The following is a 59864-nucleotide window of genomic DNA, read 5'->3' as shown; positions in this document are numbered from 1 at the left end:
TGGTACCCCCGAGTCCCCCTCGTTGCCACAGTGCCTCCAGCTCCCCCCCGTCTCTCCCAGTTCTCCCAGTGCTTCCCAGTCCTTCCCAGTGCCCCAAATTCCCCCCAGTTCTCTCAGTGCCCCCCAGTCCTGCTGTGTTCTCCCAAGCCCCGCCCAGTCACCCCCCAGTGACTCCAGTTCCCCCGGTCCCTCCTGTGCCCCCCGGCGCCCCTCCAGTGCCCCACGTCCCCCCAGTACCTCCGGCGGGTCCCGCCGCGCTCTCGCTCTGGGCCGGGCGGGGTCGGCCACCGGGGGCGGGGCCGGGGCGGGGCCTGAGCCCCTCCCTCCCCGCACCCCCAGGGGAGCCGCCCCCGCCCGTGTTTGGGGTGTCGCCATGGAAACCAAACAACCGAGAGGGAAGGGCTCCCAGTGCTCCCAGTGACACCAGCAACGTGCCTCAGACTGACCCCCGGCTCACAGGAACGCCAGTGTAGTCCACCCCAGTGCCCCCAGTGCCCCCAGTGACACCACTAACACAGCACAGCACATCCCAGTGCTCCCAGTGACACCAGCAACTGATCCCCGGCTCACAGGAGCGCCAATGTAGTCCACCCCAGTGCCCCCAGTGACACCACTAACACAGCACAGCACATCCCAGCGCTCCCAGTAGTGTAGGACCTGTCCTTCACCTCATCCCATTCCTGCCAGGAACATCAGTAACACAGGACAACTCATCCCAGTGCTCCCAACAACAGAAGTAACCCCAGTGCCACCTTCCCTCTAGCTCCCAGTGACACCAGTAACATGGGAAAGCCCATCTCAGCGCTCCCAGGAACCACAGTATAGCCTGCCCCAGTGCTCCTAGTGACACCAGTAATGTGGCACAGCGCACCCCAGTCCTCCTAGTAACACCAGTATGGCCAGTCCAGCAACGCCAGTAGCCCCCCAAAACCCAGTAAGCTTAACTCATGACTCCTCATAACACACCCTGATGCTCCCAGTGACACAGCACAGTAACACGGCACAGTCCACCCCAGTGCTCCCAGTTATGGCAGCATAGTCTGTCCAAATGTTCTCAGCAACACCAGTAATGTGGCACAGCCCGACCCAGAGCTCCCAGTAACACCAGTACGGTTCATCCCAGTACTCCCAGTGCCCCAGCAAAACCTCTCCCCGTGCTCCAGTCCGGGCGCGGCCGTGACTCATGGCCTCGGCAGCAACAACAAGCGGGGGGGTGGGGGCTCCTGGGACCCCCAAAAGGTCAGGAGTGGGGGCAGACGTGGGCGGGAGCAGAGGGGGGAGAGCACCCCGTGTCCACCCGATGTCTTCCCCTGGTCCTCCCCCTTTCCTCCCCTCCGTGTGTCCCCCCCGCCCCCGCCAAGGAATTTTCTCCATCAACACGATGAGCTCATGGGCGGGGGAGGGGCGGCGGGGCCCCGCCGGGGGGGTCCCGGCCCCAGCCCCACTCCCTACGCGTTTATTGTTTGATTTATTGATGTATAAATTTATAGATTTGTTGATTGATTTCACACTCGGTCACTGTAACAGCCCTGGCCCCGAAGTCATCCTCACCCCCAGGGTGTCCCCATCCTTATTCCCCATGTCTCCACTGCCCCTCCCCGTCCAGCATCCTCATCCCTGTTCGCATAGTCTCCGTCCCCAGTGTTCCCCTCCCAGCCCTAGTCGTCCCCCTCCCCATCCCCAGTGTCCGCCGCTGTCCCCCACGGGAGGGTCCTTAGTTCCGCGGGGGTCTCCAGCTCCCGCAGCCGCCCCCCCTCCAGCAGGGCCACCCTCTGCGCCCGTTGGGCCAGGGCCAGCCGTCCTGTCACCAGCAGCACTGCCGGCCCCTCCCCTGTCCCAGGACCGCCGGGACACAGCAGCTCCTGCTCCACCTGCAGGCACACAGAAGGGTCAGGGCACATGAGGACACCGGGGAACATGGTGGAGATGGGGGACATGGGGGTGTCAGGGTGGACAGCATAGTGAGGGACCTGGGGACCTGGGGAGTGGGGACTTGTGGACCCAGAGGACATCGGGACCAAGGGGACTCTGGGATTGCGGTAATGTGGGACAAGGACCCAGGTGATACGAGGACGTGGGGACCCAGGGTAGGGGGGACACTGGGACCAAGGGGATGCAGGGGCAAGGACCCGGGGGATTTGGTGACACAGGGACCCAGGGGACCCCAGGGCAGAGGGGATCCCAGGAGACACGGGGGGCAACAACCAAGGGGACACAGGGACTGGGAACAGAGGGGATACAGGGCATTTGGGGAGTGAGGACCCAGAGAACAGGGGGACAAGGAAGGGACCTAGGCGATACACAGGGACCAAAAGGACATAGGGGCAGGGATCCAGGGAATTTGGTGACCTAGGAGACCCCAGGGGACATGGGGGGCCAGCAACCAAGAGCACATAGGAAGTGAAGACCCCAGGGACATGGGGACCCAGAGGACCCGGGGGATGGGGCCATGGGACACAGGGGCAGGGCTGTGACCTACCTGGTGCCGGGTCATGGGATCAAGTGAACGTGTGGGCTCATCCAGCACCAGAACCTGGGGGTTCCTGAGCAGGGCCCGGGCCAGTGCCACTCCTTGTGCCTGTCCCCCTGAAAGCTGCATCCCCCGCGGGCCCACCTCTGGGGACAGAGGGGACACCATGGGAACACCACAAGGACATTGTGGGGACACCACGGGGATATTGTGTGGACACACTGGGGAGCTGCACTCACTGTGCACCTGCCTCTACAGGGACAGTGAGGGGACAGGGAGGAGGCAGAGGGGAGATACTGAGGGGACACCATGGGGTATTGGGAGCAAGCAGAGAGTGGACAGTGAGGGCACAACAATGGGACATGGCAGTGACAGCATGGGGACACTGAGGGAACACCATGGAGACACATTTAAGACACCAAGGGGAGACGCTGGGGACATGTTAGAAAGCTACACCCCCTGCACTCCCAGCTCTGGGGTGCACTTGGAGAACAGAGATGTGACAGCAAGGCAACAGTGGGGAAGTAGAGAGGACATGGAGGGGACAGCATGGGGACACCAGGGGGACAGTCAGGGAACAAAAGGAACATGGAGGAGAGACAGTGGGGGAATTACAGACACCTTCAGGATAGTGAGGCAACATCACATCACGGGAACTGTAGGGGACATTATGGGGACACTATGGGAACATCATGGGGTCATGATGGGGACACACTGGGGAGACCAAGGGGACACCTTGGACACATTATGGGGACACTTTTAGGACATCTTTGGAATACACTGGGGACACTACAGGAGAATCATGGGAACACCTGCGTACCTGTGTCATAGCCGTGTGGCAGCTGTTGGGCCCAAGTGTGCACCCCCACCCGTCGTGCTGCTGCCATCACCTGTGTCTCCTCCTTATGTCCCCAGCCCAGCGTGATGTTAGCACTGAGGGAGCGAGACAAGATGGATGGGCACTGCGGGACACCAGCCACCTGTGGGGACATAGGGGACCATACAGGCATCTGGCAGGGACAAGAGGGGGACATGTGGAGACATGGGCTGGTGGCAGGGTCATGATGAGGCTGGCTGATGACATAGGGACAGCTGTGAAGAACTGTTGGGAACACAGGAGTGACCTGGGGGTGCCAGTGGGGATGTGTTGACAACATAGGGTGACATGGTGGTCATGGATGTTGGGACAATGGGTGACCTGGGGGTAGCCATGGTAACCCACTGGTGACAACAGGGGTGGAACTGGGGACCCAGGTGACACAAGAGGCAGAAGTGGGGACTCAGGGGGTGGCACTGATGCACGCAGTGGTGACCTTGGGGAGGCAGCAGGGACCCATTTGGGGCACAGGAGTGACCTGGGGGTAGCACTGGGGACCTGTTGAGGACCAGGTGCAGACCCAGGGGTGGCCGTGGGGACCTGCTGGAGGACAACAGGTTGGCCAGGCTGGCTATGGAAACACATTGGAGAGATTTGGTGACAGGGGAACAGCAGCAGGGGATGGATGGTGACCTAGGGGTGACCGTGAATGCTTGGGGGTGGCCCGTCTGTGTCACCTGTTGCCGCAGAGCAGGGTCCGAGCGAGGGGTCAGGGGAATCCCGTCCAGCCGCACCTCCCCGCCCGCCAGGGGGCGCAGCCCCAGCGCCGCCGCCACCAGTGAGCTCTTCCCGCCGCCAGGGGGCGCTAGCACGGCAACAAGTTCCCCAGGGCGCAGCGACAGCGACACCCCCTGGTGGCAGGAACAGGGATCGCACCCGGCATCTCCCTATGTGTCCCCCCGTGGCCCAAATATCCTCTTTGTGCTCCTGTCCCATACCCCCACATCCCATGTTTCCCCATGTCCCCCCCACATCTCCAATATCCCCTTGTGCTCCTGTCCCATACCCCCACATCCCATGTTTCCCCATGTCCTTCACACATCTCCAATATCCCCTTGTCCCCCCATGTCCCCAATATCTTCTTTGTGCTCCTGTCCCATAACCCCCCATATCCCATGTTTCCCCATGTCCCCCCTACATCTCCAATATCCCCTTGTGCTCCTGTCCCATAACCCCCCATATCCCAAGTTTTTCCATGTCCTCCCCACATCTTCAATATCCTCTTGTGCTCCTGTGTCCCATGTTCCCCCATGTTCACAATACCCTCGTGTCTCCCATCACCTTGAGGACTGGCTCAGACCGCCCAGGGTATGACATCCAGACATCCTTGAGGCACAGGCCTCGAGTCCATGTGGTCTCATCACGCTGGGGGGTGACAGGTGACGGTAGCCCTGAGGGTGCCACCATCTTGGCCCGTTCCAGCAGTTCCAGGAGTGTCTCAGAGGAGCCAACAGCCTTGCCCAGCATAGGGAGGTAAAAGAGCACAGCCTGGGGACATGGGTAGATTGGGGACACAGGGACATGAGAAGAACACATTGAGATATGAGGTGATACAGGGGAATTATGGCATGGCCTGGGGACACGGGAGGACTTGGGGGACACAAGGGACATTGGGGATACAGGAGACAGTGGGACATGGTGGGACACTAGGGATGTGGCAGAGCCTGGGGACACAGGGGAGCATGGGGGAACACGGGTACAGGGAGAGGCACAGCCGGGTGGGGATGGGACTTGGGGGCATGGAGGGGAAACAGCAGGGTTATATTGAAGACTAGGGAGAAAACCATGGCTGGGACAGACTGGGGACATGGGGAACAGGCATGGGGACATGGACAGGGACATAGGGAGCTGGTGGGCACATGGCAGGTGCACACTGGGACATAAGTGAGGGCACTTGGGGACATGGAGGGTACACAACAGAGAGGGGCTGGGGACACAGGAGACAAGGATGAGAACATGGCCCGGAGAGCATGGGGACATCACTGGGAGGATGTGGAGACATGGGGACATGGTGGGGGTGCATGGGACACAGAGAATGGGGTTGGGGACAGGTTGGGGGCAGGAGAGGACACAGAGTGGACACGTAGGGGACACACTCATCACCTCCATGGCCTTGGTGAAGTGCAGCTGGCACATGAGGACGCTGACTAGCTCCCCAGGGGTGACAGTCCCTGCGGCCACCAAGTATCCTCCCAAGAGGAGCAGCGCCAGCTTCAGGGCCAGTGCAGGGAACTGGGGACACAGGGACACAGGGTGTTAGCCCAGCCTCATGTCACTGTGTGCCCCAGGCCCATGTCACCATGTTCCCATCCCCAGGCCACCCATCCCCATCCCGCTCAGTCATAGGCCACCATGTTTCCATGTCTCCTGGCCCCACACTGCTCCTCCCCATGTCCTACCACCTCCATGTCACCATGTCCCCGTGTCCCCTGGCCCTTTGCCACTGTGTCCCTGTTCCCCAGCCCCTGTCACAACACCTCCCAACTCTGTGCCACCATCCCTGTACACCCATACCCTTGTCCCCATGTCTTCATCCCCCTCCCACCATATCCAATGTGACCTCCTGCTGCCACATCCCCATGTCCCCTTTTCCAATGCCACCACATTCCCATGTCACCCAGCCTCCTGCCACCATGTGCCCTTGTCCCCACCCCTGTGCCAACACATCCCCCATTCCCATGCCACTGTTCCTCATCCCCCTGTGCCCCCAGTATCCCCATACCCCACTGGCCCAGAGCCCAGCTGCGTAGGCCAGCGCCTCCCTCTGCTTCAGCTGGTATCCCTGGGCCAGGCACTGCCGGACGCGTTTGGTGACACCGGCCTCATGCCCGAAGGCCCGGACGGTCCCTATGGCCCGCAGGGACTCCAGGGCCACCGCAGTGGTGCTGGCATGCGATTTCTGCACCTGCTGTGCCAGGTCCTGGGGACACAGGGGACAGGGGGTCAACCCTGGTGTCACAGGGGGTCAACCCTGGTGTCACAGGGGAGACAAGGGGGTCACCATGGGGATGCAAAGGGGCCGCCGCAAGGATGGAGGGACATTGGGTGGATGGACAGGGACAGGGGATCGCCACAGGGTCACCATGGGGTCACAGAGGGAACAGGAGGGTTACATCGGGGTCAGCACAGGGCCACCATGGGGTCATGAGGGGACAGGGAGGTCACCTCGGGGTCACCATGGGGATGTGACGTGGGGGGACAGGAAGGAAACAGGGAACAGAAGGAGGTGACAGTGGGTGTGGAGAAGTGACCACAGGCACAGGGAGGGGACAGGAAGGACTTGGAGTGAACTCAAGGTGCAGGGAGGTGACAAAGGGCCCAGCGAGGTGACACTGGGGACAGGGCAGTGACAAGGCACACACAGGGAGCTGACAAGGGCCCCTCACACCCCATGTCCCCTTCAGTACCTTTTCGATGGACCCGACCTTGCGTGGCAGCAGCACGAAGAGGGGCAGTGACAGGAGAGTGAGCAGACCCAGCACCGGGGACAGCCAGGCCACCGTGGCCAGCAGCGACGCAGCCCGTGTGACTGCCCAGAGCCCCGGCACCACCACATCGGCCAGCGCCGAGTGCGCCGCCTCGGCGTCCCCTGTCACCCGCTCGGCCACCGCGCCTGGTGTGTCCCCCAGGCTGCTCCCAGGCCAGGGCACGTCCCCGCGCAGCACCGCGGCCACCGCACCGCGCTGGAGCCGGTCCCGCGCCCGTGTCAGCGCCATAGCTGCCATGCTGTCACAGACCAGCTCGGTGATGGCACTGCGGGGACAGCGGGGTCAGGGGAGGCGCGGGGGCACTGGTCCCTCGGGGTGTCCCCGCGGCTCCGGTGTCACCCACCTGCCCAGCCCCACCAGCACAAGGGGCCACACGGCTGCTGTTGCATCCTCCTGTTTCACCCGGTCGGTGACACGGCCCGTGAAGTACGGGGCAGCCACCTCACCTGTGGGGACACAGCATCAGGGTGAGGGGCTCCAAACGCCACGAAACAGGGTGGTGACCCCTGAATTTGGGGCTGAGGCCCGAAAATTGGATCCTGTCCACTCCCAAAACCGTGTGTTGAGTCTCAAAGTTGGATCCTGATTGCCCAAATTGGGTGCTCACTAGTTCTTAATTGGGTCTTGACTCACAGATTGGTTTCTGACCTCCCTCAAATCAGATCCTGCCTCCCCCAAATTAGGTTCTGACCCCTCAAATTGGCCTTGCAACCTCCCATCGGGTCCTGCCCCTCCCCCCCCAGTTATGTCCAAATCCTCCAAATCAGATCCCAAAACCCCTCAAAGGGGTCCTGCCCCCGCCCCCCCCCGGTCGGGGTCTCCCCTACCAAGGGCAGAAGCTGACATCAGCCCCCCCACCAGCATCCAGCGCCCGCGCTCGGGGCCCAGCAGGGCCAGGAGTCGGCGTGTGGGGGGGGACAGCATGGGGCCAGGGGATCGGTAGGTCCTGGTGGGTCCTGGTGGGTCCTGGTGGGTCCTGATGGGTCCTGGTCCTGCTACCAGTTGGTCCCGGTTCTTCTCGCGGTTGGTTCCGAAGGTTCCCAGAGGGTCCGTGCCAGGTCCCGGTACTGCTCCCAGTGTGTCCTAGTCCGGACTTTTTTGGGTCCCAGAGGGTCCCGATGCCGCCCCGATCCGGCCCGACCTCTTCCCAGAGGCAGCTCCGTTTTCCCGGAAAGCCTTAAAAGCGCGCGCGGGGGCGGGGCGCGGCCGGCGGGAATCCCCTGGTCTGACACGCCCACGCGTTGAACAAACGTCTGTGATTGGTCAAAGTGGAGGTGACATCATTGGTCGCCAGGCAGAGGGAGCCGGAGCAGGTTGTGAGACGGAGGGGGCGACGCCAGGAGGGGGCGGGGTCTGGACAGGAATGGGGCGGGGTCTGGGCGGGGAAATGGGCGGGGCGGGGCGGGGCAGAGCGGGATGGGCGGGGTTCGAAAGCGAAACCTTAACGGACCTTTCTGGGAGCTACTGGGGGGCTGAACTGGGAGCACTGGTGTGGACTGGTGAGTGCCCTAAGCTGGACTGGAGACACTGATATGGACTGGGGAGCTGAGCGGGCTGGACTGGGAGTACTGGTGTGGACTGAGGAGTATCCCAGGCTGGACTGGGGGCACCGGTGTGCCTGCTGAGAGCAGGGGGCTAGACTGGTAGTACCGTAGTCTAGACTGGGACCACTGGTGGGAACAGGGGAACACCCCAGTCCTAACTGGTTTTAACTGGTGTGTTCACAGGCTGTCGATCGTTCCCCGGGAGCCACACAGGAAGCGCTACACATTTGTACTGGTCCCGCCATGGCGCTGTTGTCCGCTGGTCTCCTGCCCGGGCTTCTGCTGGTGGCCGATGCCCTGGCACTGGTGTTACTTGTGCCGCTGGTGCCGGTGCTGGCTCCGCTGGGCCTGGTGGGCGTGTGGCTCGAGTCTGCCCTACGCCTGCCAGTCCTGGTCGTGGCCACCTGGCTGCTGTCCCCACGCCGTCCCTCTGGGGCCACGGCGAACGCCGTCACGGTCGCCGCCACCCCTGCGGCCTTCGGAACATTCCGGCACGTCCTGGGGTCGCCCGGGGCTGGGCCAGGGCTGTTGGCGGCCGCCTCGCCCGCCTGGGTCGGGGTCACCCACGCAGCTGCCGCACTGGCCTTGCTGGCCTGGGCCGCGCCCCCGACCTCCAGCGGTGTCTCTGAGACCTCCGGCGACGTTCCCAAGGCTCCTGGCACTGTCTGGCGCGCTCTGGCACTGACCTGGGAGGAGCGGAAGGTCCTCGGAGCTGCCTTACTCTGCCTCGTGTTGGCGGCCATTGGTAAGTGACAAGTGGAGACAGGCTCTGACTCCCCACATTTGGGTTCTGCAGCCCCAAATTTGGAACCCACCAAATTTGGGACACCCTTTCCCCCCTACCAAATTGGATGCTGGCCCCTAAAAATTGAGTGCTGGGCCCCTAAATAGGTGATGAGCACCCTAAAATTCAGTGGTGATCCCCTTAAATTGAGAGTTGACCCCTTTAGTTGAGTGCTGACCCTCCAAATTGGGTTCTGACCCTTCAAACTTGGGTGTTGAGCCCCCAAAATGGGGGGCTGACCCTCAAACTTAGGGTCTGATGCTCATAAATGGATGTTGACCTCGAAGACATTGGGTCCTGATCTCCCATGCTTAGGTTCTTACCCCTAGAATTGTGTGCTGAACCCCACCCTAAATTGTGGGTCAAACCCCTAAATTTGCCACTAAACCCGCCAAATTGGATCCTGATCCCTCTAAATTGTCTCTTGCCCAAGTCATGTCCTGTCTTCCCAAAATTAGATCCCCACTCCCCAGACTGGGTCTTGCCCCTCACAAATCAGGGTCCGCCTGTGTCCATGTCACCAGGGTCCACCTGTGACCATGTCACCATACCCATGGTGACACGGTCTTGGTGACATGCAGGGGAGACATTGGGACCGTACGTTACTGGGAAGGTGCTGGATGCCATCGGTGGTGGGGATGGACTCACCACAGGAGCCATCTGCATGGTGGTAGCTGCTGGAGCCACCAGGTGAGTTGCAGCATTCCCAGGGCTTGTCCTCATGTCCCGTGTCCCTGATGTCACCATGTCCCCCTGTCCCCCCAGGGTGCTGTTTTCTGGGTGCCGTGGGGGGTTCTTCCTGCTGTTGAAGGCACGTCTCCATCAGAGCCTGAGTCTCCGGCTCTTCTCCCACCTGGTGCACCAAGATCTGGACTTCTTTCAGGGAGTGCCAGCAGGTAACAGGGCATGGCCCAGCCCCAGCCCAACTAACCCATACCACCTCTCCCATCCCATCCCAACCATCCTGTCACCCCAGTCCCCCCTGTCACCCCAATCCCAGCATTCAGTCCTGTACCTACCCTCCCCAGTACCCATTCCATCCTATCCCATCTGTCTGTTATCCCATTCAACCATTGTATCATTATGATTCAGGACAGCTCACATAAAGACACGTAAAACTCAGATTTCTTCAGAGGGTTTATAACAAAGTTTATTGTAAGACAGATTCTTTTTATACAGTGTTTTGGTACCATGAATGGGATTGGTCCTTTAGGGCACCACCTTTTTGTAAACATCTCTACCAGTAAAGAAGTTGGAAAAACAGCAGGTGTCAGGAGGAGGAGATCTGCAAGGTTGTTTTGGGTTCCTCCTTATGATTTCCCTGGCCAGACTGAGAGAGTTCTGTCCTTGACTTCCCCACAGGCTTCAAGACACTGCCTGGAGCCTAAGAATCCATGTTCTGACCACTGTCAGATCCCACACCATTCCATCCTCATCATTCCCATCCCATCCCCCTGGCTTTATTCTACCCCTGTGTCCCATCCTGTCCCAATCCTGCTTCCCCATTCTATCCACTGTCCCCTCCCCATTATTCTCATTCTCATGCCTCTATCCCATTGCATGTCCCCAGCTTCATCCTACCATCCCCATCATCCCATCCTGTGATCTCCATTCCCACCATCCCGTCTCCACTGTCCCATGCCATTCCACCCTGACCATCTCCATACCCATTCCCATCATCCCATCCCACTGGTCCCCACCACATCATTCCCAGTCTGTCTCCACTCACCGTCATCCCAGTCTCTTTCTCCACCCTGCAGCTGAGCTGTTGGCTCAGTTTTCCATGGAAGTGCCACGGGTGTGCATGGCGATACCATCTGGAGCCAACCAGCTGTTCCGAAGCCTGGGAATGGCCCTGGTGGTGGGGACATTCATGATGGGGCTGGCACCGGGGCTGGCACTGCTGGCACTGCTGGAGCTGCCCCTTGAAATCGCCACCCACCGCATCCAGTCTGCCCGGAAACAGGTCAGGAATACAGGAGGGAAAGAGTGGGAGGGGGACGCAGAGGTGGGATAAGGGGATGGGAATGGTGGAGTTGAGATGGAGGCCAAGGGAATGAGATGGTGGGGATGGGATGAGGTTGATGAAGAATGGAAAGGAAAATGATGGAGATGGAAATGGTGGGATGAAAGGGGATAGAGACCAGGAGAATAGGATGATGGGAATGCTGGCATGAGGATAGAATGGAATGGTGGAGATGGAAATAGAAGGATGGGATAAAGTGGGATGGGATGGTGGGATAAAACAGGGAGATGGGTTGGGATGGTGTGGTTGGATGCGGCCCAGGGGGATGGGAGTATGGATGATGACCAGAAGAGTGGGATGCTGGGAATGAGAATGGTGGGGATGGGATGAGACAATGGGGATGGGGGTGGTGGGATTAGGACTGGGAGAATGGATGGGAATGGTGGGGGTGGGAGGGAGAGGTGTGGGATGGTGGGAATGCAATAGTGGGAATGCAATAGGTGGTGGGGTGGGAATGCTGGAGATGGGATGTGGATGATGTGCCAGGAAGGTGACCTGAGAAAGTTGGTGACCCCCTGATGCTGCCACAGATACTGCAGCAATCCATGCTGGAAGCATCTGCCCGGACAGCCTCAGGGGTGCAGGAATCTGTCGCCGCTATTGAGACAATCCGTATCTTTTCGGCGGAGGAGGAAGAGGAGAAGCAGCACAGCTGGAACCTGGCCAAGGAGCTGAGGCTGAAGCAGAGGATAGAGCTGGAGCTGGCATTCTTCACCCTTATCCATAGGGTCAGGGGGGACTGGGAAGGGGAACACCAGGGAATGTGGATGCTGGGATCAGGGATGAGGACACTGGGAAGGGGGGTACTAGGAATGGGAACACTGAGACCAGTAATGGGAAACCAGCATCTGAGATGGGGGTATTGAAAGCAGAATGGGGACACCAGAAATGAGGATACCAGAATTGGGACATTTGGATCAGGAGTGTGCATGCTAGGAATGGGAGTGGTGACATTAGAAGCAAGATGGGGACACTGGGACAAAGGTTGGGAACATCAGGATCAGAAATGGGGACATCAAGAGTGAGATGAGGACACCAGGAACAGGGATAAAGACACCAGGAGAGGGATGGGGACAGGCGGAATGGGGACATTCTGGTGGGCTGGGGGCACCAGTATACCTGTTTCCACCCACAGTTGCTCCAGCTGGCCATCCGGGTTCTAGTGCTCTTCCGGAGCCACCAACTGCTCCATGATGGATACATCACTCCTGGGGTCCTCGTCACGTTCCTGCTGTACCAGGACACAGTTGGAAGCCATGTCCAGGTGATCGCATGGAATCCACATGTCTGTTCATCCGTCCATGCCTGTGTCCATCTCAGTGCCACCCCCTTCCTTCTCCTCAGGTGCTGCTCTATGGCTTCAATCAATTCCTGACCAATGCAGCTGCCGGACAGAAGATCTGGGAATACCTGGATCGGGTACCCACAGGGGATGTCAGGGGGACACGAGAACCCCCTGAGCTTCAGGGCCATGTCACTTTTCAGAAGGTCTCCTTCACATATCCTGGGAATCCAGAGCACCCTGTGCTGAAGGTGGGTCTGGGGGAAGGTGGGGTTTCCCAGGGGTGGGAATTCTGGCATCACCTGTCCCCATCCCACAGGATGTAACCTTCGAGGTGCGTTCCGGGGAGGTGACAGCACTGGTGGGGCACAATGGAAGCGGGAAGAGCACGGCTGTGGCACTGCTGGAGCGGCTGCGGGATCCTGGGAGTGGGAGCGTGCTGCTGGATGGGATCCCGCTGCCAGAATATGAACACCAGTACCTGCACCGAAAGGTGGGGACAGCAGAGACACTAGGAACACGGGGAATGGAATGGGGACAATGGGGATAGGGGTGGGGACATTGAAATGGAATTGGGACTTGGGAGGCATGGGTGGGGCCATCAGGAACAGGAATGAGGATTCTGGGAAGAGGGATGGGAACAACAGGAAGTGGGATGGGAACACTGGGACATGGGATGGGGAAAGTGGGAAGACAGGGATGAGGACACAGATGGGAACAATGGGATCAGGGATGGAGACTGTGGGGACACCAAGGTGGGATGGGGTCATGGAACAGGGATGAGGGCACCAGGAGCCAAGACAGCATCACAGAGCTTGGGACTGGGGCAGGTGGTGCTGGTGGAGCAGGATCCCGTCCTGTTTTCTGGAACCATCCGTGAAAACGTCGCACTGGGGCTGGAGCGCTGCAAAGAGTCGGAGCTGCGGGAGGCTGCCACTGCTGCTGGAGCCATGGACTTCATCCAGGGGCTGGAGCAGGGCTGGGACACTGGTGAGAGCTAGGGGGATACCAAGGGAATCATGGGGCATGGTGCTTCATCCAGGGGTTGGAGTGGGTCTGGGACACTGGTGAGAGCTGGGGGGATGGAGCACCCCTAGGACACATCTCCCTGATCCCAAGATCCTTTGGCAGAGAAGGAAGAGCATGGTGGGTGGCAGATGGTGGGGTATGTGGGGATTTCTGAAGTCAGATCCCACTGATCCCATGGGATTGCTTCCTCAGTGGTGAGGGAGTGTGGGGGGTATGGGAAAGTGGGGGGACCTCTCAGGCTGGGTTCCCACTGATCCTAGGATCCCCCCCAGAGGTGGGGGAGCACAAGGAGTGAGGAGAAGAGGGGGAACTCCAGGTCTGGGTCCCACTGATTCCTCTGATGGGATTGCTCCTGCAGAGGTGGGGGAACATGGAGGGCGGCTGGCAGCAGGGGAGCGGCGCTGTGTGGCCCTGGCCCGGGCTCTGCTCCGGCGTCCGGCCGTCCTCATCCTCGATGAGGCACTGGATGATGGAGACGAGGGGGCGGTGAGTGGGGTGGGACAGAGGGGGTTGGTCGGGATAGGGGTGCAATTGGTGAAGATGGAGTGTGATGATATGGGAGTGGAAGAATAGGATGGCAGGATGGCGACTGGAGAGATGGGGTGGTAGGATAATGGGATGGAATGGGATGGAATGGGAATGATGTGATGAAGACAGGGATTGGATGGGGTGGTGTGGGTCAGCAAGGTGGAGAAATAGGACAGGATGGTAGGATGTGAATGGTGAGGATGGGATGTTGACCATGGATGTAGGATGGCAGGAAAATAGAATGAATGGATGAAGACAAAGACATGAGATAGAGTGGGATGGGGTGGGAATGGAGGAGATAAAGAATGCTGGGATGAGGACAGAGAGATGGAAAGCGATAGGAAGGGTTGGGGTGGTGGGAGTAGGATGGGATGGGACAGTGGGGATGGGGATAGTGTTGACAGGATGGCATAGTGGGCATGGGGATGTGATGGAGAACAGGGAGGTGGGATGGTAAAAATAGATTGATGGGGTTTGGTAGGACTGGGAGGAATGGGACTGTGGGGTTGGATTCATTGGTTGGGATCAGGTGGGATCAGGTGGGACTGAGTAGGACTGAGTTGGATGGGATGGGATGAGTGTTCTCTGGCCCCAGGCACAGCGCTGGTTGCGCACTGGGCTGGCCCAGACCGTGCTGGTCGTGTCCCACCGGCCGCGGGTGCTGGATATGGCCGATCGCCTCGTGGTGTTGGAACGTGGAGCTGTGGTGGAGACTGGAACACCAGCGGAGCTGCGGGAACGCTGCGGGGCCTACAGCCACCTGCTCCTTGGAGGAGACAAGACTGGGTGCCCTGAGGCCCCCAGCATGGGCAGTGAGAAGGGGGCTGCATCTGGCGGGGAATAAAGGGGAATTAGCCCTAGGGTCCCCATTCCTGGTGTTTGTGTCCCTAACCAGCTCCTGGTGTCCCCAGTCACAGTGTCCTGTGAATCCCTTATCCCCACATCCTCTGGATCCCAGCTCCCTGTGTCATCTCAGTCCCTGTGTCCCCCAGTCCCCCCTTTCCCTGGATCTCTGTGTCCTCTGAATCCCTACTCCCCATGTCCCCTGTATTCTTCCTTGTATTCCCCATGTGTGACGGAGGGTCACACGTGCGGCTGCTGTTACGAGCATGAAAGGACGAGGCAGGCTAGCAGGAGGTTAAGAAGGAAAGTTTTTATTTTATTTTTCTGACTTCATAATATATACAGATTTACAGACAGGCCAAGATTGGCTACACAGGTAGCCACTTTTTTGACCTTGTTGGTGAACATCACCAGCAATTATCTTTCTCCTCCCAGAGGAGAAGAATGTAAACATGAGATTATTTTTTAAAAACATACATAGTTTACTTGAAGCTGCGTGAGAACAAAATGCAATGAAAAGCAGGCAAACTTCAGGCAACACCCATGCACAGATCACCTGTATCCAAGCACCACCATTTCCCTATGATCCATGGTCCCCTTGCCCCCTATGTCTGCTCCTGGACATGAGACACAGAGTGGGAAATAAATCCCAAGGGATGGATCTGGGTGTGGATGTCATATCCACATCCCATGCCTGCTGTGCCCACTCCAAGCTCCTGATGTCTCCAGTCCTTTCCCAGTGTCCCCATACCTATCCTCAGTGTCTTCATCCCAGTTCCCCATGTCCCCTTTTCTATTCCTGGTTCTCAGAGAGGAACTGCTGGGCACAGGAGGAGGGAACTGGGATTTATTAGCCAAACCAAGGTATTTTCACACCAGAATTAAAACATCTGGAATAATTTTAATTCTTGTGTTTAAAACATGGGAAAATAGAAAGTCAATCTGTTGGGAGGGTCTGCTGCATGATGGGTGAGAGCAGCAGGTTGAGCTTGGCCAGCAATTTGCAGCTTTCTGCAAGGAGAAGGAAGGGGTGGGACCTGTCACCATGGATCTTTCAGGTGGTGATTCTTGCCAGGATGGGAGTAAGAGATGGTGTACCCTGTCTCTGTCCTCGTCCCCATGGGCTGGATCTGGCTGAAGAGCCCACAGAGAGCAAGAACTACTACAGATTCTACTGTATCCGTGGTGGCCCAGTTCTGCCCCATCAATACCACCTGATCTGCTTTGGAATCCCCCCAGTCCTGTTCTGGGATCCCACTCCAATGCCACTCCATCCATCCCACCTGATCCTGCTCTGGAATCCAGCCCAAATACACTTTAGTATTCTACCTCATCCCAGTCATGCTCTAATCTGGAATCCCATCCTATATTCCTTCTGGAATCCCACACAGATCCCACTCTGTACCTGCGGTGAAACAATTCGTTTCTCTGCCTGTTTCTGCAGAAAGAGAAGATCTGTGAGATTCCAGCATGGATCACACACCAGGATTCATCTGCATGGAGGTGATCCAGAGCTGGGTCTGCCACTGGTACTCACTGGCCACTGTATTGTATCCGTTCCTCTCCCATTTCCCTATGGAAATAATGTGTGATCAGCATCCCCAGTGCAGGATCCCCAAAATGCTGTTGGGTGGATTGGTGCTCATCCCCAGCCATCCCATGTGTTACATGCTCCAGATGCTGAATCCAATGAGGATCATGACACAGCAATGATGGACACAGCAACCATCACTGGGATATGATTCCAGTTTGATTCCAGCTCTGGGAAGCACAAGATGGTCAGAAGGGCTGACCCTGCTGCTTTGCATTCCCGAATTCCTCATTCCCAAATTCCCAACTGGCAGATTCTGCACTTCCAGCCTTTCACCAGATGATGATCCTCAGCTCCAGCATTCTGGGATACTCCACACAGCACAGGTGCTGCTCCCACTCTGCTGGCAGTCCCTCAGTTCTGGCCCAGGTGTGGAAGGTGCCATCAATGTTTGGAATGATTCCACCCCACTCAATCTCCTGATCCTGGATTTCCTCCCTCTTCATCCAGCTGATCAGGATGGTCCTGGGGCAGGATCCATATGTGTGGCAGGACACACAGTCACATGTTCCACTTCTCTGTACACATGGATGTCGGGGTCTGGGAATGGGATAATAGAGAAATCCATCCATGAAATTCTGATAGGATTGGGACAATGGTGAGATCCACCTATGGAATTTCAATGGGAATGGGATGGAGGTAAAATCTAGTCACGGAATTCCCATAAGAATGGGGTGACTGTGAGATCCATCCATGGGATTCGTGTGGGAATTCCTGTGTTCCTGAATACTACCCTCCCAAATCCCACATTCCCCTGGGAATTCCACTCCCACATTTGCATGCCAGTACTAACGTTCTGTGCTGCACTAATATCCAATGTATTTCTAAAGCCATTCTACATAGGTGTGCTCCAGGTAATTCATCCTGTGGTCAGCCTGGTCACCCCCAGATTATCCAGGCAGTGCTGACAGCCACCACCAAACCCCTGGATCCAAGCCTGAAGATGAAATCCCACCTGTTGTAGCCTTCCCCACAGATTCCATGGATATTCCCATTGAACACGAGGTCACAGCTGTAAACCTGCTGCAAACCTACTGCACTGTCTGGAGACCTGGAGGAGTGGGTCGGACCCATGGAACCCCATGGAACTGTGTCCCACCCCAGAGAGCCCCATCCAGCCCTATGGAGCTCCAGAGTCTGATGGAGACCCACAGATCCTCATTCCAACCCCACAGATTTCAGCCCCATGGATTCCCCCAGATTCTGTCCCATCCCCCTCCCCCCCAAGCCCTGTCTTGATTTGGAGTCCAGACCAGAGCAGAGCACGGGCGGGCTGCATCAGCTGTGCCTGGATAGGGCCGGGCCCCGGGAGCAACCACTCGCACACGGCATCTGCCCCAGATAGGATAGGACAAGGGGGCCCAGCCTGGGCCCGCCACACCTCTCCACTCCCCAAATTCCGCTCCCAGGGGCCGCTGGGGCGAGGCAGGGGGCATGTTGGAGTCCAGGACATTCCCTTGGCTGACCTGGGACCCGAGGAAGGGAATTTGAGCCCTGGACAGGGGGGTGTTGGGCTGGTCCAGGGGGCTCGGAGACTTTGGCACAGAGCCCAGGAAAACACCGGGTTTGATTTTAGTCCATGGGAGAGGCTTCTGACAGAGAGAGGAATTACAAACCACCGGGATGTGAAAACAGTAGTTTAGTACAGTAGGAGATACAAAATTCAGTAGTTCTAGGGTTTATAGAATAGAGGTAAATGGGGACAAGATGGTGGAATTTGGGTGGTACCTCATGTACTTCTTCTTCCTCGTCCTCCATCTTTTGGGGTGGTGATGGCACAAAGTAGTTAGAGTGGATTGGATCAAAGTAGAAATGACCCTGTCAGTGTGGGCACTAGGTATTGGTACAAAATAGTAAATAACTGACACGTAGTTATCTGTATAAATGTAAGGGAACATCCCATCGGGGGGCAGTCGCCTCGTGTCCCAGCTGCTGTCCGGACCTTTGCTGGGAGCAGAAAAATTTTGAGATACCAAATAACAACACAAGAAACCTGAAAACAGACCTTGAAGACTCGCGACGCGACTCAAGGCTTTTAGAAGGCCAAGAACTTTAAACCACTTAAATCTCGAGTGAGGAACCCCTCCTTGAGAGGGGCAGATGTGGTTTAGGTGGGTAGCAGATGAGTCATCGCCCAGACGCACTCTGCCTGAGGGCTGCAGTGGGTGGTCTGCTCCCCCTCGCTCCCCAGGTCCAACCTGTTGGAGGAAGGACTCTCACCCACGACACAACAAAATATGTAGATGGCCCTGTAGGAATTGATCATCCAGGACCGCATTTTCTTCATGCAGAAAGCCAATTCTTTATTCACAAAGCTCATATTTATGGGAAATATCAGAAGCCACTGTGTGAAACCTGGCCGGTCAGCAACACAGAAAAACTCAGTCCATTGGTCTGCTGTGTGTGTCTACCAAATTTTCTCTCTAGACGTGTTTACATTTTTTCCTTTGTGGGTTCTCACAGTACAAACCTTTTGGGTGCATTTGGTTTTCACCCTCAGAAGGGATTGTTGTGTTAAAGGAACTTCTCCTTCTCAAAACGGCCCCACATGGGAACTTGTGAGTCGCTTGTTAGCTGCACTTTAAAGAAATGACAGGCCAGCTTGGGCAATTTTAGCAGAGCCAGGCCTGATTTCATGAGCCCTTCCTTTTACAATCCTTCTACCTGTCTACGACACGGCCTCGCATTCCTCATCCTCCAGGGGGGTTCCCACAGCCACCTTGGGCAGGTTGTCACCTCCAGTTTTCCCAGGGTGGCCAAGGACACCCGAAAACCGCCCAGAGGGTGACCTGGGGTATCCCAAAGCTGCCCAGAGGGATGCAGGGCATCCTGTGGGAACAAGGACATCACGGGCATCACCTTGGTCACCTCAGTCCCACGGACCTCAGATTGGGGTAACCCTGGTCACCCCCATTCCATGGTCCTTGGCTCGAGGTCATCATCCCTGAGCATCCTTGGCTCGAGGGCAACATCCCTGGGCAGGTGTCTCCCCATAGCAACTTATCCCCCACTTTTTGTGTTCCTAGGGCTGGTGCTGGCCCCAGGGGTGGTGCCCCCTTACCTCCTTCCACCTGTACACATGCACCTGTTCTCCCTGCTGCCCATTGTAGCACTTGGGGCCCCCACCAGCAATGCCACTGTCACCCCACCCTAGTCCAGCATACAGGTGGTCCCAAAATAGGACCCCACCTGTGGGGGGATATCTGTGTCACTGGGTAGGCATGCCTTTGGGCACCTCCCCAAAGCAGAAGCCAACGTGCAGGGTGAAATCTGTCTCCTGGGAGAGGGTGGGGACAGCCATCGGACCCTCCCCTGTGGCGCAGAGGGTTGTCTTGAATTAGGACTCCACCTGTGAGAGGACATCTGTGTCACCTGGGGGGAGTGGGGACACTCATGGGGACCCTGTCCTCACCTGCTCCCCAATGAGGGTCTGCAGCATTTGCCAGTCCCCAGTGGTTCTGGCCACCCTGAAGAGGACCATCCCCCTAATGTGGAGGTGACAGGTGCACCTGCAGCCACCAGCACCTGGGCAGGGATGGGACCAGGTAGCCTGGGGGAGGGGGGGACAAGGGTCACCAGGGTCAACCTGGTTCCCAACGTGGAGGACACTTTGGCCACCCCATGTCCCTGGACTGGGGTCACCAGGGTCAAGGTAATCACTTAGGTATATGCTGATCTGGTCACTCGGAGTCTCAGGGTAGAGTCACCATGGTCACTCTGGGTTGAGGTCACCATGATGACTTGGTCCTCAAGCTGGGGTCACCTGAGTCTCCCCATGGCCCTGAGATGTGGCCACCGTAGTCAGCCTGGTGCCTGGCAGGGTGCTGACCCACCACCATGATTCCACCTCCCATCACTTCTGAACCATCCCACCCAAACTGACCACCCCCCAAGCATGCTCCTCCCCCAAGATTTCACACCCCTCCACCTCTCTGCGTCCCAGCACATTCAAACCTCCCCCAACTAGCTCCTCTTCCTTTACTTATTATCCTTCCCCCATACATGTAATCCCTCCTCTACCCCAAATCAACCCCTCCCCGCTAATTAACACTTCTCACCTAGCCGCCGTCAGGACCACTCTCGTTCAGGTGGGGATTGAGCGCGAAAGTATCCTTCTCCTGCAGCTCCAGCAGCGCCCCCGCCCAGTTATCGGCCCCCAGCGCCCCCGGCACCCACCGGCCCGGGCGGGGAGGGTCGCATGAGCATGGGGAACCACCACCCTGACTCTCAACCCCCCTCCTCCCTTCCCACCTTGGATGATGTCAACACTGATCCCGCTGGAGCACATCCCCAGCTGAAAGCTGTGCAGTTAGGTGGTACCTGGGGGCAAGGGGTGAATGAGGATGTGGGGTGTTGGAGATGGATGCGGGGAAGGTATTAATTAGGGTGAGGGAGGGATTAACTGGAGCGGGGTGTATGCCCCAGCTGGTTTTGGGGTCCTCTCCGTGTCACGGTTGTGTTACTGGGGATAGGGAGGCATTAATTTGGGGTGGAAGCAGGGTGGGGTGTCAGATACCCTGGGTGTTGCAGGAGAGGTGTTGGCTGGGGTGGGGGTGGTATGGGAGAGGGATGGTGTTGGGGTACCCTCAATGTCATAGAGCCACACCTGCAGCTCCTGGAAGAGGCTGTGGGGCTGCACAAAGCTCTCAAGCAAATCCGCCTGGTGCCAGGAGTGTAGTAGGGCAGAATTAAGAAACAGATATCGGGCATTAAATTTCTTGATCTCTGTAGGACACAAAGTAAATAGCCTAAGGATAGGAAACGCCTGGAGGGAAGCCGAGGCTGAGTCACAAAAAGCAGAAATAATCCAACTCGTGTGTGGAATACAATATTGGGCTTCCAGGATTTGGCCTATACCTGAAGCGAATTGGGAAAATACCTGTGAACAGTGTAGAGCTAAATTTGCATGAAAGCTAAGTGAGAAGAAAAACAATATGATTGTGCAGGAGGTGTTGGGATAAGCTGATAAGAATGGGACATAAAGCGAGCAAGGAAAAGGCCCTCAGAGGAAGGGGAAGTTGGAAAGCATCAATGGATATCCCCCCCTCAATTGCTCCCTGGGAATAAAATTAGCACAGTGGGAACGTAACCCTGACACGACCAAAGAAATGGCTGTTGTACACGTTTGGAGACACCAGAAAGGAATCACCTTAGAAATACAGGGAAACAACTTGGCAGACTTAGAGGCTAAAACTGCAGCTGAGTCTGGAGAAGAAGGCATAATGATGGTTCTAACCCCCCCAGAAGAAATTCAGGATATACCAATATTCAGTGAAACAGAAGAGAGAAAATTCCTAGAAAGAGGAGCAAAAAAGAACAATAAAGGGGAGTGGGTGTTATCTGATGGAAGACAGTCATTAAATAAACCTGGTAAAAACTGGCAAAAAATATTAGAAGGCATGCATAATAAGACTCATTGGGGTACCCAAGCGCTAAGTGATCAGTTCTTGAGGAATTTGGGTTGCATGGGAATTTTTAGAATAGCTAAGCAAATAGCTGAAAAGTGTGTGTGATATGCCAAAAAGTAAGCAGAAAGGTCATGAGAGGAGCAGGCCGAGGAGGGCAAGGATTAGCCTTACAACCCTTTCAGAGTATCCAAGTAGATTTCACTGAGCTCCCCCTCAAGTGCAACGGTGGAAATGTTTTGCTAGCAGTAGTAGATCATTTAACTCATTGAGCGGAGGCAATCGCAGCGGTTAAAGCCACTGCTAATGCAGTAAGTAAAACCCTTTTAGAACTGACTATTCCCCAGAATGGAATAGTAAATAACATCAACTCAAACCAATTTCACATCAAAAATACTACAGCAGGTGGTCCAAGCTCTGGGTATAGAATGAGAATTACATGCTCCATGGTACCCATAAAGCTCGGGGCAGGTTGAAAGGACATATCAAACTCTCATGAGTACTCTAACTAAATGGATGATAGAAACTCAAATGGGCCAAATGCTTACCCCCCAGCTCTGTTAAGAATCAGGACACAGCCCAGGTCAGATTTAGGGATTTCACCTTTATAAAATGATGTTTAGTTTACCTTTTCTGATTTCACCAAATAGCATTGCCACATATGAAGAAGAGGGGGACAGTGTAAAGAAACATGTCCTGTCTACTGCACAAGCTTTAGAAGATCTTTGGGAAAAGGGGAGAATCCACCAGACTGCTACCCTAGATTTCAAAATTCGTAATGTCAGTCTTGGGGCCTGGGTAATAGTTAAATCATGGAAAGAGCAACCTTTAACCCTCAATGAGGAAGTCTGTTTCAGGTTCTGCTCACCACCGCATCAGCTGTACAAACTGCAGAGCAAGGCTGCACTGACACTAGCAGAATAAAAGGACAGTAGGAAAACCCCACCACTGGAAGATCACCACCTCCGCAGAAGGACTGCAAACGACTCTAAAACAAAACGTGTGGACCCGATGTGGCAAGTAAACTATAGACAACCACGCATCAATCCAGGCTGAAGGAGTTCCCTGTTGGCTTTATCGGTTCTTTTGTATTCTCAAAGGCCAGAGGCTTTCCAAACTCCGGGGTGCTAATTTTATGACCTCCCCAGTCAGGGCGTTCGGGGTTTTATAAATTAACAAACACCGGGTCCATAAATCCTAGAGTTTTTGCTTTGGCCTGTGACCTACAAAAAGAAACCTCATCAGCTCTCCCTAATGAAACTGCTTCCAGATTTACTCGTGGTCACATACCCTTCTTGAAACACCCCGGGGCAAGACATCCAAGCTGGATACAGTGTCAGGGTAAAAATTTGGCCAGCTCTGGTGTTGTAGCTCCCCCAGGCGGCAAGCGGGTTGTAGAATTTGTCGAGACAAAGTTCAAACACCTATCGAAGGCAAGTAACAATTCTAGCACTTTGCTGCAGAGTTGAATGGATGCCTCCCAATACTCACGAGCTATTAGAAGCTGAGTGGGAGGCTATAGTAGATCAAAAAAAGAGACCATATTTTGGGTGTGGACAACAATTCCGTATGATGAGGAGGTAATAAAGTCCTATTCTACAAGTGAAATTAATAAGTGCTGACTGAGAAACAATAAAGAACCACAATACAATAAAAGTAGGTGACATATATAATTTTGTGATAAGGAGATAAGGACGCAAGACCAGATTAACCACCACACTTGCCACCAAGAAGACCGTATCTACATGCTGTAGGCAGCAATCCCAAAAGGCATGGAATGTAGGGTTGCATGTTTTACTGGACTCCTATTACTCCTCATTAGTCTTTTTCCTCTTGGGAATTCAGACGACCCACGTCACAAATGCAACAGACAGCTGTACCATGAAAAAATTCAAGGGTCTTATGTCAGCTTTCATACCTTCCTCAGCCACCACTGTTATAATTAATCTGAAGTAGACACCTGCCTACAGAATGGCCAAATGTATGGGGTTACATAGGTTCCAGGTTCAAAACGTGGGTGCCCACTGGGCAACAAGAGGCTTTCTTTCTCTATAGGTCAAATGCGAGAATGGAAAAGGAAATGAGATTTGATGCAAGACTTAATATGGGAGCGAATAATAGTAAGCAAACAAAGAAAACAGATACAGCAACCCATCCCAGAGCAAACCCCTCGTGGAGGTTTATATGTAAAACTCAGACAACAACTAGAAAACAAAATAGAAATTTCAAAACTAAGAAATGATAAAAATTGGGCCAGGAGACCAGCTCCCTTTAAATGCCTTTATTAAAATTCAGCTTTTAAATGGGATGCTCGTGGGTCGCCTGCGCCACCGCCGCTCCCTAGCCGATGAGTCACCACGGAGGAGGAGGTCGCTCCTGCTGCCGCTCGGGCTGCAGAGGCGGGGATCCAGCCTCACGGGAAACTCCCAAGGTCCTGCTTTTGGCTCGAAAAGTCCAGGGATGTCACTCTGGTCCAGTATCTTTCAAACTATGGCAAGATAGCGAGAATTAGTCACAGTTAGCCAAATACTTTCCCTACCGGATGGCATTGGTCCGGTGTCCAGGTGTTGCTTCGGCTCGTTGTTCTAGGACTTTGTCGATCCGAATCCCCCTTCCTCTTTAGTGAAGTATGCTGGGAGCCTGAGTGATTTCCATACAGGGCGGTGTTGGTGAGTGGACAGGCAGGCGGGGAGTTGCGAAGGCGAGGTTGAAACAATGTAACGAACAGGCCGGAGTGACGAGGCGAAGTAAGCGCCTTGACAGACAGGCAGGAACAACAGGGGCTTGACTTAACAAGAGAACATGGAGGGTTTAGGGGATAGGGGTATGCTATTTAAATTACAAAACTATGGGATTTACAAACCGGGAATATAAGGCGTTGGGGTAGAACTAGGATACAAATTTTCTTACATCTTTTCTAAATAACAGGTTTAACATTTTCTAATTTATCTAAAACAACCACTAAACAGGATTTCTTGGGCCTTTATTTCTCTCAGTCCCCCCTCTATTTCTTTGATCGGGCTTTTGCCCGCATCAATTAATTGGCTGTCTCTGGCTCTTGGGAGTATATTTTTCTTAGTTTTTGGTACTGATTATAAATCTTTTTGGCTTCACTCAGTTCTTCCGGTTGGGACTCGAGTTTCATTATATTTATGGGCTTAGAGTTGTTTATTTCAGGGAGTTGGAGACTAGCCTGGACCGTAGATGTTATAGTCCGAATGAGACAGGGAAGGATACAAGGGATCAGTAGAAGGCTGGCTAGTGCACTGATAATAATAAATACTATCTTTTTCCACCACGCCCCTTTTAGGGACCAAAAGTTGTCCCACCAGTCGGTGGAAATCAGGGGTTTCCACTCTTGGGTGCCCACATAAGCTACTTTTCTAATTTCCTTTGAGATGTTTCTAATCACCTCGCTCTTGTCATCAATTTCTAAGCAGCACTCTGATGAATTGAATTTACCACAGATGCCTCCTTCATTTGCCAATAAGTAATCGACAGCCAATCTGATCTGATATACCACGGCCCGCGTTTGTGCCAATTGGTTACTTATGTGGTCCAGTGCCAGGGCTGTTTTATTTGAGATAACTTCTAATACGGCTTGCAGCCGAATTATCCTGTTTAACATGTAGACGGGAGTTCTGTATCCCCAGGATCCATCCCGCGCCCAGGTCGCTGGCCCATAAGTCTTTATAATTTGTTCGGGGGTCCAAATTTTGCCTTTCCAATTTTGGTTGCTGCCTAGATCTATGATGGCTCTTCTCTTCCGGGTGGTCCTCTTTAGGTTGTCATAAAGAGGTACACCAAGGTGGTTCCCTGATTCCCGAGGGAGTAGAAAGAAGGCAGGTTTAATTACACCGATGGTACAACTTCCTGCCCAGTCTCCCGGCAGATGTGTATATGCCATGTCCCCACATATCCAAAAAAGATGTTCAGGGGCCTTCCACGACTCATCCCCGATGTCAAAGGGGCGTTCCCAATACTTGGATATTCCCCTCACTCCCCAAAAAGGGTTTATACCTTTCTCTGCACACTCATGTAAATTATAGCCTTCATGGTAAATGCATCCTGTTGGTTTTTTCCCGATGGACCAATACCTATTAGGTTCTTGGGGAACCCATTTTTGGTATAATTCTTTCACAATCAAATACCTTTTGCATACCATTTCCCCAACAAATGTTTTGTATCTCTTCCCTGCTCTTTTAATGCATTCTTCTCCGATTATCTTGGATTTTAATTCCCATTGTTCCTTCCTCCTCTCTTGACTACCGGGAGGCTTTTGTTCCATCAATTTCCACCTCAGAATATCTAAGGGGGATAAACTCGTTCCTTCCCAGGGCCATACGTCAGACATTTGGGTACTGCCGCAAATCCAGCAGTTAGTTAGATTTAATTCATGACTGACTCTCTCCATAAGGTCAACAAAGAGGTTTTTACCAAGGACTTCATCTAAATCAGTTTTTTTCTTTACCTTCAAGGCTTTTTCTTTTATTAAATCGGCCACACCCTCCGGATTATTTAGGTTTTCGAAACAAAACCATTCTCTGATAGGGCATTCCCCTGTCAGACGTTGCCGAAAATTGGCTGTGCTCCTGGCAATCCAATACTTCTTCCCATCCTCCTGACAGGAGGATATTTCGGTTTTATCAAAACAGGTGTGCTTCACATGGGTGTGAACTTGTATTAGAGATTGTAAATTCTCCCCATCATAGACTGGTCGGTAACACTTTGAGCATGTTCCTTCAGCAATTCCGCTGATTACTAGGACTGCTACCAGTCCTCCCAAGAGTCCGGTATGAACCATCACGATCTCACCCGGTCTTGCCTCTTGGGGGAGGGGAGTCATATAGCTGGATTAGTCGGGCTTCCCAATGTGTTCTCACCTTTCCTTATCTTTTGGTTGGTCTTTCTGGGGTATGTCCTGTGAGAGATTGGTTAGGACTTTCTTTATTAACTTGTGTAGCGGTTTGAAACTTTATCAATTTCAATTAACTTGGCCTTATCACAACACTTCTTAAGTAATTTCTGATAATACACAAACGGTTCAATTATACACTGGAAACAGCTTTGAATAGCTTAGCACTGGAGAAGTTTCTTAAACTTCCCTAGTCCCTTTTAACGATATCAAAACACCAAAAAATTCCCCAACGATACCGAGAACTTCTCCCCACCACAGTATAGTCTTTTTAATTCTTAGTCCTTCTTTGGCTTCTTCTTAAAAGTCACTTTGAGCGTGTCTGGATCTTGAGTTACAGTCCACTGGGAAGAAGGATTAGGGTGCAGGTCGGGCGGATTCTCTGGAGGTGGTATTGGTCCTTTTACCCGCGACACATGTGTCCAGCCTTTTTCTTGGGTCCTCACTGCCGTGTGTGTTGTCAGCAGGACCTGAAAAGGACCCTCAAACTTAGGGGTCAGTGGAGTGGCGTTCCAGGATTTTACTAGTACCCAGTCCCCTGGCTTTATCTGATGAATATCTGTGTCCAAGGGAGAGGTTTGAGGAAGATACCCTTTTCGTTTCAGATCTGCCAATGTCTTGCCAATTGTTTTTATGTATTCTTTGGTTGCTGCCTCTCCTTCCAGATAATCACCCGTGCTATATGGGGTTAACAAGAAGGGGAGTCCAAACATCATTTCATATGGTGATGCCCCTATATCCGATCGTGGCCTGGTCCGAATTCTTAATAGAGCCAGGGGCAAACACTTTAACCAATTAAGTCCTGTTTCTGTTATTAATTTGGTTAATACATTTTTCAGGGTTTTATTCATCCTCTCGACTCTCCCTGAACTCTGAGGATGCCAGGGTGTGTGTAGCCGCCACTTGATACCTAGTGCTTTGACCACATCTTGCAGCACTTGGGCCACAAAGTGAGGTCCTCGATCTGAGTCTATGTTGTTTACTAAGCCATACCTGGGGATAATTTGTTCTAACAATATTCTTGCTACTGTTTGTGCCGTTTCGGTCTTAGTGGGGAAAGCCTCCACCCAATGAGTAAGATGATCCACAATTACTAGGACATGTTTGTACCCCTGTACTGATGGCATTTCAGTAAAATCGACCTGGATGTTTTGGAAAGGTCGTAGGGCTAGAGGCCTTCCTCCAGGTGAGGCTTTCCTCATCACCTTTTGGTTCACCTTTTGACAGAGCAAGCACCCTTCTGTCACTGCCTTGGCCAAATTGTATATCCCTAGGCATACATGTTCTTTTAAAAAGTGGTCGGCTAGCCCCTGGGTACCCCAATGGGTTAGATGGTGGATTTCCTCTAGCATCTTGCGAGCAAGAGCTTTGTTCAGGAACTTCCTTCCATCTGGAGTCAGCCACTCCCCTTGTTTCCCCTGAAGTAATCCAAGTTTTTTTATTTCATTTAGTTCCTCTCTGGAATATATGGGTTTCATTCCTTCTTGGGCTGGTGCCTTATTCATAGCAAAAACCTTTATCGGGTCTTTTATCTCTTGTGCAGCTGCCTTTGCCGCTTGGTCTACTAAATGGTTGCCTCTCTTTTCGATAGTATCTCCTTTCTGATGCCCTTTTATGTGCACTATTGCAATTTCCCGGGGCTTGAGAAGGGACTCCAGGACCTGCTTAATTAGTTCTTTATGTACTAGATCTTTTCCCTTAGAGTTTAAATATCCTCTCTCTTCCCAGATCTTTCCAAAGGTATGAACTATTCCGAAAGCATATTTGGAGTCGGTATAGATAGTACCTTGGCCTGACTCCAACCGGTCTAATCCCCTTTTAAGAGCGTATACTTCGCAGCACTGAGCTGACCAATTTGGGGGTAACTTCCCTTTTTCTACCACTTCCAGGTTGTCTATTTTTGTTTTCTCAACTATGGCATATCCTGACATCCTCTTCCCATCAACTATTCGGGATGACCCATCCACAAACAGCACCCTTCCATACGGTAAGGGCCTGTCGTCCAAATCTTCCCTGACTTTGGTGTGTAAATTCATAATCTCCAAACAATCATGCTCTAAATTTGGTACTGGTTCTCCGGAAAGGAATTGCGCTGGATTTAAACTTTTTGTGGTGGTGAGTTCCAAATTGGAACTATTGGTCAGAATGATCTCATATTTCAGGATTCTCGAGTCGGTTAGCCATTGTTGGGCTTTCTGGCTCAAAACCGCCCTGAGATCATGGGGAGTATGAGCAATGATTTTACCCTGTAAAGTTAGCTTTTGTGCCTCTTCGATTAACATAGCTGTAGCTGCTACAGCTTGGAGGCAAGCCGGCCATCCCCTGGCCACTGGATCTAGTAACTTAGATAAATATGCGACCGGCTTTCTGTGTCCCCCCCATTCCTGGGTCAGCACACCATACGCAATTCCTTCTTCTGAATTGACGAATAGATCAAATTCCTTTTTTAGATCTGGGAGACTCAAGACTGGCGCTGTAGACAATTTTGTCTTCAAATTCTCTAGTTGTTCCTCATCTTTGGTCGCCCATGTTATTGGCTCGGGTTGTACCAATTTCTCATATAGAAATTTTACGCTTTGGGAATATCCTTCAATCCATAATTTGCAATATCCAAATAGTCCCAATAATTTTCTTATGTCCCTCTTAGTGGTGGGAGCTTGGATGGCAAGGATCCCACTGATTCTGTCCGGGGTAAGTTTCTTATACCCTCTTCCAATAAGATGTCCAAGATAGGTCACTTGAGGTTCTACAAATTGCAGCTTGTCCTTTGAGACTTTGAGACCTTTTTCCCCTAGGAAATTCAGGAGATTGATGCTAGTCCTTTTTACTCCATCCTGCCCTTCCCCAGATATTAACAAGTCATCCACATATTGCAGGATTTGTACCCTATCTTCTGGAATGAATTGCTTTAACAATTCTTCCAGGGCTTGTCCAAATAAATTTGGGCTCTCGGTGAAACCTTGGGGAAGGCGTGTCCATCTCAATTGTTGCTTTCTCTTATTTTCAGGATGTTCCCATTCAAAAGCAAACCAATCTCGGCTCTTCTCAGCAAGGGGACAGGCCCAAAAAGCGTCTTTCAGATCTATTACTGTGAACCATGCATGCTCTCTAGGGATTTTATTTAGCAAAGTATACGGGTTTTGGACTACTGGATATCTAGCAATGGTTCTTTTATTTACTTCTCTAAGGTCCTGTACCAATCTAAATTTGCCTTCCGCCTTTTTTATCGCCAGTACTGGGGTATTGTGAGGTGACATACAAGGCTCCAAGATCCCTTCTGCTAATAGATGAGAGATGACAGGTGCGAGCCCTTGTTTACCCTCTATAGAAATAGGGTATTGTTTGATCTTTATAGGAGGTGTTCCTTCCTGCATTTTTATTTCTATATGTGGGATATCCAGGTATCCATATTTTCCTTCTTCTGCCCATACCTCTGGCCTTATTTCATCTAGATCTTGGACTGTCAACCTCATCATTTGCACTACCATTTTTCCTTCCCTAGGAAGGATTCCTACTCCCAGCTGGACTTGTAGATCTCTCCCTAACAAATTACTATCTACCTTCGGTAGATATATAAGATCTACAATACACCTTTTTGAATTTCCTTTTATTTCCACCCCTCGTATTATTGAGGCTTTAAAGGGCTTCCCCTCTGCCCCCAATACCTCACAGCATTGCTCTCCAATATTTAATCCCATGGGGAGCTTGTTTATGCAAGACCGGTCTGCACCGGTGTCCACTAAAAATTCAAACTCCTCATGATGGGGACCTACTTCAAAATTTACTATGGGCCCTTCCTGATGTTTCTCTGGGTCCCCCAACGCAAAGAGCCCATGACACCCCTAATCGTCCTGGCCTTCTCCCTTCAGTATTTTCTCTAAGGCCTCCTGCTCTCTTGCAATGGCCTCATCAAGGGACTCCTTCCTACAGTCCCTTCTTATGTGTCCCATTTCCCCGCAATAAAAACATTTTCTCGTTTCCCCTGCTTGGGGAAACGTTTTCCAAGGTGGCAAATCCCTCTTCTTTATAGGGACTGCATCCCCTCTTTTCGGTGGGTTAGAGTTGCCTACTAGGTCCTTCACACTCTCCCTGGCTACCGCCACCATAATCTTGGTCTTTGACCTTGTCTTTTCTTCCTCCCTCCTGAGATACACTCTCACAGCCTCTCTCAATAACTCATTCATCCCCCTCTCCTGCCAATCTTCCATTTTTTCGATCTTTCTCCTGATGTCCGGCCAGGCTTTGGTGACAAATTGTAATTTTAACAATACCTGGCCCTCCTGGCTGTCTGGGTCCACACTTGAGTATTGCTGGAAACTTTCTCTAAGCCGGTTTAACCAGGCTGCAGGAGTTTCATCTTTTTCTTGGGCACCATCAAAAGCCAATTTGGTGTTGGTGCTTCTGGGCACGGATTCTTTGATGCCCCTTACTACTAGACTTCTATAGTCCTCCATGTTTCGCCTTCCTTCTGCCCTATTGGGATCCCACCCTGGATCCGCTATAGGCACTTTCTGGTCACCTGGAGGGCCCATCCGATTTTCCCTTTCCCAGATTCGCATCCCTGCCGTCCTGATTAACCGGACTTCCTCCGGGTTGAACAAGATATGTAATATGGAATTTAGTTCTCCCCAGGTGTAAATGTTAGGTCCCAGGAATTGATCCAATTGATTAGCCACCTTTACTGGGTTTTCCACCAGGTTCCCCAGCTCCTTCTTAAAACTCCTAACTTCAGAGGCAGTTAGGGGAGCATTTACGAACCCGATTCCTCCGGCCGCCCCTCCCATAGGGACTTCCCTCAATGGATAGAGCTTGGTTCGCGACCTGGTGCCACAGTAGGGTCCCTCTGGGGTGTCGGTTACTTGCGGGGACTCCACCTTTGTTGATGGTTGATTTTGGCCCCAATTAGATGGTGGAGCTGGAACTACGGACGGAGGAGGGGAGGAGACCTGGCCAGTATTAGTAGCCACTGAGGAACAGAAGGGGTTAGTTCCAGAGAAGGTCATCTCACTCTGGGGTGTAGTCACTTTTGATGGTTCCATTAAAGAAGTGGTCGGGGAAGGATTTATTGGAGAGGTCATAGGGTTAGTTGGAATGGGCGGGGAAGTGGGGTATACTGGGGGAGGACTTATGGGAAGGGTTAGGGAGTTAGTGAGAATAGGTGCTGGGGACGGGTCTGCAGGAAGGGTCGGAGGGTTAGTAGAAATGGGTCTGGGGGCTTCAGGATAAACTGGGGGAGGGGGTAAATGGTCTAGGGGGTCCCACCTACGGTGGGTCTCTTCCGGTGTCACTTTCTCTTTACTTTCATTTTGCTCTTTCCCTTGGAGTTTACAAATTTTTGTTGTTCCTGTTTTTGTTAACGACTTCTGCCAACATGCGGCATATAATAGTTGTTCTGCGTCCCCTTGGGTTCTCAGATACTGATCTAACTGCGAGTACATCCAAGGGTCGCTAGTGCCGCACCACGGCCATCTTTCAGGAAGGTCTAGAGTTGGCCAAACCTTCATACAATAATGGATCATCTTTATTTGATCTAAATCTTTTGTCCTCTCATCTACCTCCCACAACCCTAGCATCCGTCCTAACGGGCTGTTCGACGGGATGTTCTTTATCTTTCCCTCTCCTTCCTCACGGGGTCTCTGTTTTCTTATGCATGACCCCATACTTGGGTCAAAAATTGGTGGATTCTTCCTCAAAAATTGATTTTACTCTTAAGAATTAGTTTCTTTCTCAAAAATTGGTTGGCTCTTGCACTCACACTCTCCCTGGGTCAAAATTAAAACTATAAGGTGCTCTTACCCGAACTTAAATTAAAGACGGGCAACTCAAAGTCCTAACATCATTCACACTGGTACCCCGAAAGTAGCCTGGGCAACCCGCCCCTAGGGTTCCAGCCACTACTCCGGCCTGTACCCACACTCACGTGCCCCGTAGGTAGCCTGGGCAACCCGCCCCTAGGGTTCCAGCCACTACCCCAGCCAGCACCCACTCACTCACTGCACGCGGTAGGCTACCAGCCCGAATACTATCCTGCTCCGTGCAATGCAGGGGTCCCTGTACCAGACTGGATCTTACTCTCCTACCAAACAAACCTTCTGCAGGCGGCCGGTCAACCTGGGCCCAGGGTGCCAGTTACCGTCTTACTTTGCGGTCACCGCCCCAGCCAAGGTCTGCTGCGTACAGCGGCGACTCAATCACTCGCCCTATGTTCAGGCCCCTCGCCTATTGAGGCCCCCTAGAGTGCAGACTACCAGTCCAAATACTATCTAGCCACGTGCTATGCCAGAGTCTCTGTACCAGACTGGATCTTACTCTTCTGCACTCTCCACTCAAGGAAATACAGACTACCAGCCTGTTGTACTACCCTGCCACGTGCAATGCAGGGGTCCCTGTACTCACTGGATCTTACTCTTCTGTATTCCCGTGTGCAGACTACCAACCTAGAATCTCTTGCTCTGCGCAATGCACCAGGCTGGATTTACTCTTCTGCACCAGACTCTCCCACAACCCGGAAAGGAGGCTACCAGTCCTAGGTCCCACTCACCGGCTACTGGACCGGGTTTACTCTCCCCCTATCCGCGGCGTGGTGTGTGCTTCCACTCACACTCGGCCTCCCTGCACACTCGGGATGGCCTATTCTCTCACACGACGGGCCACTCCCACCTAATCCTTTTCCCTCCGCCCGTTCGGAGGGGGGCCCCCTAATGCCCCTGGAGGCGCCTCAGTCACACAGTGGCCACTCGCTTCCCCCTTTTCCCCGGCCGGCCCCCTCGCGGGAGTCCGGAAACGCGGTACAATCAGGGGTCCACACTCGCTTGGGGGGTCCGAGCTGCCGGCCCCCCTCTCATTCACACCACACTCGTTCGCCTCCGCTTCCCGCCACCGGAGGATTTTACCAGTGCTCCTCCGAGGTGTCCCACGCTGCTAGGGTGCGCCGCCTTCTGGGTCCGGTTGGCCAGCGGTCCCGGAGGTCCGAGGTCGGGTGGCCTTCCCGTCCTGGTGTCCTCTTCTGGGCGTGGCTACTCCCGGGCGAGCCCCCAGCTGATAAAAATTGGGCCAGGAGACCAGCTCCCTTTAAATGCCTTATTAAAATTCAGCTTTTAAATGGGATGCTCGTGGGTCGCCTGCGCCACCGCCGCTCCCTAGCCGATGAGTCACCACGGAGGAGGAGGTCGCTCCTGCTGCCGCTCGGGCTGCAGAGGCGGGGATCCAGCCTCACGGGAAACTCCCAAGGTCCTGCTTTTGGCTCGAAAAGTCCAGGGATGTCACTCTGGTCCAGTATCTTTCAAACTATGGCAAGATAGCGAGAATTAGTCACAGTTAGCCAAATACTTTCCCTACCGGATGGCATTGGTCCGGTGTCCAGGTGTTGCTTCGGCTCGTTGTTCTAGGACTTTGTCGATCCGAATCCCCCTTCCTCTTTAGTGAAGTATGCTGGGAGCCTGAGTGATTTCCATACAGGGCGGTGTTGGTGAGTGGACAGGCAGGCGAGGAGTTGTGAAGGTGAGGTTGAAACAATGTAACGAACAGGCTGGAATGAGGCGAAGTAAGCGCCTTCACAGACAGGCAGGAACAACAGGGGCTTGACTTAACAAGAGAACATGGAGGGTTTAGGGGATAGGGGTATGCTATTTACATTACAAAACTATGGGATTTACAAACCGGGAATATAAGGCATTGGGGTAGAACTAGGATACAAATTTTCTTACATCTTTTCTAAATAACAGGTTTAACATTTTCTAATTTATCTAAAACAACCACTAAACAGGATTTCTTGGACCTTTATTTCTCTCAAGAAAGAACCTTTTTGTAGATCTATGAGAAAGAACTGGTAAAGTAAAGAACTAAATGTTACCAGCTGCTGGGTGTGTGTGGGAGCTTTAATGTCAAAAAAGTGGCCATGGAAAGGTAGTAGGTTAGGCCCTGTTGAACTTCTCAAATGGAACAGAAGCAACATGAAAGGAGAAAACCGACCAGAGGGGTGGACATTAAGTTTGCAAATAATAGGAGAGGAGTGCCTCTGGTGTATGGGAAAAGAATTCCTGGACAAGGTAGGACAAACGTCCTAAAAAAACAAAACCAAAAACAAGTTCATAATGGAATTTTCACATGGTGGATCCCTGAAAAACCAACACAATATTGGATCCAGGTGAGGAAAAAATTGTAGGTGTGAAAAGGATTAAATTTTTCCTTTGTAACGATCCTGAGAAAAATCCCTATTATGGGATCCCTACAATATCTAAATTTTGGGAAAACATGAATAACCAAAGAAATGAGTACTAGAAAGCACCCAATGGCTTATTCTGGATATGTGGGGAAAGGGCTTTTCCAAAACTTCCTCCTCTCTAGAAAGGAAGTTGTACTCTAGAAATTCTACAACCAGGATTTTTTCTGTTACCAAACCAAAATGGAGATAATTTAGGAATACCGGTGTATGATGCTTTAAAAAGAAACAAGAGAGAACTAATCAAAGAAATCAGGGGATACCAAAAGGGCAATGAAGAGTGGCCTCCTGAACAAATAACACAGACACACAGTCCAGCCACCTGGGCACAAGATGGTAGTTGGGGATATTGAACCCCAAGCTATATGTTAAATTGCATCATAAGACTCCAAGCAGTTGTGGAAATCACAACTAACAACACAGCTGGGGCCATGGAATTAACAGTGAGCTAGCAAAGACAAACCAGAGCAGCAGTGTATCAAAGTCAGTTAGCACTAGACTATTTACTAGCAGAAGAAGGAGGGGTTTGCAGAAAGTTTAACACATCCAATTGTTGCCTACAAATTGATGATAATGGGGATGCAGTTTTGGCTATAGACAGAAATATCTGGAAAACAGCCCATGAGCCAGCCCAAAGATGGGACTCTATAATGAATAAAGGATAGTTACAAGACTTTCTTGGAATACCCTGCTGGAAAAACGCAAGATTTGTAGTCCTATGTGGGATAACAAGCTTCATTTTTCTTCCATGTTTAACCCCATGCCTTATCCGTTAATTACTTATGTGGTTCAAAATGACAGCGCCCACCTATCCAGAGTCAAAAACTATAGAAAAAAGGGCAGAAAATTAGTGTTGAGAAAAATGAAAGATGGTTAACACCTAGAGAAGGCATTTAAGATCTGTGAAAAGTATCAGTATGCCAAAAGTGCAGAAGTTCAAAAGCTGCAGCTCAAGCCAAATATGGTAAAAAAGACAAAGGGCAGGAGTTGTTAAAAATGACCCTATAATATTGGCATTCGCATTTATGTATTAACTTTGGCATGCTGTTATTGACTGTAAGTATTCAGATATAGAGTAATTTATAACCCCTTTTAGCTGCTGGCTAATATAACATAATTATCATTCTAAGTATGCCTGTAGAAATAGTAGTGTGATGAATATATTATATCTGTGTCTACATCTTACAGCTTACAGAAATAATGGTGTGATGAATGTATTGTACCTAGGCCTTAGCCAAACATAAAATGTTAAAATACTTTTCTGTAACTGAGAAAACTGTACAAAGTGATTATGTTGTTTCCCACAGCTGCTGACCGACCTCTCCAAGTGATAAGAGTGACACAAACCAGAGCACCAGAGAACAATCAGAGAACTTGTTAACTCCTCTTATCAGGGAAGTGTGAAATGGCAGGCTGAAGCCACAAGAAGGAATAAAATAGATTGACCTAAGCTGCAGGATGTCATGCAGATAAGTCCAAGAGAAAAACCAAAAATAATGTTCCTGCAACATCAAAAGCTCCCAAGAATGTTGTGAATAATGCATGAAACTTAGTAATGTGTAGGTACCTCACTAAAGTAACAGTATATCAATAACACTTCCTTAATGTACAGCTGTGTTTGTTTTCTGATAGCTGGAAACACCCCAGACATTGTCCTTTTCTATTCCCTTATTAAACTGTGAAAGTAGTCTAAGAGTGAACTTTCTTTTTTCACAGCCTACATTTATAATACATTCACCACACCACTATTTTTATAAGCTATACAGGGTATACACAGATATAATATATTCATCACACTACTACTTCCATGGGCTATATGGTGCATATTTAACATGACAGATTATGTTATATTAGCAAGCAGCTAAAAGGAGTTAGAAATTGCACCATCTCTGAACACTTAGGATAAATAACAACATGCAAAAGCTAATACATAAATGCAAAAGACAATATTATACGGTCATTTTTAACAGTCCTAAACTACCACTGCTGAGTGGTTACAGCCAGAATTTCCCCTTCAGGTGTCCTGGCACACCCTGCTGCTGATGCCTGAAAGACAGGCTGGAAATAAATCCCTACACACTGATGTCCACAGAGCAGGTATTTGATTTTTGCAGAGCTGGTGGTGAGGGGGATTTCTCCACCTAACTCACCCACCCTTGTCGAGTGCAGTGCTGTATTTATACAGTAAGAATCACTTAGTGATACTGTGTCACTACAACATCACACACACGGGAACTAGTTGACATAGTATGAGCACATGTTATTAGAGAGTTCTTTTGCACTGTGCTTCTGCCTCCCCAATTCGAGGGTCGTTGGGGGTCTTTGATGAAGGCTTCCAAAGTCCTCTTTGCATCTGAACTTTTCAACTCTGTCTTCAGAGCATGTGCAGTTACAGTTGGTCCTAACCGGTCTAAACTCTTTGTTTTGTGGTTAATTGGCTTTGCACTTGCCAATTTCTCATTTGTACTATATTTACCTACCTCTAAAGCGATCCATCTGGTGAGCCTTTTTCTTCTTTTTTGGCTGTTCACTGTTAAGCAACTAGTTGACTATATACCTGCCATTACATTGCATAAAAAGTTCTTTATATCAGGCTATACAGGTGTAAAAAGTTCTGATTCAGGTTATATAGGTATAAAAGGCTATGATTCAGGTTACATTGATATCAGGTTATATAGGTAGGTAGATAAATATAAAGTTATGATTTAGTTCATATTGATACCAGGTTCTATAGATCTACCAGGTTATATTGATGTCTTGTAACTCAAGTTATATAAGCAGCTTGTAACTTTGGTCTAAGTTATATAGGCATCTACGCCCAGATCTCATCCCTCAGCACTGTGAGCAGCTCCCTGGGCCAGCTGAGAGCTGCTCCTGCGACACAGCAGAGTCCCTGCCTATTGGGACAGGTAGAAGAATTATAAAAGAAAGACCTCACAAAATCAGGCCTGCTCTATTAAATTAATAGCCAGTCTCTCATCTCTTTGAAGTGTAGTTAAGCCATTTGCAGGTTCCCATATGAAAACAGTCTTGGTATGAAAGGTTCGTTAACACAACAGCCTGTTCTGGGGTGGAAAAACAAGTGCATCTGTGTAAACAAGATCTGTTCCATGAGAACCCATAAAGGAAAAATGTAAACAACCTGAAGCTTAGTACACACTAATCACCTTCTGACCCAAAAATGAAGTCGTAAGAAAACTACCAGCCAATAGATGTCACACATGAGGTGTGTGAAAACGGCATAAAATAAGTTCTGTGAATAAAGAATTGGCTTTTCCCGTATGAAGAAAATGGAGTGTCGGCTAACTTATTACAATATCTGATGACCTGAGGCGATTGCGGGAGGCGACGGCCGAGCCTGCTGTGAAAAAGGACTCAGGCCAAGGCAAGACAGGACTCGAGAGATGGAATACACAAAGTGGAGAATGAACAGCCTGCAGCCAAACGGAATGCAAGCAGCGAATATACAAAGTAGTGAAAGGCTACAACTACAGCCAGCCACACAAAATACACAAAGACAAGAACCGGCCAGTGGAATGGGACCCGAGCCGGGGAGCGCACGGAAATGTGGGAAAATCTTAGATCAAAAATTTCAGCTGACAAAAAAGCGATAATACGTGTGTGGGCGCTTATATTGTGCATACAGGATAGAACAGGATGTTATAAATGCATATTATAAAGTTGGCTTTTATCAAATATTAAATGCTATATGTGTAGTATGGGTAGGTTTTGGTGTATTTTTTACTTCTGCTATTAATGAAACTTAGAAATAAGTTGTGTGATGAATATATATATTTCTTAGGCTATTACATAATATTAAAGGGACTGTTTTTGTGGCATCTAAACTGGCTAAACCAGAAGGACAGAGAGAATCCCTGGCATTCCTGACCTACCTTATGCAGACGAAGACTACTGACAAAAGCCTCAGGGGCCCTCTATTATCAGTATCTTATCCAGATGAAGGCACCAAAACTCCGAGAGTAATTTATTGACCCAATGCTACCAGACAGAATAGAGCCACTAGCAGATGGGTCTATAAGATAAAATGGCTGGGGGGGAACTGAAACTGAACAAAGAAATTCACACTCAAAAGGAATATATGAATCATGCATGTGATTTTATGAATATGCAACAGGCTGATATTTTTTAAGAAGTCAGCCGTTTAGGTAGCAGGTGTGCCCTTGGCTGAATGCCAAGTCACCTGGCCGTACAATCTTTTGCTTTGTGTCTCCTAATTGTCTATTTTTAATTTTTTAATTAGATTTATAAATTCTTCTAAGAAAGCAAACTCCGTTTTTCACAAGGATAAAAGGAAATTGCGAACTTTATTACTATGGCATAGAAAACAAGGTGAGAGTGGATGTACAAAATGTCTTTTCTATCGAAAGGTGGGACGAGTTGGGGCAATTTTTGTGGGTAGAGACCGTAGGGGAAGATATAGAAGCCACAAAATCGTTACCTACATGTTATTTTATGAGAAATTCGTAAAAAAATATATAAAAATTATAATCTGCTGAAGGGACGGCAGCACTCTGCAGAGACCTCTCGGTGACTATCTACTGCATCTGCAGGTCTGTTTCTGTTCCCTCTATCCACGAACGATGGAAAAGTTACCTTTTAATTCCGTTTTTCATGCTGAAAAGACTTAAAAATGTCATATCCGCTTTGAAGCTGTTTCCCACCTAAGCCACGAGAAGACGCCGGCGGCAAATCGAACCGAACAAAAAGCCGGGAGATGGAATCTGTGTGAGCGCGCCTCTGGAAAAGGGTTCCGGCGGGACACAGTATATCAATAACACTTCCTTAATGTACAGCTGTGTTCGTTTACTGATAGCCGGGAACACCCCAGCGCTGGACATTGTCCTTTTCTATTCCCTTATTGGAATATTTTCTATTCCCTTATTGTCCTTTTCTATTCCCTTATTCCCTTGGGAGACCACCCCTGTCTCCCAAGGCGGCGCGGGGTGGCCAGCTCCCGCTGCACGGGAAGCCGCGGTGGCGGGCGGTGGCCGCGGCGGCTCCGCGCAGTGAGTTTTAGCCTCCAGAAAACCCCCGAGTCCCGGTCCATGCGGAACGTGTGAGCTCAGAGGACTCACACGAGTCAGGAACCGGACATTTCCTGCTCACGGCTCCTTTCTGGGGCCGAGGGCTCCAATGCCATTCCCTCCCGGTCGCTGCGCGGGCTTTTCAACAGACCCCGCGGCTCTGTGGGGCCGGGCTCCTGCATCGGCGGCATCTCTGTTGAGCTCTGCGGGCTCCGGGGCGAGAGGTGGGAGCCGCAGGGGTTTTGTGCCTTTTTAACCTTTTCTGTATTTGTTTTCGGCGGTTTCCCCCTTTTGCTACGTGCGGTCTTTAGAGGGGTTTTCTTGTGTATGTGTGTGTGTTGCTTTTCCCCCTCCGCTTTTCTCCGGCGGGTGTTTGGGAGGAGATGGGGATGCCGCAGCCCCGAGCCGAGCGAGCCGTGCCGGTTCCACCGCCACCGCTGCCCGGTGATTCCAAGTTAACAATCTCATCTCTAGGGATAAGCGTACAACACGGCAGCGTTTGTTGTTTACTTTTCCCCGCAGCAGCTAACTTATTACAATACCTGCCCTGGCACACAGAGCCCTGAAGCACAGGGATCCTGTTCTGCAGGACAGTCCTGAGCACCCTTGGGTGCATCCTGAACCCCCGGCTGCACGGCTATTCCGAACTGTCCCCCGACAGCAATCCTCCCTGACAGATCCCATCGGCTGGGGCTGTGCCAGCTTTAGGAGGTGACTCCAGGACTGCCCCCGCATTGCCCTGCACCCACAGACTCGCCGTGTTCCGCACTCCAAAGGTTTGTCCTCCCCTGAGCTCTCCGGGCTTGGACTTTGCTTTGGCTCCTTCCGGAGCTCTCAACGTTCCGGTGCCCGACATATAACATTCCGTCCACGACGTTTCTGGGGAAGCGATTTACAACACGGGGTGGTCACAGGAGAACGGGGCTCTCCTGTTATTTATTCCATTTATTCCCTGTACAGGCGGGACTGTCGTTCCCCCCCCCCCCACCTTCCCCGCCTGACTCCCCGCTCCCCACAGCCGTCTCCCCTTTTCCCTGCGGCGGCGAACGTCCCGCTGTGCACCACCCCCGGCCGGCGTCCACGGCGACATCCCCAACCCACCTGGCCCCTGGGGCAGTCCCGAGAACCTCTTTGGTGTCCACGGGCGACGAGGAAGCCGCGCCGCCCCGATGGCCGCTCTGCCGGGCCGGGCCGGGCCGTGCCTGAGGCGGGCGCGGCTCCCGCGGGGTGGCGCCCTGCCGCCCGGGAGCTCCGCTAGGCGGCGCCCCCGCCCGGCGCCCGCTGCGCTGAGGGGCCGCCGCGGCTTCCCGCCCTTGGCGCCCGCCCTCAGCGGCCGCCGAGAGGTGCCGGCCGGGCCGCCCTTTGATCGGGGCCATGGAGAAGGACAACCGGTTTAAACTGTTCATGCCGCCGCGCCTGACCGCTGGGCAGGTGTCTGCGGGCAGAGCCCAGGTGAGCGCTCGAGCGCGGGACCACTGAGGGCGGCCCGCCGCCTCAGGCTGCGGTGGTCTGGAGGCCGTGGCTGAGGAGGGGCCGGGGGGAAAGCGCAGGGGCCCTTCCTGGGGACACGGGGACAGTGCTGTGCCCGAGGAGTGCCCCGGCAGAGCCCCCAGCTGGGGCACACACACACACACCCATGGGGAAGGACGGCTCATTTCCGTGCATATGCCTAGACCGATGTGTCGGAGGAACATCTTCGGCTTGAATTTCAAAGACTTTTTTCTGTTCTTTTCTGTCAAAACTGAAGGGAATCGTCTTCTCGAGCATCTGCTTTGTGTTTTCACTGTACCTCACCGATGATAAGTCCGCGTTTGATGTAGGTAATTCAGCACAGAGAGCGAGCAGTGCCCCACTCAGATGCTCGCACTGGCGGTATCTTGTTCTCACCAGATCGAGTGTTCAGTGAAAATGTGTCCCCACACTGAGTTATGGCAAGTTAACAAGTTATTTTTTCAGGTAGAAGCTACTCCTGAAATATGTTGAGATTCAAACGGGATATTCTGACAGCAGATGAGTTATGCTGTTTACAGGACGAACTTCTGTGACTTAAATAAAAGGGTATTTTCATGCTGGGACATAGTCAGATATGGTTTAAAACTGCCCTTGGAAGTAAACCAAGAAAGAAGTATCAGCTACTAGTCTTCAAAAAAAGTTATGTGGCTTCTTATGTCCTTTACCACGCACCAGTGCACAGACAGGCAGGAGCTGCTGAGTTCCCTGCCTTGAAGTTCCCCTTCGGGAAAACTTTTACAGTCTATAAAACAAACTGCAGAAGACCAACAGTTTGACAAACCACTGTGAAGTAAGAAGCAAGCAAGTTCCAAAGCCATTCCCAATACCTTGGACTTTGAAAATTGTAGGCAGCTGCTTTATTAATGAAAAATTCTATCTTCACATCATCTTTGGGGTTTTTTTTTTCCTGGATTTTATAATCCTTCTTTACAATTCTACCATAACAAAATAACTTTTAAATTTGTGCAGGGTTTTAACAAATGCCCAGATGATGATTTTAAGTTGCCATTCGATGTGTTGAACCGTGATGAAATCACTGATTCAGGTAAGACTAAAATATTTGCCATGCACATTCTTTAATTTTTTTATATTGTCGAATTTTAATTTTCATGAGTAGTCTCACAGTTTCCTATTTGTAATATTGTGAAATACAGTTTTGCTGTTACTTTTTTTAGAAATACATTGATCAAAATCTCTTTATGTTTCAGATACAATTTCACAGCAAGTAAAACTTTGCTCTGAATTAGATGAAGAGGTCAGCTAAGTATCCACTCTGCATATCTAATTTCTTGGTGTCTTTTAAATTTTTTTGTTTTTTGTCTCCTGTCTAAAACTGAATCATTTAGATGAGATATTTGTGATTTAATAAACATGCCTGGAGACAAATCCTTAAAAATTAAGGTGCTTGTAATGTTATTTGCTATTGTTATTTTTTCTTTTTTTGAAGTGCTTGTGAAGTCTGCGAGTTTAATTAGAATAAGATTTAAACACTTAAGTATCCTTTTGGTTCTCAATATTCTGTTGAGGGGCAGAAGAGCTGAAATCAGAGTATTCTTTGGAAAACTGAAGTAGATTATCTCATTTGCCTTGTCTGGCTTTATTTTATTTGTGAAACAATGAAATTAGTGGTTTCCTCAAGCACTGAATTCTTTTCACAGCATCTTTACCAGCATATTTCTGCTTTAGCACACCTCAGTAAAGCTCATTTTTTTGCAAGACCTTCTGTACATTCCAGCTACAAAACGCTGTTTGCTACCACAAAATAAAACACAGTTCTTGCACTCCTTCTGCTGATTTTCATATCCTGATGGCTGGACTTCTTTTAATCCTGGAAGCTACTGAAGTACCATCAGGACTGTGGCAATACTGTGATGCAGCCAAAACTAGGATGGTGTTAGGGGTCAGCATACATAAACTGATCTGCCCTGTGGGCTTCTGTGTTGCTTTTACCTGCCTTGACCACTGGCCCAGCACTTCTTGTACAACGCTTTCAAAGCTCTAAGAGCACAAGGGTGGGTGGTTTTTGTTCCTGCTCTGTGTGTGTGTTAAGGGCAGCATCACTGGTCCTCCTGGGCAAAGTCTCTGAAGCTGCTTTTACTTAACTCAGCAGTGTCTGTCAGAAGGAGAGGAAAGAAATGGTGTAAAAGAACCTACTAGAAGGAATTTTGGCTTCGCTGATAATTCTAGGAGAACTTTTATTGATTGTGGTGTACTTCAGTTATCCATGTCTTAAAGACCACCTATTTGGTGATGTCTGAAGGCAGTCTGGGATGTTTCTTTGTATTTGTTTCTCCTTTTGGTGATGTCTGAAGGCAGTCTGGGATGTTTCTTTGTATTTGTTTCTCCTATGTGCTCTGTTAATGCCATTTCATACATACATAGTGGATGCACAAAGATTTAAACTTTGGCTCCTGATCATATATAACTTATATCACCATCTGTGGAAAAATATTACTCTTGTGATGTTTCTAAGATATAAATGTGTTACCTACAACAGTATGAATTAGATAGTATTTGAGATTAAATTGGGGAACCCTATTTAACAGAATACAGAAACAATGAATGAATTGTTCTCAAAACTCTACAAAGAGGCTGAGAAGATCAAGCAGTGGAAACTGACTGTGGAATCAGAACTGAACCAGAAAGAAAGAAAACTCCAAGAAAATAGAAAGATTATTGAAGCACAGAATAAAGTCATTCAAGAACTGCAGGCTAGTATTGTATAGTATACACTGAATAGTGAAATTAATTGCTTCCTGATGACAATATAATTAATACAATTAAATATTAAAGAATGTTGCAGTTTGGTTTGTGCCTTGAGCAAGTGATTATTTTGGGAAGGTGTATGCATCTATCCTGTGTGAGTGTGTGTATGAAGAATATACCTATAAGTGTCTCAGTTGCTGCTAATTTATTCATTAAATATTATTTTTTTCATAGAAAAGATGACTCAGCATGTAATACCAGATAAAATAGATTTCTGTCTACTGATGCCCAAAATTACTTTTTCATGTGGGATTTGAGAACTCGAAAGTGTATTTCTAACATATTTTCAATAACAGTGTCTTTTTGTATTTGTTCTCTATGAAATTAGTTTGACAATGAAAAACTCAGTTTGAAACTGGAAGATGAGATATGTGAAAATAAAGATCTTTTGAAAGAGTAAGTAATAAAACCAAACATATTTTTTTTGGTGAAAATAATCAGATTTCATGTGGGCAGTTTCATATAGCTGTTAAATTGTGAAGGTCATTTACATTGTTACTCCTTAGGTACATAAAGTACTGTGCACTCCTGTGAAAACATATGGTATTTTTCCCTCCTTTAGAGCTGCTGCTTCGAGGCATCTGTGTAATCTGCTCAAGGAAACCTGTACTCACTTCACAGAGAAGACCAGCAAATGTAAATGCTTTTTTTATTTTTGATTTAAGAGAGTAAATGTACTTCTAGCTTCATCTAAATTCACGTTCAGAGAAGAGTTCTCGTTCTGTTCCAGAAACATTCTCCAGCTGAGATGGGCTGGATGTGGCTCTTAAAGTGAGAAGTGAATTTTAAGTGGCTCACAAAATTAGAAGTGAAGCCACAGGTCTAACAGATGTATGGTTTGTAGTGCTAAATCCAGAGGACTTTTGAAGCCAGTGTAATTGTTTGCTGAAAGGTTGCAAGCCTGGGAGCTTATGCCTAAATGCTGATACAGGTTTGAGGCAGTGTCAGCACCCCTGATTAGCCAGGGGTACTCCAGAGCCACGCAGGTGCCCTCAGGTCTGGTCACCCCATTGAAGGTTCTCAGTCCCATTCAGATACTGTGAGTGTACTAAGACATACAAAGTGGCACTTCATGCCTGTTTTTAGGCAGTAGAATCTACTCTAAATTCCCAGCACCCTTTAAGAAATTTCCAGAGCTGTCATTTCCTGTTTGCAGCAGTCACACATTTGTGGGGGAAAAAAGGTAGTTTTTATACCCCAAGGTATAAGGAATAACTAGAATTCTTCTCACAAAACTGAACAAGCCAAGACAGTTTGATAACTTAATGAAGTTTAAATTCTTGAGGTTTTAAAACATGTCCTTTATTGGGAATTTACTTTATATGCAATTTAGAATTGTTATTATGGCCATTGAAATTTTACTAACTTGATTCTGGATTCTTAAGAAGTTTCTATTTCTGTTTAGCCGTAATTCTAGAAATTCTAGAATTTCTTTGTGTATAGATGTACCATTCTTTTTTGAAAGCCGTGTTTCTTACTGTTCTCTTCTTAATTGTTTTCTTAGGAAAAAATTAGTATTATTTTACAATTACAGAAGTGAAAGGAAGGAAGGAGAATATGGACATGGAGTGTTGTTGCAATTTTATAATGATAGTTGTGTGGTCATAGGTTTTTGTGATAGGAAGAAATTCAGTGCAAAACCCCTACATTACAGTTTATCAAATACTAACAGTTTTGATACATTATTATTCAAAAACATTAATACTCTAATAATTAATATGGTTGCATAAATTGATGCAGAATTACACTTTTCACAGAAAAAAAAATATTGGGAAGGAAATTTAAAAACTGAGTTTGCTTAATGTTTCAATGAAATACACATTTTCCCTAGATTCTATAACTTTTGGCACTATGCTTCATAATGACTTATTTAATAAGAAAGGAGTCGGTAATTCCTTTTTAAATTCTTGGACAGCTGGCATTCTTTTACAAAAAAAATCTTCTTGTACATTCTTGCTTTGATAGATGAACAGGAAAAAGAAGAAATGAGACAATCATATGAGGAACTTCATTGCAACATAGAAGTAAGTGACATAGCTTGATAGAAGGAATGTGAGTTACGTGGATACGGTAGCTGAGTTCCATATTTATGTTGAGATACTATTTGTATCCATCATGTGTGTGTATTGTGTCATGTGTGATGCAAGAAGTCAGGTTTTTAGTCCCTTGTCAAGAGTTATTTTTGTATCATGTTAAGCACATTCAGTGGAGAAAGCACAGCAGTGTTTGGGATGTAGATCCATGTGATATGGCTGAGTGCTGGGTGACTGCCAGAATGTTTGTCTTCTTCTTGGACTGTTTTGCCTGCCTGATGATTTCTTGGAATGGCTGAGGTTGGCAGCAGCCCCTGGAGAACTGCCAGGGTTTCCAGTGTTGCACTTCAAATATTAAATTTTGTTTTTAGAGAATGACAGTGGCATTTGAAGACCTTCGTGTGCAAGCAGAGAAGGACAGATTGGAAATGAATTTCAAACGTAAGAGTTCTGTTTATTGTCTTTATGCTGCTGGCTCAACCATTTTGCACTCCATAACTTTAATTGCACATGCAGGTCAGGGCAGACAGATGTGAAGTGCTCAGATGGTGAGCAGGTCACACTGAGACACTGGGACCCTCTTTTATTCATGCTGCCTGTATTCACTGCCTGGCCCCTTCTGTTGTTGTTCCACTGGGCCAAATTTGGAACTTTATTTTTAAAACAGTCATTCAAAGTCAAAGTTCCGTCTGTGAAGCATATTATTTCATGTAGTTAGTTTATTCGAATAATAATCCACTAGTGTATAGCTACAGAAACTTAAGCTAAATGCTGTCTCTAAATATGTATAGGCTACTAGGTTCCTGTTTCATTTTCACATGCTCTTTCCTGTTAGTTTGTTGTAACAGACATGGGGTAATGGACTAATTCTGTGGAAAACTGGCATAAAAAGAGGTTTTGATTATAAAATCAAACATCGCCTCAGCAATTACTCTTGGAAACAAAGTGTACGGTTGTACAATTACAAGCAATCTTTAATTGGAAGTTATATTGACCTTGGAGTATATTTCAGCTAGAATGTTAACTATGAATATTACTATATCTCAAAAGTGAAAGAAGAAGCAGAGAAGGTGGACATGTTTGAAAAAGAATGGAAACTGGAAGTCAGTCAGAAGGAAAAGCAGGTTTGCTCAGTTTTACCATCTAATATATACAGCTTTATTTGTTACTAAAGGGGCAGTGCAAGACCCAAGAAGTGTTTCTGGTTATTAATAAAAAAGACAAAAATAATAGCTGAAGCTGAATTTAAGTCAGATTCTGCTAAGTTTAGTGATGTTTTAGTACCCATAGTCTACTGGAATTCGTGGTTTAATTTTGAATTGGAAAACTCTTTTTATTTAGAGTAATGTGACTTGATAAATATTTGGCTAAGATCAACAGCCTTATCAAACTTGAATGACAGCAGTATGTCTGCTTATCATGCCTGGGGTACAAATGAAAATGAGTATCTGTCCTTTTTGCGGACTTCATTGTGTTATTTTTTTAAATTTTGCTAGATTTCAGCTCTTACCATGGAGAGAGATGAAAAAGATGGTGTAATAAAAGACATCAAGGCTCAGCTGCAGACATCAGAAAATAAGATTGCTGACTTAATAGAAGCAAAATGTAAGAGTTCTGTCTGCCATGTTTAAATGTAATTGTTTATAGTAGCATAGGAAAGAGGGTCATAGTAGTTTTATTCTGTTGCTGGTTGGCAGCAGAATTTTGGGGCCTTGAAGGCCTTGTTTTTGTTTGGAACAGAAGCTGCTCATGTGGGATCAGGACTGGCAGGGTAGTTTTCAGGCGAGTCAAGCAGTGAGAGCTTTTCAAAATTGCAAGGGTAAAATACGTTGCTTCAGGTTTTCAAATTTATAGCCAGGCAAATGCCACTGAGGAAACTTACTCTTCAGAACTTGATTTTGAATATTTTAAGCCATCTATATTGAAAGCATTTATAGTATATGATGTCATACCACTGGTCTTCGTTAAATTCTATAAATGCATGTAATTTTCCATTTTTTAGCAGCTTTTTTGTAGTAAATACTCTATTTTTAAAAATATAAATATACATCTTTTTTTCTTAGTACATGAAGAAGAAATGTTAAAAGAATCCCAGGTCAGGCAAGAAGATTTGAGGGCAGAGCTGGAAGAGGCTAAAATTTCACTACAAAAAGCAGAGGTACACCTTGCTTATAGTTTTACAGTATAAATAGACTAGATGAGTATTTGCATAAATGATTATGGATACTTTAGATAGGAAACAGCTGTAGCTGTTTGTTGCAAAACATGTTTAGAAATTATATCATGTTTTGAAGGTTACTCAAAAGAACTTAGAAACCGAATTCCAGACTACAATGAAAACATTAGTTCAGGTCACTGGAGAAAAGGAAGCACAGGAGGAAGAATGTAAAAAAATGAAGGCTTTGCTTGCAGCCGCGACAGAGGAGTTTGAGACTTCTATTGCCAATTTGAGAAGCTTGCTGCAAAATGAGCAAAATAGGTAAATTAAAGAGTTTGGATTTGAAGAGTCCTCTTACAGGTTGCAGTCTATGACAAAATCAAGAACAATTAGAAATGAAGCTGAAATTTGTTGGTTTTTTTTTTTTTTACACAGTGGTCTAAATGCAGAAAATTTAATGTAGGAGTTTTTTTTTTTTGTTTGTGATGGTTGAAACTGGTCTATAAAAAGTAAATTTTTGCCCCCTCCAACTTTCATAATTCAGCCTTTAAGAAATACAGATTTCTGTAAGTATATATTTGTTTACTTTTATGTCTACTGTTCTGAAGTTGTGAAAGTTAAATTTGTTATGTGTTGCATGCAGGCAGATATATCATCTGCTTGTTGAAAGGTAAATGTTCATAAACGGATTGTGGTAAGACTCTCTTATTGTACTTTTAAGTTTCAAATGCAGTGCTTTGTACTATACATTTGGTCAAAGAAAATTACCATTTTCTTAGATTAAAGAAATACGAAGATGAGTCAAAGCTGCTTACCTTGGAGCTCCAAAATAAGTCTGCTGAACTGGGTAAGGCTTGTAGAAAGGCAGAAAATGAGCTAGGCAGTAATAAAAATGTTTCCTGCTGTTTTCTGGAAATGGACTGTCTCTAGTACTTGGAGAAACGCTTTTACAGTACCTGTACCTGTCAGGAATGCCTAAATTTACTTTCACTCATCTGACTCTCTTTTCTTTGGTGATCATTGGTACTGGCAAGAGCCAAAGGGCAGTGCTGTGCAGAGCTCCAATAGTAAGAACATCCATGCATGAATTCTCATGGAAGTAATTTTGGTTTCCAGCTAAGGCCAGTAGCACCACAGGTGCCAGGAGTGACTTCTGTTGCTTGTAGCAGAAATAAAACTTCCCATTCAGGTTTCTGTAGACCCTCCTATGGGTGGGTGTGGAATGATCTTGGCAGGGGTTCTCTTTAAATACTGCTTTGATATTGTGTGGTTTCTAGAGATGTGCTCCTTAGTCCCCAGAGTAAGAGATCTGCCTTTAGGACTGTTTTCCTGCTGTGCAGCACATGGCCCTAGATCTCATCTGACAGATGAGAAATGTAATTAGATGTCTTCATCTACATTGAGGGCATCTGTAGAGAAGTGTTCAAAAGTGAACTGCTAATGCTTGTCTAGAATGAGGCAAGATGAGACCTGTGAGAATTCCACACCAAACACAACCTTGGTGTTGAGTGCTTGCAAATAGTACCAGTATTGTGAATGTGCACATAAAAAACATTTTGGAAGTTAGTAATAACTTGTTTCCTTTTTTAGCATATCCGTATGATACCTTTAAGCAGTTCAGATTTTTTTTCTGGAACAATGCAGATTCATCAATACTTGGAGAATACTCTGGTCTTACACTCCATGGTTTATTTGAAGCCGTAATTGTGGAAAACATAAGAGGCTCTGAATTTTATTTAAGATAAATTGTTTCTCTTCAGATAGAGATTTCCTAATGTCTTTCTTAATCATTTTTTTCAAGTCTACATTTAGATTAAGCCATAAATTTCAGCTTCTGAATTTTATCAAACAAATTTTGAGAACTGAGTATTGCAAAATGGTAAATGTTTTATACTGCCTGCTAAATATGAAAAATTATTTCTGTTCCATTAATATTACATGTGCTGTAGAAGAGATGACTAAAGTAAAATGTGAAAAAGAAGTGCAACTTGAAGAGCTGTCAGCAACTCTGGTAAATGTTCATTTTTTTTAATCTCATGGCATTTGCCCTTCATATGAAATTCCTCTTGCTTTGTAAGTATCTTAAATGGCATAAATAAATACCATCTAGTCTACCTTAACATTTCCACTAAACTTTCTCACACACAATTGCAGTGTTTTCTTTGAAGAACTTCTTTATTGCCACTGTTTTTCTTGTCTCCCATGTTTTGGTTTTCCTTGTCAAGGTTTTTGGTTATTTCCTTCTTGGTTCATGCCCATTCAAATGCTACTCCCTTTGGATATAAAGTTTTCCCATTTTTTTCTTACTTGTAAGAAGGTAATTAGCTCTGGCCTCTGTGAACCCTACTGTACTGTGACACAGACCCATTTTCTGTCACAGAAGTCTAAGCTATATGAAGTACACTCTTGAGAGAGGTTTATTTTCATTATGATTGTATATTTACAAGTCTAACAAGAAACTGTATCAACTAAAGTTAAGATAAATTGTGAAATCAGGTGTGCTTTTACCATGTCTGCTTGTTGTTATAATCTGTGCATTGAGTATTCTGAACTGAGTTTCACTACTTTTCTAAAATGGGCAAATCGGAGGACTTTTACTGAAGGATCTTGAGGCTACTGTAGAAAATCTCCAGAGGGAGAAAAATTTGGAGAGAGAAGTGAAAATGCTCTCCAAATCAGATCTGAAGTAGGGCAACAGTAACATGTTTTTATAAATAGTGAAGTTACACATCGTAACTAGTATACAAGTACATAAGAAATAGCACACAGAGCAGTGTCCCACCCTGAACTGCTCTGCTTGTAACAGTGACAGCAGATCATCTGTCTCCCTGTAGAGAGGAGCCTCACTGTTGCCCCTTGCACTCCTACAGTAGCTGTAGTAAGGATGAAGACACAGCCCTGTTGATTGCCTTTCTATTCTATCATATAGGACTAGAATTCTCTGATGTTTATTTAGTCTTTTTTATTTAGATCAATGTAAAAGCTTAGAAGCCCGAAGTAAATTTATGTATTATAAATATAGTATGTTTAAAATTATGTCCAAGTAATCTAATTTTAGTAGTTTTGCAGACTAGGTAATTAAACTCACAGCAGGGGACATGTACAGCACTGGTGTCAGAGTTCACTATCTCACACCACTTCCATATCACACCAGAGATATGGAAAGATACAGTCTGGATAATCCATGATGTGGATGTTGTTTGGTTCTTCTGAAAGCCTTGTGCTGTTAGTTCAGGTCTGATAGCCTCCATGAGTTGTAATTGCCACATGTATACTCAAACCTCTTCCTTCTCCTTTTGCAGAAAGAAATACATGATTTGAAAGTACAGCTGACTAGTAAAGCTGAAAAGGAACAAGATTATTTAAACCAGCTTTTGACTCTGAAAACAGATCTTGAACAAGAGGCGTATGACCATTTTGAAAATACAGTATTCAAATTTTTAGTGTTATATAGAAGTTACTTTAATACACAGTGAAATGAATTATGATTATCTTCTAATGAAAGTTTTGAACCACACAGTATGACATTAATTATATACTTACATTTGTAAATGACATTTTCTCTGTTTGTATGTATTCTGAGGAATATGTAATTGTTCTGTATCTCTTTGATTTCATTAACAAGAAGAGAAAATTTCTGAATTCATTGTTAATCTTGCATTGAAGTTCATCATCTTCACTGATTATCTTTGTATAAAAGTTGGCTCTGGTTTTCTTTCCTTCTGTCACATTTTTATATCACTGTGACTTTGCTGCAAAGCTTATATTTGTAGATAAAGGCTTGGACTTTTTTCAGCTGGAGTAACACTTGATAATGGGTATATTTAGTTTAAAAGGAGATTTTAAAATGCATCTTATTCCTCTTGGCCATTTGTTTTAAATTAGGTTAAAGAATGAACAACTAACAGTGTATGTCAATAAGCTTTCACTAGAGAAAGAACAAATAGCACAAGAAAAAAATGATGTGGCTGCAGAACTCAAGAAACTGCAAGAAAAACAAGAGGCAAGTTGTAAACTTTTGGTTTTTTTTAAAGGGCAATACTCAATTTTACAAATTACTCAGCTTTACAAATCAGATGATAAGCTGCAACATAACATGATTCTGTAGAGTACTTGAACTATTTTTTGTGTTTGAATTGGAAGGGAAGTGTATTTACACTTATGAATAAGGCAGGTCAGTGTGCTTTGGATGTGTTTGAGTTTTTTAAGAAGTCACTTTGAATTTTATTTCTTTGCTGACATGGGTCTTTATTTAGGATAGTAAGAAAAAAGAAGAAAATACAAAGCAGTTAGTTGAAAACCTAGAAGAGGAAAATGACCAGCTAAGGCAAGTAAAAACGTATATTAATATCTGATATTTTTAATGGAAGTAAACTCAAATAGTTAGTTGTGTTCATATGCATCTTTCTGGGTTTTTTTTTATTTTATTTTTTTTTAATTAATGTTTTTCTAGATTATATAGCTAAACAGAAACTATTCAGTATTGCTGTTGTCCAAGTAGAAATTTTCTCAGATTACAAATATCTATTGCTACAGGAACAATGTTTGCATCATTTTGTATTACACAGAAAGAGCTGTCCTGTTTTGCATTAGGCATCTTAGGTGTGAAGGAAATGAAAATGGAAGTTCAGGATTATGGATTAAATGTGACAAGGCAAAACTGGATAAGTGTTACTCTCTGCAGAAGTCTGTACCATCAATTCAATAGACAGGCAACCTCCCATGGTTCATAGCTGCATTAAAATATTCCAGGTTAGGATGTATTTTCATTAGGCTAGGTGGGACATCTTTTCCTATTAAAAAATGTATAGACAGTTCACATATTGACTTGCTAGGCATGTTGCTTCATTTTAAGAACATTTTCATGGAGCAACTTATGAACTTGCCATCAACATTTGCAGCTCTTTTAGAAAATAAAATATGGGTTTATTAGCAGTACTGAAAAGAAGTTAAAGGTAATAAGTAAAATATTTACTAATGCTTGTTAATTTGGCCCTTAGAAATGAACTGGAGTCTTTGAAGGAGAAAATGGCAAAGACAGGTGAAGACATTAAAAGTAAACTGGAGGAAAGAGATGAAAACGTATGTCACGTCATGTTGTAAAATATGTAACATAAAATATATTACATAACCTGTAGGACAGAATCTAAATGTAAAATGTTTGTTGGGTTTTTTTCTGAAAAGCTTTGCCTGGAGGATGTGATCTCTGACAGAGGCTTTCTTCTTTCACAGCTGCTTCCAATTGTGACATTTTGTGTCCACATGCTGAGCCCTATTATTTTAAAAGACAAACACAATCACTGGGATATCTGCTCTTTGCTTGGAAGTTTAATATTAAAGATTTGGTTTATTTCAGGCAAACAGAGAACTTGCTTTTCTGGTTTTTCATATATCCACTGAGTGATGGATGGGGTCTGGATTAGCTTTTTGTATGTAATGGGAGTTTCAGCTTAAATAGATTCAAATATTTTTACTTTCTTTCTATAGTTTCAAAGCAACCTGAAGTTTTTAGCATTAGAATGGATTTCAAAATTTCATTGTAAAAGTCAAAGATTTACAATAGTAAATTCAGGTTAAGAGTACTGAAAATGAAATTTCAAGAAGGGAAAAGCACTTGAAGATTCTGGAAAATAATTGGGAAAATTCATTTTTTTCATGAATTGTAGGGAACTTCATACAAGTGTATTTTTTAAATTGTGAAGATTCTTCTACTTTCTTAACTCTGTAACCACTAAGGAACTGGTTCACTTCTATTAATTAACATCTTGTAGTACTTTATGGCTAAAACTCTGATCATTTTAACGTGTCAGTTTGTGTTTCAGTCCCATTGGAATAAACTAGACTGGAGCAAGTGTGTGTTTGAGAGTGTTGACAGGAATTGCTAACACAGGGATAAATTTTTAGGACTTACTAATTAATGTTTGAAATATCTCTTTCAGATGAATAATTTAAAGAAACAGGTGGAAAATAAAACCAAATGCATTGAAGAGTTGCAGCAGGAGGTGTGTAGAGATTTTAAAAGTCACAAATACATAAACACATGGTATTTTGGAATGGCTTTTCAGCTGTTTTTGTCTGCTGTGATACATTTAGATACACCTATGTAATGTTAAAATTTTCCTCTCTTATCCTAACTCTGAGCAAATTAAGGAGTCATCTTTGGAATCACTTGATTTGTTATATATCAGCCTGAATTTGAAAAAAAAAAACTAAAAATAATATCTTTAATAAACTTCTACTTTTCTTCATTTAGTACATAGTATTATGTACTTGCAATAAGGACGTGTCTCAGTTACCACTAACAGAAAAGAATTCTGCACTAGCACAGATTGTAGTAACTTCATCGTAAAATAGGTAACTTTTGTTTTCTGTCATGACATCTTCACACCTTCTGTGAGCAGCATCTTAGTTTTAATTCCTATTCTGCACCTCATTTGTTATTCCCTGTTGTTGCTCAAGAGGAGCCTTTTTTAAGGTGACAAAGAAACAGTATTATCACATTAATTAGCTGAGCATTCTTTACTTTGGAATATTGTTCTGGAACCTGAACTGCACAACAGAGAGTTATTTTCTTGATAAAAGCTGGAATTTTGAAGATTCTGACATTTCTGATGCAGTTAAACTGTTACATAGCCCTATTAACTTATGAAAGTACAATGCTTGTTTTATTTCAACAGAATAAGGTGCTGAAAAAGAAAGTTACTGCAGAAAGCAAGAAAACCAGTCTTTATGAAGGGAAGGTAGGTTTAAATAACATTGCATAGAGAGGAGGTGATTTAAGTCCCATTGTAACTAGTGGTAATACTTGCTAAATACCTTTTGAAATAGTTGATGGATCTGGGATACAGATTTTGCAGGATTGAGCTCACAGTTTTTAGAAGATGCTTCGTTTTTAATCATTGGGCGCTGACTATTGGACATTTTAAAAAGATGGACTTCACATCACAATTAATTATGTTTCTAGTCAGTCCCTTTTTTTTTTTTTCTGTTGGTAGTGGACTGAACAGGGTTCAGTAACCCCATTTTACATGAAGGCATTTAAAGGACATACATGTATTACTTTGTTTAGGCTGTTCTTTAAATATATTCTGCAATCGCAATCCCTCTGATGGGAATAATTTGTTCAGTTTTGGGTACTGCACTTGAAGAAAGAAGTGGACTTTTTTGAGGATATTCATATAAGAAACTTAAAAGAAAAAACTGTAATCAAAATGCACAGCTGAGAGAAAAATATACTGTAAAACCTGTGAAAATCTTACATAGATTTACAAGAGAGGGAATAAAATCTCCATTTGTATTTTGTTTTCTCCAAGCAATTCACAGCAATTAGAGTGACTGTTTATGTTAGTCTTCTCCATTGTGCTGTTACCATTGTTTCTTTGAGTATTTTCTATCTCAATCCAGGCCAAAGTTCAATTCTTTATTAAAAAAAAAGCTGAACTTTTAAATAGAAAACACTTTAATCATATACCTGAAAAGTAACAGTGTGTTTCTGCTCTTATTTTTATAAGAGGGGAAAAAAAAATCATTAACATATTAATTCCTAAACATATAACAGCAGCAATTCTGCCTTTTCAAAAGGTGAATAAATTGCAACTAGAGATGGAAAATATGAACAAGCAACATAAAGAAGCAGTTGACATCTATCAAAAAGACATAGAAACAAGAAAAGTGAATGAAAATAAACTTCATGAAGAGGTGAGAGGTGTTAATTTTTACTGCAGTTTAATTTTTTAGGTGTTTTTATGAAGCTTTATTGACTGGAGTCGTTGCTCTGACATTTCAGTCTTTTCAATGTAAATGGAACTTCTTGTGTATGCCTGTGAGCAAAGCTTTAGTACATAAGGTGCTTAAGTTGAATATTTGAATATGTCTTTGAAAATAAGAACCCAGTTAAAAATTCTTTCTTTCAAGATACAGTGCAAAGAAATTCTACCCTTGGTATAAAGTCAGCATAGCTAAATTGTATTATAACTTCTGGCATATTAGTATTTTTCTGCCCACACATTTTTTGATGGTAATGCTAAGAAATGTTACAGCTGAGTGCTTGAAATGGCCTTTTGGTTCAAAGTGAACTTTGCCTGCCATGGATGTACCTTTAATCTTGCCCATTTTTACAATCTCAGTAATGGACGTCAGATTTGAGAAGGATATTAAAAGCAAATGAAGTCCAGGTGGGACTACATACTTTGCACCTACAGGGGGAAGAAGAAGTTAAACTAAGATTTTAAAAAAATATATTGTTATGCTTTTGAATCAAATGCAAGTTATTACCAACAGGTAGAAAAGATGAGGTTGCTTTATGATGAAGCAACAATGATACAGAGAGAAACAGATGTCCGATGTCAGCATAAGATAACTGAGATGGTGGCACTTATGGAAAAGCACAAGGTAAGATATTTTACTGATTGCTGTGATTTGTAATGCATGATACCATGTTAATAACCTTTCAAAACCAGAAAAAGGCCTGAGTCTGGGGAAAGGAAGCTGAACACGTGCTTGACTTTTCATCATGTAAAGTCAAATTAATTTGAAGATTTTGAAAACATGCCTACAGGCAGATAATTTCCATTTATCTAAACTTCTAGGTGTGGGTTGGGGTTTTTTTGTTTGTTTTTTTTGTTTGTTTGGTTTTTTTTTATTCAGGTTCCCTTTGATACCATCTGAATGCAGTATTTTTCAGTACCAGTTTGGCCTGTTTCTCTGAGGAGATTACTTAGTGACTGTCAGTAGTTTTTCTTGGCACGTTTTAGTTTACATTTCTGTTACTCTCTTTTGCAATATCTTCAGCAGATACCATTGATAAAAATAGCACAGCTGGTTCTTTGGTGCTGAACACATATTGCTGCCTAGAAATGAAACACTCTCTGCCAGTCTGCAAAATAATACTGCATCAAGCATTTTCTGTTTTACAGTTTCTGCAGAAGCATCAGTGTTTGTTCATGATTCTTTCTAAATCCTCTGAAGAGCCTGGTTTGAAAATATCCCTGATGTTTTAAGACTGGATAGATCTATAACTGCAACACTTAGTCACATGTTTTGAGTTTGTTGTTGGTTTGGTTTTTTTTAACACAGAATGAATATGATAAAATGGTTGAAGAAAAAGATGCAGAGTTAAAAGTATATAAAATTAAACAGCAAAAGCAGCTATCATCAGAAAGAGCACTGGTAAGGAATATTTTCCTATGTTAAATAATTCAGTGAAGGGACTGATGTCCTTGTGTAGTAGTTTTGTACTGGCTAGGAGCCAGGCATGCATGAAAAAAACCTTCACTCCTTTTTCTCTACTATAGTTGAGGAGAGGAGGGGGAAGAAAGATTGAACAGCTCATGAGCTGAAATAAGGATTAGGAGAAAAACACTTTCAGGGTAAAACAGGTGCAAACTTAAATAGTATCAAGAAAATTTATTATTAATAGAATTAAAAGTGGACAATGAGAATTAAAATAAAACTTTAGAACACTTTTTTCCCCAATTCCTCCCTCTTGCCCACCAAGAGTGCAGAGAGACAGAACGTGTGATCTTTAGTCAGTTCATCACTTCTAAAAATCTTTTTTCAGTTTGCTTAGGGAGTTTGTTTTTCTTGCTGTGCCATGAGGTCTTTCCCACTGGAGACCATTCTCTGTGAACTTTTCCAGTGGGGTTTTAATTTTTATGAGTCACAGTCCCACCTGACCTGCTGCAAGGTGAGTCCTTCCACAGGCACAAGTCTTCCCACAACAGTTTTTCAGTTTTTTCAGTCATTAGTTCATGGGTTGTAAAGGAGGAGCTGTTCTAGTGTGGAAACAAGGATCCTCCTTCTCTATTTTTTTTTTTTTAATTTCCCACTAGATTACAGCTTTTTAGCATCCACCCGCTCCAGCGTGAGCACTTTTTCTCATGGGCTGTGAAGTGGATCTCTGCATTCCCCCATGCACTTGTGAGTTATAGGGAGACTGTTGTATTATAGTCCTCACTACAGCTTGCAGAAGAATCTCATCTCTGACATTTGGAGCACTTCTTTTCCTTCCTTCCTTCCCTTCCCTGACTTTAGTGTTGCCATGTTGTTCTTTTCACGTCTTCACTTTTTCTCCTTTGCTTTGGGAGAAAGTTGTTGTCTGCGGGTTCGTTTGTTCTCAAGTTCTATCAATTGAAAAGTTCATACAGGGTTTTGCAGCACTGACAGGTTGATCTTCCCTGGGCTCCATATCAGGGAATTGCTTGCCATGCCCCCCACTGTCAGCCACCTAGTCCCTGCCACTGCTACACGGGCGGTGCTGACGGCTGCCGCTCTATTCAGTGCCTCTCTCCACGTGAGGCACCGAAAAGGAGAAGCTGCTTCCACAGCTTCTGCCCTTCTGCTCACAGCACAGCTGGCTAAAAGTGGCTAAGCAGGCAAAGGACTGTGAAAAACAAGGTTCACTTTTTTGGTCAAAATTTAAAAAGTTTAATAAAGAGGCAGTTAGGAGACAGAAAAGCAAAATACGGCTAGGTGCTTGGCATTCAGCCGAGAGCACCCTGACCATCTCAGAAATATTTCTGTCAATGCACCAGCATGTTGCATATGCATAGATCCTCATGCATTATTCAGACATTCTTTTGCTTTGTTTGAACCCCTAGCTGCCCTCATTCCATCATGGAGATCAATATTTTTATTTCTCCTTCAGGCTCTATCCTGCAGATTAAATCTCCCTGTGGCTCCATTCTGTTGTCCCACTCTCTGATAACAGAGAATCAATAAATTCTTCCTTTGGGGTTCTGAGGTCTGTCACTGTTATCTTCATCCAGATAGGATAATCCAAGAATGTGAAGAATTTCCTGATTATCTTTACCAAAAAACAAGCACCCTAGATCACACAGTTCCCATTTTAACATTATGCTATAGCCCAAGAAATATATATACGTTCATCATATCAACATTTCTAAGTTTTGTTAATAGCAGAAATAAAAGCAAAGTTATTTTAACATACAGCATTCATCTTAATATTTGCAAGAAATCAATTTTATAACATGTATTTCTAACAGACTATCATCAAAGACTTCAGAAATTGGCTCTGCTGGACATAGTAGAAGCTTTGAACAGCTTTCTCTCTCAGAAGGTGCTTCTGTGGCTTCCTCTATCCCCACTGAGAGCTAAGCTGTGGTAAACCACCACGCTCTGAAGTGTAATATAATTATAAATGTTGTATTTTTCTTCTTCATGTTGAATACTTGGGGAGGGGCTAACTGTCTGCTTCAGTGGGACTGAACAGTAAAAATCAGCCCACTAATTTGTTAGCTTTTATTTTCTTACAGGTCTTATTCTGGGCACTAAAAACGCCAGATATTTCTAAAACTAAATTGGAGTAGCAGTGTGTTTGTGTTTACTT

The 59864-nt window shown here is 47.1% G+C and overlaps 3 protein-coding genes across 3 annotated transcripts in view; 2 read left to right on the top strand and 1 right to left on the bottom strand.

Annotated features, from left to right (window-relative positions):
• Positions 1-1382: 1382 nt before the first annotated feature.
• On the bottom strand, positions 1383-8019 carry LOC136373128 (antigen peptide transporter 1-like). The gene is made up of 10 exons (XM_066338076.1): positions 7663-8019; positions 7179-7281; positions 6755-7100; positions 6070-6267; positions 5451-5579; positions 4629-4835; positions 4025-4198; positions 3291-3450; positions 2480-2616; positions 1383-1871 (listed from the first exon to the last, which is right to left on the bottom strand). The coding sequence occupies exons 1-10, from the start codon at positions 7757-7759 to the stop codon at positions 1659-1661; spliced, it is 1764 nt and encodes a 587-aa protein (XP_066194173.1). The 5' UTR covers positions 7760-8019; the 3' UTR covers positions 1383-1658.
• A 252-nt stretch (positions 8020-8271) lies between these two features.
• On the top strand, positions 8272-15776 carry LOC136373145 (antigen peptide transporter 2-like). The gene is made up of 13 exons (XM_066338083.1): positions 8272-8334; positions 8563-9124; positions 9745-9853; positions 9929-10059; positions 10924-11129; positions 11720-11917; positions 12325-12453; positions 12534-12722; positions 12791-12964; positions 13302-13461; positions 13859-13986; positions 14624-15087; positions 15406-15776. The coding sequence occupies exons 2-12, from the start codon at positions 8623-8625 to the stop codon at positions 14870-14872; spliced, it is 2175 nt and encodes a 724-aa protein (XP_066194180.1). The 5' UTR covers positions 8272-8334; positions 8563-8622; the 3' UTR covers positions 14873-15087; positions 15406-15776.
• Positions 15777-41398: 25622 nt separating this feature from the next.
• Positions 41399-59864, top strand: part of SYCP1 (synaptonemal complex protein 1) — a 21790-nt gene continuing 3324 nt past the window's right edge. The window contains exons 1-22 of the mRNA XM_066338080.1: positions 41399-41500; positions 42530-42605; positions 42769-42815; positions 44655-44722; positions 44889-44962; positions 46292-46350; positions 46731-46800; positions 47410-47483; positions 47856-47964; positions 48423-48517; positions 48654-48838; positions 49297-49364; positions 50467-50528; positions 51820-51923; positions 52403-52520; positions 52774-52844; positions 53518-53599; positions 54457-54519; positions 55195-55257; positions 56099-56215; positions 56798-56908; positions 57593-57685. Coding sequence (XP_066194177.1) covers positions 41423-41500; positions 42530-42605; positions 42769-42815; positions 44655-44722; positions 44889-44962; positions 46292-46350; positions 46731-46800; positions 47410-47483; positions 47856-47964; positions 48423-48517; positions 48654-48838; positions 49297-49364; positions 50467-50528; positions 51820-51923; positions 52403-52520; positions 52774-52844; positions 53518-53599; positions 54457-54519; positions 55195-55257; positions 56099-56215; positions 56798-56908; positions 57593-57685 — 1887 coding nt within the window. The 5' untranslated portion in view covers positions 41399-41422. The remainder of the gene's footprint in view (positions 41501-42529; positions 42606-42768; positions 42816-44654; positions 44723-44888; positions 44963-46291; positions 46351-46730; positions 46801-47409; positions 47484-47855; positions 47965-48422; positions 48518-48653; positions 48839-49296; positions 49365-50466; positions 50529-51819; positions 51924-52402; positions 52521-52773; positions 52845-53517; positions 53600-54456; positions 54520-55194; positions 55258-56098; positions 56216-56797; positions 56909-57592; positions 57686-59864) is intronic.

The sequence above is a fragment of the Sylvia atricapilla genome, chromosome 32 (assembly GCF_009819655.1).
Source record: "Sylvia atricapilla isolate bSylAtr1 chromosome 32, bSylAtr1.pri, whole genome shotgun sequence".
NCBI lineage: Eukaryota > Metazoa > Chordata > Aves > Passeriformes > Sylviidae > Sylvia > Sylvia atricapilla.
This window is presented reverse-complemented; position numbering and strand designations above follow the sequence as displayed.

Bases quoted from the DNA above. Each gene is read 5' to 3' on its own strand.
- LOC136373145 (XM_066338083.1), top strand. From the start codon at position 8,623: ATGGCGCTGTTGTCCGCTGGTCTCCTGCCCGGGCTTCTGCTGGTGGCC. The intron at 9,854-9,928 runs GTGAGTTGCAGC...CTGTCCCCCCAG, and splicing joins GTAGCTGCTGGAGCCACCAG to GGTGCTGTTTTCTGGGTGCC. The intron at 12,454-12,533 runs GTGATCGCATGG...CCTTCTCCTCAG, and splicing joins CAGTTGGAAGCCATGTCCAG to GTGCTGCTCTATGGCTTCAA.
- LOC136373128 (XM_066338076.1), bottom strand. From the start codon at position 7,759: ATGCTGTCCCCCCCCACACGCCGACTCCTGGCCCTGCTGGGCCCCGAG. The intron at 6,268-6,754 runs GTACTGAAGGGG...CTGTGTCCCCAG, and splicing joins AGGTCGGGTCCATCGAAAAG to GACCTGGCACAGCAGGTGCA. The intron at 1,872-2,479 runs GTAGGTCACAGC...GTGTGCCTGCAG, and splicing joins ATCCCATGACCCGGCACCAG to GTGGAGCAGGAGCTGCTGTG.